Source organism: Amborella trichopoda, chromosome 13, assembly GCF_054954075.1.
Source record: "Amborella trichopoda isolate Santa Cruz 75 chromosome 13, AtrichopodaSantaCruz75HAP2 v2.0, whole genome shotgun sequence".
Taxonomy (NCBI): Eukaryota; Viridiplantae; Streptophyta; class Magnoliopsida; order Amborellales; family Amborellaceae; genus Amborella; species Amborella trichopoda.
The window spans coordinates 29,896,678-29,968,766 of record NC_142348.1 but is presented as its reverse complement, the minus strand read 5'-3'; the positions used below and the strand labels follow the sequence as shown (position 1 = coordinate 29,968,766).

The 72,089-nt window shown below is 36.5% G+C and overlaps 1 protein-coding gene across 2 annotated transcripts; it reads left to right on the top strand.

The window, feature by feature from the left end:
- The first annotated feature begins 32,305 nt into the window (after window positions 1-32,305).
- On the top strand, window positions 32,306-59,698 carry LOC18444930 (uncharacterized). 2 transcript variants are annotated; one of them, XM_020674005.2, is made up of 16 exons: window positions 32,306-32,465; window positions 32,577-32,708; window positions 39,228-39,392; window positions 39,542-39,703; window positions 39,922-40,058; window positions 41,177-41,367; window positions 44,357-44,534; window positions 44,635-44,901; window positions 50,551-50,678; window positions 50,834-50,933; window positions 51,244-51,277; window positions 53,373-53,746; window positions 53,850-53,996; window positions 56,413-56,526; window positions 56,677-56,739; window positions 59,466-59,698. In XM_020674005.2, exons 3-16 carry the CDS (start codon window positions 39,251-39,253, stop codon window positions 59,493-59,495), a joined length of 2,067 nt encoding a protein of 688 aa, XP_020529664.1. In that variant the 5' UTR covers window positions 32,306-32,465; window positions 32,577-32,708; window positions 39,228-39,250; the 3' UTR covers window positions 59,496-59,698. The 2 variants fall into 2 exon arrangements, with proteins under 2 accessions (XP_020529664.1, XP_011627318.1); XM_011629016.3 differs by lacking the exon at window positions 32,577-32,708.
- The last annotated feature ends 12,391 nt before the right edge of the window (window positions 59,699-72,089 follow it).

Genomic DNA, 72,089 nt, shown 5'->3' with positions numbered 1-72,089 from the left:
CTCAACAGTCTTGGGACCGTGGCCGCTTGGCAGTAATGACCCAGCAATACTCTTAGACACTCTCAGGTTCTGAAGTTTGGAGAGGGAAAAAGGGATTACGAGACAAGAGTTCTTCGAGAGTAGTGACCTCAGCTGCCTTGGAGGCCTCTCTGGTCAAGATCTGCTGGCCTCTCTTCTGCTTAATCCTGAGGCTGTTATGAAGTTCACCCAGAACTGGGCCTGAGGTTTAGACTGCCCCACTTTTCTTGAACATGCGAGGGTTGTGTCTATTAATTGGAGTAGGGAATGGGGCCTAAGGACAGAAGGCAACCTGGGCTTAGAGGTTGAAGGCTTCTATCAAACATCAAGTCGCTGCTCCGAGTCCCTTTATGAGGTCTGAATTTGTGGCGGACCTGAGGCTAGCTCAAGATGGTACTCTTAGGAAAAACCTTTAGTACCAAGTCTCGAGATGTTTGCTCGGTGAAGGGAGAGCAGCATAAGAAGGAGTTGGATCATGACTCTGCTTGAGTCGAGAGTGAGGAGGAACCTGCAAAGTTGGTGCATGTGCACCTTTAGGGTTAGCAGTCTAGGTGACTTGGGAGTCAGCCAGGCTCGGTCAATGGGTTTGACCTTGGAAGGTTGAGACCCACGAGCTTGTGTCTGTGAGGGATGGGGTAGGAACCTATCTCTCACAGAGTGAAGTTGTGTGTGGTGAGAAGGAGGACGAAGCGGTCGACCCTTTGGTGCTCCAGCTGACCCAAAACTGGCGCCGCCCTGAGCTGTGGATGCAAGTGCAGGATTCGGGCCAAGAAAGCCTAGCCTTGAACGTGAGTTCGAGGCAGTGTGAAAGTTGCCCCGAGGTGTGGCTCGAGCAGATGGACCACGAGTCTTTAGGTGTGTGAGTGGGGTGGTGACTTCAAGATCTCCGCCTTTGTGTGTCAAGCCTCCAAGTGTAGAGGTTCGGGGTAGTAAAGGAGTTCGGGGGATAACCTTGCGGCGACCCTCAGAAACAATGGCAACCTACTTACCTCTCGCGAGAGTGGATAGGGCAGCCTTCCGGTGTACCTCAGCAATATGACTGGTAAGAGATTTGCCAGTAGCAGAGTGGGTGTTGTGTGCAGTAGCAGATGTGCTACCATTGCAAGGGGCCTTGGTGGAGAGTCCACCAGGGCGAGAAAGCGGGGAGGCAGGGACCTTTAAGTTCCCTCTCGCACCGATCCAGGAGAGAACCTGGGAGCCAGACTGTGAGTCTTGACTCAGAAGGAGTGTAGGGAAGGAAGCTTGAGCAGCCCACTTCCCTTGGACAGTCACGAGTGCAGGGATAAGAAAGTCTCCAACTCGGATGAAAGGGTTGAATAACCCAAGTGCCATAGCAAGTAGTGCAGAAAGTTAAAGAAGATACTGATCAAACAAGAGCGAACCGACGAAGGAGTAATAAGTCCCCAGTAGAGTCACCAAGCTGGTTAGGTGCCTCGATCACGCCTCCCGGATCTAAGTGATCGGGTGACAATGTCTCAGGTTTAAAAACCCGGGACTTGAGATTGCTCTCTCGGGAACCTTGTTTAAGAACAAGGGCAGGTATCCAACTAACGAGAGAGGAATTTTGGATGTGTGGTGGAGACCAACTCATCTGGGTCCGTGACTTACTTGGGCTGACTTGCGTGGGCACCCTCTTAGATCAGGACGGAAAGCCCCCAGCTACTTTAGCTGGTTCGAAATTGCCTTCCTTGACCTACAATCTTCATGTTCTTCTGTACAATACTACTATGGTTAATTTGCAAGACAAGTGGGTCGAATGGCCCACTCTTGTCTTAGGGCAATGCACATTCGTGTGGCTAGAAATGTGAGGGGTTAGAGTGATAAAGTGGAAGGTTCGAACAAAGGTCGAAGAGAGAAGAAAACTTGATGAAGGGATGAGACTAGCTTGATAGCCGAACAATGACCGACTCGGAGTGGTAGCAAGACAGGCATGGTACTCAGGGCCAGTGCTAGGCTAGGTCAACCCTCGATCAGATGAGAAGAGGAGAGAATGGAGAGAAGGCATGAGACAGCTAAGGGATAGCATCCTGTCGGCGTTAGGCGTCGCCACCCACAACTGTGGAGTAGCAGTGTCACGGCCCGTGGACGACGCTAAACACTACTGCTCACGACTTGAGTGGGAACAAGGAAATATATACGGCGCTAGGCATCGTCGTTGGCAACACAAGAAAGCAGCGTGCCTCTGCACGGGCGGTGATAGCTTCTCGTGAAGCACATGGCGATAGCCATTTGCGAAACGTGCTACGATAGTTCTCATGAGGCACATGGCGATAAGCGTGGGATGCAGGAGGGATGGTGATGAGCACTGAATGCACTAAGGAGGCTTGCGGACAGCGATAAGCACCATACACGCAAAGGAAACTCGTGGATGGAGATATGCACTGTGCATGCAAAGGAAGCTCGCGAACGACGATAAGCATCGCACACGCAAAGGAAGCTCACTGACGGTGATAGGTATTGCTGAGACCTCTTGTGGGCGACAATAGGCATCACCGTCTACGATAGGCACGCAGCAGGGGGAGACCCCTATGGGCGGCAATGATTTTCACCGTATTTGCTCTTCACTGCGGCGTCAAGGATACATCTGCGGATGGCGATGAGCAGCACCATCTGCAAACCTCGCTAGGGGATAGAGATGGACAAGAAGAAGGACAAGGAGGCTCGCGCATGACGCTGCCATCGCTATGCGCGACCTGTGAGACCACAGGAGAGACATGCACGGCATTGCCATTGCTGTGCATGGCCTCTGAGGGGAGCTCAGACAAAGAAAAGGAAGAAGAAGAAGAGGAAGAGAGCGAAGAAGAAAAGCAAAAGAAGAGAGAGAAGATTTACCATGAGCATATGAGCACCGGTCCAATAGTTTCTCTCTCCTTACTCTCTCTCTCAATGTAACTCAACAATGAGAAGAAAGAGAAACTCTATTAAGTAAAAACTCTCTCTTTTGTGAAGAGTTCCAGCCTTTTTGCGTACAACAATGGTACGGTATATATAGAATTGTACCCAAACATGGGTAGATGATCAAAAGTAACTCTAATTGCTGAAAATTAAAATTAAAATGAATTAAAATAAATTAGAAAATTGGGTATAAAATGACAGATTTGCCCCTTCCTAATAAGTTGTGGAATTTCATAACAGTCCTTGTGTTGCCCTAAAACATGCATGATTTTTCATGGATGATCCGAGGTCGTTCCAATGCCCGGTTAATCGAGAGATTATTATTTTCTTGTGGGGATCGGCATGACGATCGATTTGATACCAACTTCGACCCATGGATCGTGTTTTTAGGGCACGATCATGTGACTTGAAATTTGAATGAATCTTGAAACTTTTGATCGACAGTGTACTCATTCCTTGATGTTTTCCTATGATTTCTTCACTGGATCACACTGAGCATGTCATAACGATCACGGGGCAACAAATACAACTCGATTCCATGCCCGGACGAAGATTTTGAAACTTTCAAATTTTGGCTGAAATCTGGAATTTCGACGATGAAATTTACAGTCACTTCATCGGGTTCATGTGCAGAATCCGGCCTTTCATCATGTACGGGGTTCGGGTCGGAGATAGCCCGAGACCTTACGCACCTGATGGAATTGGTTTTGCGTCAATCGGGCTTGCTAGCGAAGTGATTTGGCCGGTCAAGGAAGACACAACGCTGCTGATTTTCCTGCACTTTCTTTACATATCAGCAACTTCTCTCTAGCTTTTCTATGCGCTCAAACGTTGTCGCGAGGCGTGCCACATATCGAAATGCTCGTTTCAATGAGACGAACACGGTCCAATAAGTTTGAACGTGATCTGATCTCAGACGAAGGAGATATAAGTGTCGCAAGTCACTATTCGTGACTGTCCCTTTAATGGAGCCTAGTTGCAGGGTGGCCGCACAGGAAAAGCGTGCAGCTCCCCCTGTTTCACTCTTTTGCCTATAACGTCTTCCTCAGATGTCTGTTTAGGTTGAAATTTGACCCCTGGGGGTTTTCAATCGTGCCAGATCCAATGGCAGTGGTCCCACAGTAAATTCATACACTGAAAATACAGCTCTAATGATAGGGTCTATTTCCGGGTGCTAGATGTTGATTCTGTCGGAACTGTTCAGTCTGCACTGCCTTAGACAAGTTGGATTCAGACGAAACTTGGCAGGAGGATTTTGAGAGTTCTTATGAAGATATTAACTAGTTCTGGGGCTATTATAAGACTATTGGAATTCCCACTGTTTGCTAGGCTTTTATTGAGCGGAGGCCTCTTGATGATGAAAAACATCTTCCAATAGTGATCAAGCTTAAGGGTGGCAACAAGTTGAATATGGGTGGGGTTCAGTAGGACCTAGACTTGGAATACCACTTATGGACCCGTACCCTACGGGTCCAAAGAATCTAGACCCGTACCCATACCCATACCTAGGAAATGGATTGAGACCTAGGATCCAGACCCAGACTCATACTCGGGACAAAAATGAGCAGATCCCCTTTTTAATGCATAATTCTATAAAAATTCCCTAAATTTCGTTTTAATGCATAATTCTGTAAAAATCCCCCAAATTTCCTTAATGCAGCTTTGAGAGAAAGTTCCTTAAAAATTGCATTAAAATGCCAAAAACAAAAGCACGAAAATCAAATGAAGACTTTCCATATTTGCTGATATTCGACCAAGCATTAAGATGCAAAAAATAAAGCACGAAAATCAAATAAAGCCTTGCCATTTTTGCTAATATTCCACCAAGCATCAAGATGCTAAAAAAAAAAAGCAAGAAAATCAAATAAAAACTTACCATTTTTGCTAATCTTCCATCAGCATCAAGATGTAAAAATAGAAAGCAGGAAATTAAATAAGAACTTGTCATTTTTGCTGATCTTCAACCAAGCATAACGATGCAACAAAAGAATGCATGAAAATCAAATAAAACCTTGCTATTTTTTGCTAATCTTACACAGAGCATCAAGATGCTGCACAAAAATCAAATAAAAACTTGTGCCATTCTTTCCATTCCCATTGACGCATTCGAAAGCCATTAATTATTTCTAAAAACGGGTAGGGGCCTTTATTCCCCACTGATCTACCCAAATATATATATATATATATATATATATATATATATATATATATATGAGTAATGATCCTATGAGACCCTCCCACACCCATGTGTGTAGGACCCCAAAGGATCACCATTAAATTTTGCACATATCTCTAAACAAGTTATCACATGGGTGTGGGACTTGACTTTCTAGAGATTTGTGCTAAATTTTATGGTGATCCTTTGGGGTCCTACACACATGGGTATGGGAGGGTCTCACAAGATCATTTCTCATATATATATATCTATATATATATATATATATCGCTTGGAAAAGAAATAGGGTTTCACAGGTCATAGGGGAGGAGAGAGATATATAATGGAAAAAAAATAGGGTTTGACAGGCCATAGGGAAAGAGAGAGACATATATATATATATATATATACAGCTTGGAAAAGAAATAGAGTTTGACAAGCCATAGGGGAAGAGAGAGATAGAGTTGGGCTTTGCAGGCAGAGAGAGAGAGAGAAAATGCAGAGCTCTGTCGGTTAGGGTTTCTGTGGTCGAAGCTTCGAATAGAGAGAGGGAGGGAGCTCGAAGCGTCAATGCTTCAACTGAGCATGAACAGGTAGAGTTTACGCTTGGGAAGGGAATTGGGGATTTGGGGTTTGGCAATAAAAAAAAACTTAAAACACGATCGTTCAAGTTTACTTAATTAAAGCTAAATTATAGTTAGTTAGGGTATCATCTAGTTAGGTAATTATGTTTTAAAGTATATAATATGATTTTAAATAAATAATGAATTATTAATCTTTATATACTTAAAATCCTATATATATATATATATATATATATATATATATATATATGAAAAATGATTCTGTGAGTTAGTGGGCCCATAATAAAAAATGAGCCCAACGGCCTAGATTGAATCTGGGCCGATATGATGATCATGGATGTCTGGTAGTGTTTGAATTTTAACTTTTTTCTATAAATCCAAATCACTTTAAATTTTAGGCATGTGTTCTTCTCATCAAGTCGTACCTAATAAAAATAAAAAACAAATAATCTGCAAAACAAAATTGATCAAAATACCCCTGTAGTTTTTCAAAGGTATTTTGATCAATTTTTCCATGTAAAATAGTTTTTTGATATTTTTGGAAGATTTACCTATTTTTGATGAACACCTGTCTAAAATTTCAAATAATTTGAATTTATAGAAACATAAATAAAATTCACACACTATCGGGTTGTTGGGCTCATTTTTACTTGTGAGCCCACTGGCTCACAGGATCATTTTCCTATATATATATATATATATATATGGAAAAAGCTCTTGTCAACCTATGGGCTCATGGAACAGTGCAAGTCCAACGCTTAAATGAACCTACACCGATCTAATGGTCACAATTGTATTTTGTAATTGAATTTTAATGGTTTTTCTAAAAATCCAAACTGCTTTAAATTTGGAGCGTCTATTCTTCAAGAATAGTAGAATCTAATAAAAATATCAAAACAATAATTCACATAAATTAAATTGATCAAAATACCCCTGAAATATTTCAAGGGTATTCAGTTAAGGGGTATTTTAAGTCAATTTATTTTATGTGAATTATTTTTAAAATATTTTTTATTAGGTGCGCTTTGATGAGAAAAGTTTATGCTTCAAATTTCATGCTATTTAGATTTATATAAAAAATATTAAAATTATCTTACCGATATATAGTCATGACCGTCAAATCGGCCTAAATTCAATCTGGGTCATTGGGTATTCCATCAGCTAGTGGGCTCACCCTAGCATCTTCTTATATATATATGGGCAATGATTTCACCCATCCGTTGTATACTAATATGATGCAACAATCTTAAAAAATCATCTTATGGCCATTTGTTTAATCCAAATTTTGAAATCTACACTCTTTTCATTCTAATGAACAATCACAAAAAAAAAGAAAAAATTGATTGTAATGAACACTCTTTTCATAGGTCATTCATGTTGATGAGATGCTTAGATCTAGGTCTTAGAAAGATTTTTTCATTTCCAATTTTTTTGGATAGCTTTATTATCATTAGATGAACAATGTTAAAAAAGAAAAAAATGCTTTTGAGTTTATAAAAGTTAAGATCTTGAAATTCACAAAATAAATTATCTAAATTCGTTTTTAGAGGGGACTCATTTTGACCATATCTAAGGTTCAAATTGAACTTTTTTTCTGGGGGATTGATTATTGAGATGAAGAGTGTGTGTGCAACATTTGGGGTCATACAAATACCACAAACATGGTTTTCTAGAAGTGTCATTGCATTATACTATGATACAACCATTGCATTTGATCATTAATATATATATATATATATATATATATATATATATATATATATATATATATATATATATATATATATATATATATATATATATATATATGTATGTGTGTGTGTGTGTGTGTGTGTGTGTGTGGAAAAAGCTAACAATAGCTGGTCAGCTATAATGAATAGTAATATAGGTGGAATGAGAGCCGTCAGATTTACTATTACTATTCATTATAGCTGGACACCTATATATGTATGTATATATATACACACACATAGGAAGACACTACAAAACGGCAATAGGCAAAAATGAACTGTGATTTCGCCTACCCCCATCACCATCCAAACTTCATCTTACGGTCACAGTTGTCCAGTAGTGTTTTAATTTTCAATTTTTTTTATTAATTGAAATGATTTAAAATTTGGAGCGTGTGTACATCTTAGAGAGGTACACCTAATAAAAAATATGAAAACAATAATTCATAAAATATAAATTGACCAAAATACCCTCATAAATTATTAGGGGTATTTTGGTCTATTTATATTATACGAATTATTTTTTTCATATTTTTATTAGGTGCAACTCACTAAGATGTACATACGTTCCAAATTTCAAGTAATTTGAATTTGTAAAAAAAATATGAAAATTAAAATACTACCAGACAACTATGATTGTGCGATGAAGTTTGGATGGTAATAAGGGTAGGCAAAATCACTATTCTTTTTTACTTATAGGGCGTTGGGAAGAGTTTTTCATATATATATATATATATATATATATATATATATATATATATATATATATATATATATATATATATATATATATACATACTTAATAACTTATAACTAACGGGTCTGGGTCGAGTACGGGGCGGGTCCACCAATACACGTGCTCGTACCCAAAAATTCGGATATGCGTTGTTGGACCCAGACCCTACCCACGGGTCCAAATGTGGACCCATGCCCGGACCCAATTTCGGGTATACTTATCGGATCCCGGGTAGGGTATGGGGCCATTGCCAGCCCTAATCAAGCTTGATGATCATGTCTCACATATGGTGTTAGTCCCCCACTCATATTCGAATTATATTATTGCAACCATCAAGGTGTTCACTAGATCAATATCAAATATCATTATTTCATATGTTATTCTTCAAAAGCTTACTATAAATTTAAATTTACATAAGGTTTTGTACCTTATGATCATTAGTTTCATTGATCTTTGTGCTAAATTGAATAGTATAATCCTTACCTTGATTGTGTGTTGAGTAGCTTGAATCTTCTTCATCTATGCCTTATTTTTTATAGAGTTCTTCTACCCAAATTTCTGAGCACCTTAATTTGTTTGTTCATAAAGATCAGTGAGCTCATCCCTCATTAGAGGCATCAAGTCTTGGATGATTGAGTTCTTCTTCTCTCTTCACCTCTTTAGTTTCAGTCCTTTTTTTCAATCAGTTATTCGTTGGTTCGAGTTGTTATAAAGATGTTATAAGGAGTATGTCTATCAGTAAATGTTTTTGTGTTGCTATAAATGAAAAGAGTATGTCTATCTGTAAATGTTGCTTCTATCAGTAAATGTTGTTGTGTTGTGTCGCTGTAAATGGTATCAGAGCGTCAGTTTGAATAAAGATTGTGAAGATATTACCTACACAAGCTTAGCTGGTATGAATCTCTTTTTGATAAAAATTGAATTCTTATATTTTATTTCTGATTCATATCTTCATAAAACAATTTCAAAAAGTATAGATGAGGTCTAAATGGTTTAATAGATATATGCAGTAGTTGGTTTAGATTAGGTCATAAAATACATTCTGAAAATTATAAACAAATGATTAACAAGTTAATGAAAATTGAAGAAAAAATAGAAAGTTTAGGTTCAATAAAAAATATTGTCCTAAATCAAGAATAAAAAATGTTATTATCCACTGTGAATTCACTCATGGATAAAACACTAGATTATAAAAAATAATATGAAGCAAGAAAAAACCCTTTTATGGAACATAAATATTAATTTTAGAAGAAGATTAAAAAAAACTTTCAAACCATCAAAGAAATAATTGAATATTAGAAATCAAGGTTTATAAAAGAAAGAGATATAGAAGCAAGAAATAATCTTATTTCTAATATGCGGAGAATATTTATTGAACATGAAAAACTCAAGTTAAAAAATAATTATCATCTAACAATCAGTTTAGATGATAGTGATGCAGAATCAGAAAACATTGCTGCAAGTGAAATAAATGAATTAGAATCTGAAAATGAAGAGTTTGAAACCAAAGACTCTAAATCAAAAGATAAGAGAAAAATTGAAGAACTAGATCACCTAGAATCAGACCCTGAAATTAGGCATTGGATACTAAAAGAATTTGAAGAATACCTTCAAAATATCAAAAAAGAGGAATATCTTCAGAACGAAGAAGATAAAGCTTCTCTTTTATTTTCAAAACCCATCCCGGAGGTAAACTCTAGAAGAGATGAGTTACACAAACAAAATGTCAATGTAAATAACACATATCTTGATCTAAAAAATATACTTTTTGGATAATATGATCAAGTGATTGATGACTGGGCTCAATCCATGACTCTAGTCTTAACAAATTAAAAAACAGTTTGATCTAGAGAAAAAAATTTAGACTATTCAGCAGAAACATTACAAGGAGAGACTTTGCAATTTCTTAGAAAATGAGAGGGCTTTAACTAGTGGGCAAGAAGAAAAAGCTAATATGCTTAGTAGAGAAATGAAAATGGAAGACATCCTAAAAGATTTCACAAAAATCTTAAAAGAAGAATTTTGTGGATACATAGATGAGTACAAATTGTAAAATGATGCAGAATATACTTTGTTAAAGATATAGCTTTATAACATTAAAGAATTCAAAGCTTTTATTAAAGAATTTCAAAAATGGTACCAAATACTGAATGAAAATAAATCAAAATTATAGAAAAACAAATTTTCCATAAATTACCATCACCATGGGATGAAATTTGTAACACTGAATGTAATAAATATATCAGTGATACATCATCAAATGATATTTTAGTAAATAGAATAAGATTTGTTTTCCAAAATTTTGAAAGTCATTGCTTGGACTTAAAAGCAAAGAAACAAGTCAAGAAAGGACTTGGAGAAAAAGATTGTAGTCGAATTCTAAAAAGCAAATTTGAGTTTGGCTGCAAAAATAAAAAACAAAAAAAATTTTTCAAAAAAAAAACTTTCAAATGGAAAAAGTGGAATAAAAAGAAAAAGTTCAATCGTAAAAAACGATATGTAGTTAAGAAGACTATCAGCAAACCCAAAAAGAGTTGTCGTTGTTATATATGCAATAAAGAATGACATATTGTCCCAAATTGTCCTCAAAAAGGAAAAAATGTTAAGAAAATGATAAAAATCCTTGAAGAAAATTATTATGAAATTTGTTTCGGAGAAAAAACTTTCGATAACGAACCAATTATATTCGAAGTTGAGACTGAATCAGAATCATAACTAATCTTCATGATGAATGAAGAACATATAACAGAAGTTCGTGATAAAGAACATCAAGAAGTTCTTAAATTAGGAGATGTAATTCATGAAGAATTTACAATCGATTAGTCTAAATTAGAAAAATTAAAGACTCTTCAGAAAGAAGAAGTATATAAATGGTCAAAGTTCTAATTTTAGAATGCTAGACACTTTGAATATTTTAGTAGCAATACAATTGCTAAAGCGTCAGAAAATGGTTCTGTTGAAATAACAATTATTGACAAAACCAAAATTGCAAAACTCGTAAAGAAATATCAGAAACTCAGATATATTCATATTAAAGTAATCTTAATCGAAATAACATCATTATTTGAACAAGGGATAAACACCCTAATATTAGTTGTTGCTTTGGACAAAAGATTTAGCGATCCTATTAAGGCAACAATAGGAGGTGTACAGTCTAATCTTGTCACTAGAAGAGTTTGGTTTAAAATAAAACCTAAATATTTCATCTCAGTGCAAGATAAAAACATTCAAGATACTGTCAAAATTTTAATCCAAACAAAAAATATTATGATGAAAGAAGATAACTTTGATCTTGCAATAAAATGGAAAGCAATAAATGAATTAACTAGTATGACTAAGACTTCTACAAAGAATATAGATAATAGATTTGTAGAAATCTTTGAACCTCGTAACTTTGATATAGAAATCCAACCAAGATTAATCAACTGGCGAGATCTTGAAATCCCTGCTAACTGGTTAATTGAAAACATTGCAAAAAAAACTTCTAAAAAGGAAGTACAACCTATTACTTTTCAAGCCTCTGGAAACAATATATATTTTAATGATCAATGCTTCTAAAATAAAAGATTAAACTTTGAAAAACCTAGAAATTTTATTGAAGAGAGAAGATTGAGTTTTGATCAACTAGATCAAAAATCAAAAGTTATGGTAAACCAAAAACCATTGGGTTACAAAAATATTCCAATTCCTATATTTCTTGGATCTAGTTCTTCTCTACAAACAAAAGAAGAGTTCCTAGATACTGTAGTTTAAAACTCTGTGATCCAAACAAGATTATCAGAGTAAAATCAATGATCTATACTAAAAAAGATATAGATGAATTATCCATCAAAATAAAAGATCTTCTCGAAAAAGGACTAATGAAGCCAACTACAAGTCCCAAATCTAGCCCTGCATTTATGGTAAGAAACCATAATGAAGAAAAAAGAAGTAAGGTCATAATGGTTATGAATTACTAAAGATTAAATGAAAATCTAGAGTTTGACTGATACTTTATACCTAGAAAAGATATATTAATCCATCAAATAAAAAATGCTAAATACTTTAGCAAGTTTGATTGCAAATCAGGCTGTTGGCAAATAATGATGACATAAGAGTCAAAACCCTTGACTACTTTTAGTGCACCTTACAGTCATTATCAATGAAAGGTCATGCCATTTGGTTTATTCAATGCTCCTCAAATCTTTCAAAGATGGATGGATAACATTTCAGAAGTAAAAGAATTTTGTGTTATTTATATTGATAATGTTTTGGTATTTTCTAAAACCTTAGAGGACCATGGAAAATGTCTACAAATAATATGTAATAAATTCCTAAACAATGGAATTGTACTAAGTCCTAAAAAGATTGAAGTTGAAAAAACATCAATTGAATTTCTAGGAATAATCTTAGACCAAAATAAAATAAGATTACAAGAACATATTATTGTCAAAATTAAGAATTTTCCTGATAAAATTATAGATAAAAAGCATCTACAAAGTTTTTTAGGAATTCTTAATTATGGAAGAAGCTTTATCCCAAATCTCTCTAGAAAGGAAAAACCTTTATTTAAGAAACTCAATAAAGATAAAGAATTTGTTTGGAATGAAAATGACTCAGCTATAGCCAAACATATTAAAGCTGAACTTGAAAATATACCAAAGATTTTTTTCCTAGAGAATGAGATAAACTAATCCTTGAACCTGATGCTTCAAATTGGGGCGCAGTTTTAAAAGTAGTAGTAAATAAAGATGAACTCATATGCGAATATAACTCTGGCAAATTTAAGACCAATGAAGAAAATTATATCACTTATGAAAAGGAACTACTAGTTATTGTCGATGGAATAAAAAGATTCCATATATATTTAGCACTAAAAAAAAATTATTATAAGAATAGATAACAATGCAGTAAGAGATTTCTTAAAAATAGCAAAGGAGAAGCAAATCCTAGAAGGATTCGTTGGTCTAATGCTATTCATAATTATAGTTTTGAAGTTGAATATATTAAAAGTATTGATAATATTCTTGCTTATTTTTTAGCAGGAATCCCAAATATTTTTCAGATGGACAAAGGAAAACGACCATTCGTAAACAAGGGGAAGAAAGAAAATCCTAAACAAAGTAGAAAAAGATAGATAAATTTGAGAACCAATCCAAGTCAGAAGAATATATCAAAAGATACCCCTCTTTATTTTTCTCAATTTCCTCAAGACCCAAATCCTAAACCTCTATCTTACTCATAAATAGTAAGATTGAATGAGAACTTTTCACTATTACGTGAAAATTATATGCTTCTATGAGATACTAAACTAGTCTCAAACTTTTATCACAATCCTAATATTCCTATGGCAATCTTTGAAGAACTAAATGAAGTATGGAAGAACCATATCTTAAATAACAAAGGAAAAATTTGAAAGCACATGGGAAGGTTATCAGACCTGATAGCTGTCAGTTTGTGTCATGTTCAAAACTAAAAGAAAAATATTTGAATCCATTAAACAAATGTATTGGAGTAAGGAATTCACTTTGGAAAAAAAAAATAGGTTTTTCGAAATATTCCAATACATGGGTAAACAATCTAGTAATTCAATATTCGAAAAAATAAAACGAATTTGTTTCTACGAGAAGGCCAAATAGGTACTTCCTCCTGAAATATTTTCTAAAATATCTGATCAAACTGATAAAGAACAATTTTTTCTGATCCCAAAGTTACTAAACAAGTACTCCTATAATATTTACTATATATATCAAACTCTCCCCAAATTGATATTTTATATAAATCGTGAACATTGGAGTCAAGAGGCAATCGAATGGGGATTAACTAGAAAATTTGTATTTGAGCATTTAGACTGGATACAATTATGCAGCTTTCCAAATTTCATTAAAAGTATGCTTTTTTGGGACTCCAAAACATGGGGGTTCAATTCCTACTTAACATTTCCTATAACCAGCACCATTGCTTGGAGAATTAGGGAAAGATTTTTTCAGCCATACCAAATGTGGCATCTTGAAAAAGCTTCATATAATGATTTTCTATTAACTGAAGGACGAAACTAAAATTATAATGAGATTTCTAATATGGATATAAAAACGTATTTGATTAGAAATCTTTGATTGTTCACAACTTATCTACCATCAAGTTAGACCCGAAGTCCAGAGCAAATTATTGAAGCACAAGAATATTTGGAGAAATGTTGCGACTTCAATAAAATGAACCTTCCTTTAGATCTATTCCTAGAAATAGAAGAGATTGATGGAGGTCAAGGAAATCAAAATCCAAATAGTCTTGGAAGTTTTAGTTTCGATAGTACTGGAGAAGCCAATCTTGATAACATGATGGAAAGTTGAGAAGCATGGTGTGACCATATAGATACTTACTATACAAGTAAAGTATATACAAGTAAAGTGTCTGATAAGATTGATAGGACAGTATGACTGCAACTTTATCAAGCACAAGGGTCCTACAAAGATGCAGTCGATAGTACGGACAAAACAGGTATTCTACATACACTCTGCCGACAGCACAGACACAAACATGTGTTCTACTTTCATTGTGCAAGATGTCGTATGAACCCCTTTTACGTACATTTATTCAAAACTTTTACTGTTTAAGATACTTACTTTTACTGTTCAAGATGCTCGGACGTACACTATTCAAGATAAAGAAGAATCTTTATCTTATACTGTGCGAAGCTTTTTCAAAGTTATATAAGGGAAGCTCATCCCTCATTAGAGGCATCGAATATTGGATGATTGAATTCTTCGTCTCTCTTCACCTCTTTAGTTTCAGTCCTTTTTTTCAATCAGTTATTAGTTGGTTCGAGTTGTTATAAAGATGTTGTAAATAGTATGTCTATCAGTAAATGTTGTTGTGTTGCTGTAAATGAAAAGAGTATGTCTATCAGTAAATGTTGCTTCTATTAGTAAATGTTGTTGTGTTGTGTTATTGTGTTGCTGTAAATGGTCTAATCTTGTCACTGGAAGAGTTTGGTTTAAAATAAAACCTAACTATTTCATCTCAGTGAAAGATAAAAACATTCAAGATACTAACAAAATTTTAATCCAAACAAAAAATATTAGGATGAATGAAAATAGTTTTGAATCTTGCAATAGAATGGAAAGCAATCCATGAAATAACCAATACGACTAAGACTTCTACAAAGAATATAGATAAAAGATTTGTAGAAATCTTTGAACCTCCTAACTTTAATACAGAAATCCAACTAAGATTAATCAATTGGCGAGATCTTGAGATCCCTGCTAAGAGGTTAATTGAAAACTTTACAGAAAAAACTTTTAAAAAAGACGTACAGCCTATTACTTTCTCACCCTAGACCTAGATCTCTATATCAAAGCATTTTCAACCATATCCTTAGCCTAGTCTATATAAACCGCTTAAAAAAACCAAGAAAATTATAAAAAAATCCCTCAGAAAAAATAGAAAATTCTAGAAATTATCTCAAATTATTAAGATAAACTACCTCAAAAATTTTAGAGAGAAAAATTATCTCAAAGTTTTTAGAGAGAGGAACTATCTCACATGTTTAGAGAGAGAAACTACCTCAAAAATTTTTGAGAGAGACTATCTCAAAAACTATATTTTAGAGAGAAACTCTTGAATTTTTTAAAGAGAGAAATTGTTTTAAATTTAAATTTTAGATAGAGAAATTAGTTCAAAAGTTTTAATAAGAGAAATATCACAAAAATTCAAGTTTGTTGTATTCTATCTCTGTTTGTTTCCAACAGTGTATTAACGAACATGGGAAAAGATATGCAACTTGAGTCAGTTTTTCATGTAAATTGTTTGTATACATAAATATTTTGTATGTGAATATTTTCGTATCAAACTTCCACACATACCAAATGATTGTTCGGTTAAGTGGCCATTAAAGGCCTTATGAGAGCTTGTAACTAATATCCTGATATGGTGGAGAACAAGCTTAGTGGGAGTGTGGTCATTTGTGGACCATGATAAGAAAATATTATTTTCTGGTACTCAGACTTGGTATGACATGCTAGGCTAGTCGAATTAGAAAACCCAAGTTACATGGGCATGGAATTAAACCAATAACAGTTTCATGGGTCATCTATTGATGAGGTCAGAGTTGCCCGAGTGAGTGAACCGAGAGACTGTGTGGCCCTTGTGTGTGATGGTTATCCTCTAGAGATAAAGGGCAAAGCCTCATTACTGAACCATTACACGGCATGTATATATGATAGTTGTATCGGGAAAGTGAACCACCTTTCCAGGTGAAGCATATGCATCTACGAGATTACCCCTATGCACAAAAGAGTTATAGTTGCATCATGTCTACGTGACCTTAATTCTTCTCTAGGGGAGAACCTATAATCCTTAAACTAGGATTGTGTCCCATTGCCTATTGGCTAATTTTGGTGGCCCAATCATGAACCCTTGTTGTGGTTTGTGGGTCATGGGAACTGCGGGGTCAATTTGTGAAAATAAGTGCGGATTATAGTCCACAGTGGAAGATGTAGTACTTCAGCGTTTTTATAATTCCTAGACCTACACAGATCTGAATCTCATCAAAATTATTTGGTTTAGATTATTTTGATGTCATATGATTTTTAGGTTGATTATTTGAATTTTTATGGATACCTAAATATTTTATTTTTACAAAATGAATTTATAAAATAAGATAAATTCAATTTTCACTATTTTAACGTCCAAAGGTAAATAAAATGTAATTTATAAATTTTATAAATCACTAAATCTTGTGGGGCCCACCATTAAATAAAAGCACATGGGAATTGAGTGGGGCCCATATGTGGCCACCAAGGGTGGTATGCCCCACTCAAATAAAAACTTCCTCTTACCAAAATAATATTTTGCAAATGATAAAGTTTTTGGTGGGGCCCACTTGAGGCCACCAAAAGGTGGCATGCCTCACCCAATTTGTTTCAATTTGGTTGAACACTTACTAAATGTCAAACAAGCCAACTTGGCTTGTAAATCAAATTGCAATTTATGGAATGATTAGAAATCAAGGGCGCTTGATTTCAATTAATTAGATCATGTGTAAGAAACTTATAGAAAATTACAGTATAAAAGATAATATTCTTCATATTATAATATTTGATGGGATTGAGTTTAGGAAGCTAGAGGATAAGGTTACACATCATCATTTGAATTATAATGACTTATCTAAGGAATGGATGACTCATATCTCTCATCCATCATGTCTCCTATGATCAATAGCCTAGATCTTATCTCGCTAAGGATGAATAACCCTAAGGAAACCCTAGCCCTAGGAAAATCCATAATAGGGGCTTGTACTCCCATATTTCCTACACCTCTCCATTCTTTCTAACTAGAAGGGGTGACACGCCTCCCTTAGGCAAAAATTCTCTCTCTCTTCTAAAGTTTCTCTCTCATCTCTCTCTTAATAGTTAATGGTAGAAGGAAGGGGCATGCCTCACTTAGGAAATCAAGAGGGGCCACACCCCACTCATTTAGATAAGGCATTGAGGCCTTGGGTTTATTATTTTTCTATTCACTCACATTGTAAGGGTTGAGCCTTAAGCTTTCCCATACTTGGTAGATCCGAGATGGACCATTGATCCCGTATGCCATTGGAGGTAGAGACCCAATGTGGGGTGTACTAAGCCCGGTTGAGATAATCTCGGGGATCTTTTACTATGTTTTACAGTATTTCTTTCTTGTGCCTTTTTAATACCTGATTTCTTTATTGTGCCTTTCTTATACCCTTAAGTATTGTGTTGGTTCTAGTTTTTGAATAAAAATATTGTAATTAGTGGTAGCAAGTGAAAATCATTTTTATTTATTTATTCGCTTATTTTCAAGTGAGTTTTATTTACGTGGACAATTGTAAGTGATCAAGTCGGTGAGAAAAAAATAAAAATAAAAATAGAAATAAAAATTGTATACACTATGCTAGATCACCTTGTCAAACTTTCAACGACCCCTTAAGGAAATCCTATATCTAGGAGCCCCAAAAGCATTAGAAACCGTAAAACCCAAATTTGAGAAATTTTAATCTATTTTTCTAGCAAACCTAAGCATATCAATCTTTCAAAGAAGAGAATTTAATTAGGGAAAAGGTGGCAAAAGGCAACCTGATCCGAGGCCGGAATTGGATTTCGGGATACCTACAGTAAATTCTCTACTTTTCTTTATTTTTAATTCATTTATTGCTTATTCTTCAATTAGAACTAATACGTTTAAATATCTATTTAGGTGTGAAATTTACAGCTGGCTCTACCAGTAGATCCATAAAGGATTGGATAACTTGTTTTGCATGACTTCGAAGCGATCTCATCAGATATTTGCTCATATTTGCGCATAAAAATTTGGTTTCTTGAATAAAAAAATCAATCATGTGCCATTTCTATACACTTGTTGTTCATTTTTTAATTATTTTTGGTCCGATCTTTGGGTGCTTGATGGCCAAAAAAGTGATAGTGCTTGATCCTATGAGTGTCTGGGTCGAAGATGGCTTGAAAGGCCCTATATCAAGTGAGCTATGTACCTTTTATTCCCTGAAAAAATGATAATCAAGCATGCTCAAAATATTGGATACAAATCGGCTACATAACGGCCCTCAATCTATGCCTTGATCATAGCTTATCCTATACGATTAGAGAGCTTATCGATTAGAATGCACCCAACATCACATTCGGATTCTTCGCGAGTGTAAGATATTGCAGAAGAACTAGCTAGGGGTCATGAAAAGTGTTGCATGATACAAAAATCCTCAAACTTCTCTCTAGAAACTAGACCCCTTCAGGGAAGATCACCATTTTAAATACATACTTTATCAGAAAAGCCTGAGGTTATAGAATAATATATCTGAACCTCAGCTCCAAAACCCTCAGGGTTCGGGAAAAATCAATCAAATAAACTTACCAAATAATGGCTTGAGTGTTTATTTATAGCCAAACCATGGTAATATTTTTTAGTAAAATACCCTCTCATGTTATGCTCTAAATCAGATAAATTTATAAATTAGTAGAGATTCGTGGGGATGGTTAAATTGCAATCCAAAATGAATTAACCACAATGGATCAATTCCTCATCAGATTGTTGATTGTGTCAGTTAATCTTTCAATTCAAAACAATTACTTCTAAAGTAATTAGAAATAAATAAATTAAAAAATAAATGAAATAAAACTTTACCAAAGCTAGTCTGGTTCGCCCAGGATACCCAAAACTTAGAGTTGGGGCCTGTACCAGACAACAATTTGATTTGCTCCTTTGCCTTCTCTTTTTCATTAAACAAATTGCTGAATTTAGTTACTGAAATTGATTTCTAAATTACTAAGGTCGATTAGGCGATTATGGTCCCCAGGGCTCTAATAGGTCATGGGAAATTTTCTAAGGTTTTGGAATTAAGGCTTAGGAATTTAGGAAATTAGCCAATTTCAAATTAGGCGTATACAATTGTGTCGCGTTAGCATACCATGCTCTTCTGGGACCAGGTGGGCCACAAAGGATTAGATACCTACAACAACTTTTGATTTTCCTTTCCTAATATCAAATAGTCAGATGACACACCGGTTTATTTTTCGAGCATCCTGAAGACGCTATGTGAGCCTACTCAATCACCTAGGGTTTTTGATTGAGCTTTTATAGGATGCTTCTTTATGTTGATCATCAGACTCCAAACTGAATTTTTTGGGCATGCTACTTTATCTTACGTTTCTAAATTTCCATATTGAATTTTGAACTTGGCTACTTTTTCATAGTTCCCTCCTAGCCCCCTTATTTTTTTTAGGTTTAAGATTTTTTTTTTCTCCTTTCTTATTAGGAAGGTTTTCCATAGTTTCCTTCTTTGTTTTAAAAACATTTAAAAAATTCTCAAAACAAAGAGGAATTTTGAGAACATAACTAGATTACGGGTGTGCAACTTTAACAAAGAAAATCAGATGTTTTAACTCACAAGAAACATAATTTGATATTTCGAAGAATGGAAGACTTTGAAAAACGAATTGGTCAATAGTTTAAGCTCATACAATTATTGTAATAATCTTAAAGAAAAAAAACAGAAACTTTTAAATAAGTGATGGTTCGTATGAGCACGATGGTCTTTAGGGACCATCACTACTTTCAAAAGCTTTTACCTGGTTTAAGCTTTTGCTCTTGCCACGTCCTTTAGTGGACGTGGACTTTAAGCGTTTAAGATGTAATATAACTGAGGTGTAACTTAATAAAAGAATATAATAAGGTGTCGTAAGAATTTAAATAGGATAAGTAAGGACTCTCACCTAAGAAAATTTTGAGATCTCTCTCTCTAGTCGAAATGCAATGAGCTCTTTCTTTCTCTAGCCGAATTTTTATCGGAAGCTTCCTCTCAAATATTTTAGGTAAGTAACTTTACTATCTTGAAAAATAATCCGTCCTTTTTAAAAATGAAATGAAATAATTACTTCTGCTTATTATCATGAATTTTAAGCGCGATAAATTTTATGCGCAAGTGACCTCATTAATTTGAAAAATAATCTTTTTAATAAAAATTGTGATATTTTATCTATGTTAGAAAGTTTAAATGCTGTAAATTTTTAGAAATAAATTTATTTATTTTTCTTGTCTATTGTTAGAAAATTTTAGATACTATAAAATTATTAGAAATAAATGTGATATTTCTGCTGTTAGTAAAATTGTGAGATTTCTTTATACTGTTTTTTAATATTTAGACAATGTAAATTTCATGGGCAAGTGACTGCCTTATTATTTGAAAACTGATATTTTTGCAATTGATTATAGCATTGTCTGTGAAATATTTATTTGCGAATTGACATCCTATAAATTGTGATGATTCCATATTCTTGAATTTCTATAAGAGTTTTTTCTGTACATATTAGATTGGCAATTATGTTAGAATGTCTTTACGAACTGCTACCTTTCTAAATTTGAGCCCAAACTATTTGACTGAGTATTTTTGAAATGTTATTGAAAGTGACTATTATTAATGGCTCAGTGAAATTCATATTAATAATTTCAGTGATATGTTGAGTACATGATATTGCTGCTTTTGAATGTTTAAAGAGATTTAGAAATACTTTAAGTATGCAAGTGGACCTATCTGGGACGTCGGTAGAGATTAAGTGGACTCATCCGGTACGTCGGTGAGGTATAAGTGGACCTACAGGGATTAAGTGGACCTATCAGGACACTGATGGGGTATATAGGTGACCTACTTGAGACGCCAGTAGGGTAATTTGTAAAATCCTTTGAATTATGCACTGCTATTAAAATGTTATATGCATTTCAATTATTCGGATTATACTTAATTATGCATTTTTTAAAGTAGAATTGGTAATGCATTTTTGTTAATAGATTTCCTTTTTGAAAATATTGATATCTTTCAATCATGATTATTTTTAGGATTATGATGATCACTTACTGAGTAGCCAAACTCATCAAACTATGGTAAACATTTTTTTTCTAGATAACTGCGGTTTCATTTTGAGTGCTCGTCAGGATCAACTTTGGAAGATATTGTAGTTGTGCTTAAACTTTTTTTTGTTACTTTGTAAGAATTCACCACTGTAAATTTGTCCTATCAAGAGATGTATATATGTTTTGACTGTCACATCTCAGGAATATCAATATTGTAAATTCTTGGGGTGTGACAATTTTATGGTATCAGAGCAATAAGTTTAAGATTCTTAAGAAATTTAAAAAGAATGTACTTAAAATCACATTTATTGCGTGTACAGACTGGGATGAAATCAAGATCCAGAATAGTTGAAGCTAATATGGAAGGAATTCACAAAGCTTTGGAAAATATGGTGGCTCTAATGCAACATCAGATGGAAAACAACAATCCACCCAGATAGTCAGTTACGCGAAATAGTAGAAGTAATATCGAACAATTTAAGAAATTGAACCCACCTTCTTTTAAGGGTGTTGTAAACCCACTGGAAGCCAAGGGATGGATTATGTAATTGGAGAAAATATTCGAGGTAATGGAATGTCCTGATGATAGGAAGGTGGCCTTAGCAGTTTTTATGTTAAAAGGTGAAGCACAACATTAGTGGCGAATGGCAAAAAGAGTATTGGTCAAAGAAAATAAACCTTAACTTATGAAATATTTATAGAGGCATTTAATGAAAAGTATTTCCCCGATTTTATTCGAAACAAAAAAGAAATGGAATTTCTAGAATTAAAGAAATCGGACAATAGCACAGGACGAGGCCAAGTTTACTGAATTGACCAGGTTTGCACCACATATGATTAACAATGAGGCAATAAAGGTAAAGAAATTTGAAAGGGGCCTCAGACCAGCTATTAGAAGCAGAATATCAGTATTAAAATTGAGAACTTATGCTGAAATAGTGGATCGAGCCCAAATTGTCGAAAAAAATTTCGAAGATTACCAAAAGACAAAAAATCAGAAAAGTCAAGTTAGACCCACACCATCTAATCGACAACAGTTTGAAAAGGCAAACAAGAATTCAAGACTCTTGCTACTTCAAAGCCCAATAGAACCATGTAAAAAATGTGAAAAAAACCATGGATCGAGCCCTTGTTATTGGAATACTTGAGCATGTTTTAAATGCAAAAAATTGGGGCACCAGATTAGAGAATGTTCTAGCGTACAAATGCAACAGCTTTCAAAGCAGGGAGAGATAGCTCAAAAGCCTCAGATGAAGGGAAGAGTATTTGCCATCACCTAGCAAGACGCTCAGGCCTCAAAATCAGTGATCCAAGGTACTCTTATTATCTTCCAAAAAGTAGCTCATGTTTTGATTGATCCTGGATCTACTCATTCATTTGTGTCACCACACTTTGCATGCCACTTAAAGGTAGAATCAGAACAATTAGAATACATTCTAGAGGTAGCCACAACGATGGGAAATTCAAGTGACACCAATATAGTGTACAAATCCTGTGTAATGAAGATAGAAGAAAAGGAACTGTTGGTTGATATAATACTCCTAGAAATTAAAGATTTTGATGTAATCTTAGGCATGAATTAGCTTTCTACATACCATGCAAGTATTGATTGTTGCAAGAAAATAGTTACCTTTAGTATTCCGAATCAACCAGTATTTTACTTCAATGGTACCAAAGAAGACTCCCCATCATATTTAATCTCTTGTATTCGAGCTAATCGCCTCCTTCAAGAAGGGTGTCAAGGATTTCTTGCCTATATCAAAGAAGATAAGAAGGAAGAGATAAATTTGGATACCACTCCGGTTATCCAAGAATTTCCTGACTTTTTTCCCAAAGAATTGCCAAGATTACTGCCTGACACGGAAATTGAATTCTCTATTGAATTATTGCCAAGGGTAGCCCAAATTTCTAAGGTACCTTACAGAATGGCACCTGTAGAACTTAATGAACTTAAACAACAATTGGAAGAATTATTAGATAAAGGTTTTATCGGGCCCAATGTGTCACCTTGGGGTGCTCCGGTATTGTTTATTAAAAAGAAAGATCGGACCATGAGATTGTGTATCGATTATAGATAGTTGAATCAAGTGACAGTGAAAAATAAGTATCCATTACCTAGAATTGATGATTTATTTAATCAATTACAAGGATCACAAGTGTTTTAAAAAATTGATCTTAGATCTGGATACCATCAACTTAAGATTAAAAATGAAGATGTTCCTAAGACAGCTTTCAGAACAAGGTATGGCCATTATGAATTTTTAGTCATGCCTTTTGGATTAACCAATCCACCGGTTGCATTTATGGATTTGATGAATCGGGTCTTTAAGTCTTTTTTATATAAATTTATTGTAGTATTCATCAATGATATTTTAATTTATTCCAAGAATCAGAAGAAACATGAACAGCATGTAAGAATGGTATTGTAAATATTAAGAGAAAAGAAATTGTATGCCAAACTTAGTAAATGTGAATTTTGGCTTGAACAAGTGACATTTTTAGGACATGTCATATCAAAGGAAGGTCTATCAGTTGATCGTTTAGAGGTTGAAGCCGTTGTTAATTGGAAACAACCAAATAATGTGATTGAAGTTCGAAGCTTTTTGGGATTGACAGGATATTAGAAAATTTGTAGAAGGATTTTTTCGAGTCGCAACCCCATTGACTCGATTGACACAGAAAAATGTCAAATTTGAGTGGACAAGTGAATGTGAGGGGAGTTTTCAAGAACTAAAAGTTCGATTAACGTCAACACCTATTTTAACTATTCCTGAGGGGAGTGGGGGATTTGTGATTTATAGTGATGCTTCACATAAAGGCTTGGGTTATGTGTTAATGCAATATGAGAAGGTAGTAGCATATGCATCCAGACAGTTAAAAGAATATAAGAAAAAATATTCAATTCATGACTTGGAACTGGCTGCAATAATATTCGCTTTGAAAATGTGGAGGCATTATCTATATGGTGAGCAATTTGAAATATACACAGATCATAAGAGCTTGAAATACCTCTTCTCTCAGAAGGATTTAAATATGCGACAAATAAGATGGATGGATTTCTTAAAAGATTATGATTGTACAATCCATTATCATTCAGGGAAAGCTAACGTTGTGGCCGACGCTCTAAGTAGAAAATCTACGGGAGTCTTAGCTCATCTAATGATCCAAGAAATGAGGTTGTTAGAGGAAATAGTGGATTGGCATCCGGCTCTGTCCATTAATGGTATGGTAAGTATGATTGTCAACATTAAGGCAGAACCCCAATTAATCCAACAAATTCGATCGGCACAAAAGAAAGACCCTCAGCTTATAACAATTATAGAAGAGGTGAAGCTGGGAAAGAGAGACGAATTCTCTATATGTAATGAAGATTTGCTAAGATTCAAAGGTCGGATTTGTGTCCTGAATGATAAGAGTGTGAAGAAAGCTATATTGGAAAAAGCACATCACTCTCGTTATACGATACATCCCGAAAGTATTAAAATGTATCAGGATGTGAAGAAAACCTTTTGGTAGAATAATATGAAAAAAGAAGTAGCACTATTTGTGTTTAAGTGCCTAACATGCCAGCAATTAAAAGCTGAGCATCAAAGGCCCGCTGGATTGTTGCAGCCTTTATTGCCAGACTGGAAGTGGGAGCACATCTCTATGGATTTTGTCTCTAGCTTGCCTGGAACAAATTCAGGACGTGATCGCATTTGGGTCATTGTGGACCGGCTGACCAAAGCTGCCAATTTTCTACCAATTCGCACGACGCACACTTTGAATCGACTGGCACAGTTGTACATTAAGGAAATAGTGCGATTGCATGGAGTTCCAGTCAGTATTGTATCGGATAGGGATACTCGGTTTACTTCTAAATTTTGGACTAGGCTACAGTCAGCCATGGGGACGAGACTCACCTTTAGCAATACCTTTCACCCCCAAACTGATGAACAACGGAGAGGACCATCCAAACTTTGGCAATATGTTGAGGGCCTGTGTCATTGACTTTACATGAAACTGGGATGACCATTTACCTCTGATTGAGTTTGCTTATAATAATAGCTTCCAAGTCAGTATTCAGATGGCACCATATGAAGCCCTGTATGGAAGAAAATGCAAGTCACCCATCTATTGAGACGAGGTTGGTGAAAGAAAGCTTTTGAGGCCAAAAATTGTCCAGGTAACCACAGATGAGATAACATTAATTCGAGAAAGGCTCAAGACAGCTCAGAGTTGGCAAAAGAGTTATGTTGATAACCAAAGGAGAGATCTTGAATTTGAGGAAGGTTATCGAGTTTTCCTAAAAATCTCACAAATAAAAGGCATTATGAGATTTAGCAAGAAAGCAAAGCTGAGCCCACGTTATATCGAACTATTTGAAATCCTGGAAAGAATAGAAGGTGTCGCTTATAGACTTGCCTTACTACCCGAATTGGCAAATGTCCATAATGTGTTTCATGTATCATCAATACGAAAATATCAGCCCGACCCATCCCCTATCTTGAAATATGAACCTCTACCGATCAGAAAGGACCTATCCTTCATTGAGGAGCCAATTTTGATACTGGATAGAAGGGTACAAGTGTTGGGCAACAAAGAGATTCCTTTGGTCTGTATATTATGACAGTACCATTCAAGAGAGGAGTCGACTTGGGAACGAGAAGACGATGTCAGAGAAAAATATCCCTATCTTTTTCAGTAATCAGGTACATAAATTTAGAGGACTAAATTTCTTTAAGAGGGGAAGAATATAATAATCCTTAAAAAAAAAAAAAAAAAAAACATTTAAATAAGTGATGGTTCGTATGAGCATGATGGTCCTTAAGGATCATCACTACTTTCAAAAGCTTTTACCTGGTTTAAGCTTTTGCTCTTGCCACATCCTTTAGTGGACGTGGGCTTTAAGCGTTTAAGATGTAATATAACTGTTACACCTCATGTGTAAGGTGTAACTTAATAAAAGAATATAATAAAGTGTCGTAAGAATTTAAATAGGAGAAGTGAGGACTCCCACCCTAGAAAATTTTGAGATCTCTCTCTCTCTAGTCGAAACGCAGTGAGCTCTTTCTCTCTCTAGCCGAATTTTTATCGGAAGCTTCCTCTCAAATATTTTAGGTAAGTGACTTCATTATCTTGAAAAATAATCCGTTCTTTTTAAAAATGAAATGAAATAATTACTTCTGCTTATTATCATGAAGTTTAGGCACGATAAATTTTATGCGCAAGCGACCTCATTAATTTGAAAAAATAATCTTTTTAATAAAAATTGTGATATTTTATCTATGTTAAAAATTTTAAATGTTGTAAATTTTTAGAAATAAATTTATTTATTTTTCTTGTCTATTGTTAGAAAATTTTAGATACTGTAAAATTATTAGAAGTAAATGTGATATTTCTGCTGTTAGTAAAATTGTGAGATTTATTTCTACTGTTTTTGAATATTTAGACATTGTAAATTTCATGTGCAAATGACTGCCTTATTATTTGAAAACTGATATTCTTGCAATTGATTATAGCATTATCTGTGAAATATTTATTTGCGAAATGACATCCCATAAATTGTGATGATTCCGTATTCTTGAATTTCTATAAAAAAATTTTCTATACATATTTGATTGGCAATTATGCTAGAATGTCTTTACGAACTGCTACCTTTCTAAATTTGAGCCCAAAATATTTGACTAGGTATTTTTGAAATGTTATTGAAAGTGACTGTTATTAATGGTTTAGTGAAATTCATATTAATATTTTCAGTGATATGTTGAGTACATGATATTGCTGCTTTCGAATGTTTAAAGAGATTTATAAATATTTTAAGTATGCAAGTAGACCTAATTGGGACGCCGGTAGGGATTAAGTGGACTCATCTGGTATGCCGATGAGGTATAAGTGGACTTGCAAGGATTAAGTGGACCTATCTAGGACACCGATAGGGATTAAGTGGACCCATCAGGACGCTGATGGGGTATATAAGTGACCTACTTGGGACGCCAGTAGGGTAATTTGTAAAATCCTTTGAATTATGCACTGCCGTTAAAATGTTATATGCATTTCAATTATTCGGATTATACTTAATTATGCATTTTTTAAAGTAAAACTGTTAATGCATTTCTGTTAATAGATCTCCTCTTTGAAAATATTGATATCTTTCAATCATGATTTTTTTTAGGATTATGATGATCACTTACTGAGTAGCCAAACTCATCAAATTATGGTAAACATTTTTTTTTTGGGATAACTGCCGTTTTATTTTGAGTGCTCGTCAGGATCAACTTTGGAAGATATTGTAGTTGTGCTTAAACTTTCTTTTGTTACTTTGTAAGAATTCACCACTGTAAATTTGTCCTTTCAAGAGATGTATATATGTTTTGACTGTCACATCTCAGAAATATCAATATTGTAAATTCTTGGGGTGTGACAATTATGGAGCCTTGCAAGCAATTTTTCATCATGTAACAATAAAGGAAACTTGCAGTTTAACATCATGTCTAAAATGAAACTTTGTTGTTTAACTTCATGTATTGGATAAAACTTCGGAGTTTAACATCATGCCTAGGATGGAGCTTCGTAATTTAACATTGTTGCAGTTTAATGTCAGGATGGTACTTCTCTAACATTAATATAAGACGAGACTAGACACTTTTTGAAAAACACCTGACCTTTTAAGTCATACAGATCAGACATTTTGACTTTAAAATAGAAAAGCACCAGACCTTTTATGTCATTATGGATTAGATGTTTTTGAATTTGAAATTGCAAGGGGACAATGGTTTAGGCTCATGTAGAGCATGGGCTAAATTTGAAAAAACCGCTTCTTTTTTCCGCTTGGGCTAAATGGGCAAGAAACCATGGATTTTTTAGTTTTCGCCCTTGGTTACTGGTCGAGCCACTGGAATGGAATGAGCTAATAATCTCTGGAGATCTTTCCTCTCCGAAACATAGATTCAAAATACGATTTAATACGATTTCATGCCATATGAACTTTGAATTCCATTTTGCATCAGTTTAGGCTCGTGTAATCATGGAGTATGATTTTTGAAATCTTAGCTTTTTGAGGAATTTTGAAGGCCTTTACTTGAAATCCATATTACCTTTTTGAGATTCATTTTAAATTTTCAAAAATAATGGGCAAACTTAACAAGAGCAATTTTGAGATTTTTGGTAAGGTTAACATGCTTGTATTATAGACCAAATATGTTCTATCTAGGAATATTGAATAGGAGTAGGATTGGCAACTTATCTGGCTAGGGTATACCTCTAATTGTAAGTCCACCTAAACAACCATTTTCTTTTGAAGGTGGGCAAGTTTTCAACCACGCTATACAACAAAAATTTCTCTATTTCTTCCACTCATGATAAACAACACAATTTCATTGAGGTCCACCCACCAAGAACGGGTCATCCATTAAAATCCAACATATATTATGCAAAATACATTTCAGAGAACTGGCTAAGGTGATGGGATATAGAGTGGATTCTTTCCTTATCACTTATCTGGGACTTCCAATTTCATAAGCTTGACCTTTGGAAACACAAGTACTTGTCTCTGGAGGGAATGGTTACTTTGCTTAGGTCCTGCCTTGCTAACTTGCTAATGTATCAAGTGTCCCTTATTCACTTGCTAGCTTCGATTGCAAAGAGAATTGAAATGATGATGAGAGACTTCCTTTGGTGATCAAGTGGGGAGAGAAGGAAGTTCCATCTTTTAAGGTGGGATAGAGTCTGCACGCTCCAACATGAAGGTGTATTGGGTGTATGGAAAGTTTCGAAGTTTAATAAGGCTTTGCTTTGCAAATGGTGGTAGCGCAGCTTACACCTGAAAAATCATCTTTGGTATCAAGTTTTATGGTCTAAATATGGGATGGATAGGCATATTTTGTGGATTGGGGTGGTAGAGAGAAAGATGTGTCTTATATGTGGCGAGCTATTTTCAATTGTAGATCCATGATCTTGGGTTACTTCAGATGGAATGTTGGGAATGTCAATCAAATCCCGTTTTGGCATCATAAATGGCTTGGGGAGTATCCATTGAAGTCTATTTTCCCTGATCTTTATAGGGTTGTTGCCACTCCTTATCATAAAGTTAGTGAAGTAGTTGAGAAAAGAGGTCAACAATTCGTATGGGATTTACCCCTCTGTGTAAGATATTCAAGCATTGAAAAACGGAAACCCCCAAACATGGCCACAAAATCTGTCAAGTACAAATTTCTAAAGAAATTTCTATGCTCTGTGTAAGACATTCAACCATTGAAAAACCGAAACCCCAAATGTGGCCAAGAAATCTGTATATGATTAATTTGTACAAATTATAAGCAAGTATCATTCATCCATAAGCAAGCATCAGTAAAATGGCATCACTCATCTATAAGAAAGCATCAGTAAACTGACATCATTCATCCATAAGTAACTATGGTAAAATGACATCCATAAGAAGCATCAATAAAATGTAAAATGGCATCCATAAAAAGCATCAGTAAAATTGCTAATGGCATCCATAAGAAGCATTAGTAAAAAGTAAAATGGCCATGGTAAAATGGTGAAGTATTAGTAAAATGAAAAATGGCCATGGTAAAATGGTGAAGTATCAGTAAAATGAAAAATGGCCATCCATACCTGAAAACACATGATTTAGATTCACAGAGAGATGCCTGCTACTAATGAGAGAGAGAGGGCATGCTTCAGGTTTTTTAGAGAGGCAAAGGGGGCACAGAGAGAGAGAGAGAGGGATGGCTGAGAGAGATAGGCGTGATGAGAGAGAAACGCGTGATTTACTGATGCATGCTTATGATTGATGCTTGCTTATGCAGAGAGAGGGGGCATAGAGACAGAGGGATGACATGAGAGAGAGAGGGGTGCAGGGAAAGTTGCAGAGAGAGGGGGTATAGAGAGAGAGAGAGTTGAGAGAGAGAGGCGCAGGGAAATGTTTTTTTGAAGTGGACTGTCGATTTGGGATGAGCGATCCCAACCGTTGGCGTATACAACCCACGTACGTAACCTCGTGCATACAATCTTTTCCATATATATATATATATATATATATATATATATTGGAAAAGTCTTCTCAACGCTTGTAGACGAAAATGAACAGTGATTTCGTCTATGCTCATCACCGTTCAAAGTTCATCGCATGATCACGATTGTCTAGTAGTATTTTATTTTTTGTTATTTTTCTATGAATCAGAATGATATGAAATTTGGATCATGCATACATATTAGTGAGACACACCTAATAAAAATATGAAAAAAATATTTCGTTAAATATAAATTAACCAAAATACCCCTATAACCTTTCAGGGGAATTTTGATCATTTATATTTTGCGAATTATTTTTTTATATATTGTTATTAGATTATCCTATTTTTTATGAACATACGCTCCAAATTTCAGATCATTCCGATTTGTAGAAAAAAATGAAAAATAAAACACTACCGGACAACTGTGACTATACGATGAACTTCAGACGGTGATGAGCATAGTCGAAATCATTGTTCATTTTCGCCTATAGGTGTCACGTAGTGTTTTCCATATATATATATATATATATTGTAGGCGGCTAGTGGGCCTACAGCTACATTTGAGCCCAACAGCCCAGATTCAATTTGGACCAATCATTGGATCACGATTGTATTTCGTATTTGAATATATTTTCTTCTATAAATCCAAATCACTTGAAAATGTGGGGGTGTATTATTTAAAAATAGGAGAATCCAATAAAAAGATCAAAAAAATATTTCGTGAGAAATAAATTGATTAAAATACCCACAAAACTTATCAGGGGTATTTTGATCAATTTATATATTGCAAATTATATTGTTAATAGTTTTATTAGGTGCGCCTTGATGAGAAGAATAAATATCTAAAATTTCACGTGATTTGGATTTGTAGAAAAAATTAAAATTAAAATACAAAATAAGGTCGTTTCCGTCAGATCAGCCTATATTCAATCTGAGTAGTTGGGCATATATGTGGTTGTAGGCCCACTTATCCACGCTAGCATATATATATATATATATATATAATTTTTGCTACTTTTTGTCTTTTGTTGGACCTCGGCCCAACGTGGGCCGCCTTACTCGGGCTTGGGCTGCGTACTTGTCCTAGACTTGGGCCCAATACTCGACCTGAGTCGACCTTTCCAATACCATATAAGGGGTGGTAATCGACTCGGCGGACTCGATCTAGGACCCGACGGGCAAACCCGACCTAAGTCTTGGTATGGGTACAAAAAATGGACCTGGCAAGTCGGGTCCAGGTCCAATTTTTGGACCTGAACAGTATTTGGGTCCGGGTCCAATTTTTGGACCTAAACAGTATTTGGGTTCGAGTCTGGGTCTCACATATATTTTTGAGTCCTAATTTATGAAAAATAGTGAATTTTTTTCAAATGCATAGATATTTTTATTTTTGGCAGGTCGATTGGGTCCACATCCCACATTATATTTTCAAGTCCGGGTGCATCCGGACCCGGCCCGACCCCGAAGCCCATCTCATTTGCAAGTTACCCTTGGAAATAAGGACAATTTCTATGCTTCCAGCTCGCATATTGTAGAAATGCGGGTTTAGCAATAAATATATCTTTTAACTATAATTTGATCCTAGTTTTTAGAGAATATATAATCTTTAATATGGAGATAAAAGCAAAAATTGAAAATTAAAAATAATAATTATATTAAAAAAACATTTGGACCGTTAGATACACTTGTTTTTAAATGGACCATCTATTAGCATCCATCTTTGACATGGATGTCTGAACTGCATATTGTAGAATGCGGTCTAGCCCACATGAAACAATTTTCCCCGAAATAAATTAGATAGAAATAAGAGAGCGAAGGGGAAACAAAGCAAGGCCTTCTTTCCTTCCCTTTCGTGGACCCGGAAAGGAAGCAAGCAAGCCAGCCCCATTCCTTGCCGCACCCCTCTGTCCGCACTGCCAGCCCTAGCTCTCTCTCTCTCTTCTTCCCCGTCCACCTCAGTTACTCGTCGCAGGAGGCTTCAATAACCAGGTACATGCAAACTCTGTCTCTAGGTTTTCACACTCCTATGCTATTGCGGCCCGCTTGTCTTCCCTTTCTCTCTTTCTCTCTCTCTTACCAATTATTTGATCCTCTTACCAGTTACCAGAATACACTTACCAGTTACCAGAATATCTGAAAGCTATTTGATCCTCTTACCAGTTACCAGAATACACTTGTATTTTGCAAAAAAAAGGAAAAACAATACGAAAGGATCTAGATCACCCTAAACTGGTGGGACTCTCTTTCCCTATCTTCTCCTGCTGTTTGTTCTCCTCTTTCCTTTTCTGCTCCTCATACATAAGTCTTTTCTTCCCTGGTAGATAAGTCTGTGTCTTCGCTTGATGTTTGCTTTAAAAACGCACACTCTCTCTCCATACCTAGACCTTCTCCCGTTAAAAACCTGAAATTTTCAGTTGTTGATTCAATTATGAGTATTTATTTTCTGCTGTGACTATGTATCATGTTTGTTTCTGTTATGATAATGTGCATAGTCATGGCATTATTAGTATAAATGACCATTAAATTGCTTAAGATGAGTATATGCAAGTTAAATTGTAGATGTCATCTAGGGCACATTATAAAATTTTTTTTCCTCAGCTAGTACGATCTCTGTACCATCTTCACCATGTGCTAGAAAGTCTTATCTTTTCGTTGACTTCCATGAGCACATGGAAAAGAAAACTTAATGCATTCGCAAGCTGCCAATGTACAAATCTATTTCATGGCGACGGAATTTCTCAATGGGTGATTCTCATCTCACCATGGCTATTGGCTATCTAATATTGTGTTAACTGCCATCCAGTACTAGGAGAATCGAGAAAACGTGAGAGAAAATGTTTCTGATTCCAGAAAAAGTGAAAGAAACCTTTCTTGTTTATATGTCGTTTGTTGTGGCTTTCCACTAGCCTATCTATGGACCTTTTCTCTTTGATATGACATTGTAATATGCTGGTACTCTGCTTTGATAATCAATTTCTAAGTGATAATTTCAACTCTCTTGGACTTTAAGGAGCTACTGTCAAGATTGATTTTCAAGTAGGCAAGCTTATCCCATTATTCCCTTGGACAAAATTTCTGTGGCTCTGAAACTCGTAATCTTTCTTTAATGCATCATCTTCACTATAAATTCCTCAAATTCTGTCTCGACTAGGTTGAAATCACTGTATCTCTGATAGTTTTCATTGCCTTCTCAGTAATTTACACTACATTCTAGTTTCTGTTATTCCTTTATCTCCTAAGAAATCACATGACGGGAATGTCATCCATATAGATGACCTCTTTTTGGAAGCCGACAATCGGGCCAACAATCAACACTGAGTCACACTTACCATAGCGTCACCCAGCCATTCTCAAATAGTTTGGAAAGTATAGTTGTAGTCCTACTTTTACAGGTGTAGTTTTAATGAGACAGCCATGTCCTATTCAGCCTCACTAGAAATTTTTGTGTGAGGATTGAATACGACCCCCTTTTGAGTTGGACTATGATAAGGACCTTATTATGTGGACAGTTATCCGGCCGGAATCTTTAGCATGGAGTTTCTCCCTACTCTTGCAAGAAGGTGGCTTCGGAGCCTAGTCTCTTCCTCCTTATTAAGGATCCTAAAGAATGATTGATCAAGAATTATCTCACATTGTCCAACTTCCATTATATCTTGTCTATTCTTCTTTTATAATGGAAGTTTTATCCAATCATCCTATGAATCATCCTAGATCCTTAATTTTCTATCCCTCTTGTTCCTTCTCTATGCTGGATCCCATAATGCCCTCTCCCCTGTTCCTTGTATTGTATGTATCCACCAACCACCGTCTTGTTAATGGGTGCTTTGATGACCATGCGTAGGAGTTGACTTTCCAAACTTCTAGTTCCATAACAAACATTGGTTAGGATTTTGCTTTATTTCCATCCCCCACCATGAATCTTAAGCTCGGTTCGGATGGATCACCTATCACTTCAAGCTCTTGAAAATCTTACTTTTATTCGATGGATAGAAGCCAGGACAATGTTTTACTTCAAGTTACCTGTAGCAAGCGAAGATAAATAATCAATAAAGGAGAGACGATAGAACAAAGAGAGATAAGAGGTAGAAGGGGAGAAAGTTATGGAAACAATAAACATGAAACAAGAGAAAAATAAAGGGGTGCTGATGGAGGTTAATGAAAATATGAAGGGTCAGGACAAGAATATTCGTACAAAAGAGAGTCTCTCCCTACTTTCTTTCAGAGCAAGGGAATCTATCATGCTGTTGGCTTCTATGAGCATGTGGGCACCTCATACTTGTGACATTTCTTGATATCAACTCCATGATATTGGTTGATCCCTTGGGATGTCCTTCTCTCTTTGCTCTCACCTTGTGTTATTTTACATATTGCCTTCTACAATCAAGGACCCGTTAGAGAACAAGGGAATATTGCAGACCTAGTGAGGCGGTCGCTTTTGTCTCCCTAGCATCAGAATAGTTTTATATTCTTTCAAGGCCAATGTAACTACACATTCTATCTCCTTAGAGCCAATGTCAAAATCGAGCACAGGACATTCATCTGGTGGCTTGGATCATAAGACCTTTAGCTTGTCTTGCAGGTTGGTCATGTGGTTGGTGATCTTCCATCCTTGGTGGAAGTCCTTGACAGCGAAACCAATATCTCAATGCATCTTAGTGCCTACATTATCACATAATCATTGATACACTTCACAACTGACATACATGTTGTTAAATATCCTTTTGTGTCTCTCCTTCTAGATGCCTTAAAAGATTTCTGGGGGCCAGTTCTTCTTATTTAGGGTCACACTAGACAGCCAACTGTATGTCTCTCTACCAAATTTGGCAATACCCAATGGATCCTAATAAACTAAGGAAAGTTCTTCCAATTCTGTGTGCCAATGGATATTGTATGAGTATATGTCCTAAAGCTTTCTTTGCCTCCCTACACATGAGAATAACGTTTGGGATTTGCCACTCACACCTTGGAGGTGATCCATATTAACGAGTCTTGAAAACCATGGCAAAACAATATAGTAAATAAACCAAAGTGTGGCATGTGTGCCCTAGAGGAGGCGTGTACCAGAACTCTCACTCTCGTAGTTAAACTTTAATCAAATGTTTGATTGATATACTCACATTGTCCCACTTCCATATCTTTTCTTGGATCATTCCCAAGGAAGCACTACTCTCTGAGGCATTCTTCCAACATAAATCCAAATTCCTACGTCTCTGCCTTTCTTAGTTTCCTTCTAAACAAAGCAGAATAAACCACCCAAATCACGTCCATCTCCATGGAGTCTTCAATTAGCACTTTGATTGCAAAAGCTAAGTTGCACTAGCATTTAAAAATTCATTGGTACCCCACCTTTGACTGGAAGCAGACACTACTCTTACTTTGATCTATAGTGTACCCCACTTACGAAGTCCATTGTAATAGAGCAAATCTCATTTCCTTAACTCAAGATACTGAAGAATCTTGAGATCCTTATCCCTCCATCAAATTTTCACACCCCCTTCTTCCTTCCCCTCCATTAATTTGGTTGCTATCTTTCCCTCATAACTCCAATATCATGTACTCAACCTACACTTATTTACCATTTTCAGGCGCAATGTTTTAAAAAACATACTGCCCAACACCTAGGCATCCAAGGGGCCCAGGCTGCCTCACTTGCACCTAGTGGGGATGTTTGGGCACAGTTATTGGGTGCTTGCTCAGTTGGGCTAGGTGGGTGCCCAGTGCCTGGCCCTAGGCATGTGCCTAAGGCCCAAGCCCATTTTTTGCAGTAAGAAAATTGGCCATGAGGACATATTGGGTCTTTTTGACCCATGAAAGAGAGGGAAAAGGGTGTTTTGGGGGTATTCTAAATCCCTCCAAATGAAAAAACTCAATCTTAATCCCTTAAAAGTGAATGAAGATGATGATTAAATTGTTGATTTGAAGAATCAAAGATCTCCTCTTTCATTTCTTTTGTATCACATCATTTTGTATTGGTCTTATTGGAGAATTGGAGCATGTATATATGATGATTTTATTAACTGTGAAGTATGGAGTATGCCACTATGGAATATGGACACTAATACACTATAATTTGCTTATGTTTTTCACTATTTCAATTATTCAAAGAATCAAAATTTCAATGATTTGAAGAATTGAATGTGTTTCAGCATTTCTGGGTGGCTGTCTAGATGCCCGCCTGGGTGCTGTGCGCCTAGGGGCCACCTAGGATTTTTGTAACCTCGCTCAAGTGTCTCATCCCCAGACTACCTTGGTGCTAAGACTTGCAAACCGCTGCTTATCTGTCTAGGTGGTATATTCCCTCTTAGCAAGAACTCCCTCTAAACCCCTGATTTTCACCCTCTCTTTTTGGAGTATGAAAGAAGGACAAATGATACTTGATTAAGTTATTACGAAGACTGACCCTAATGCTTGTAGTTCTCCCGCCAATCTTAAAAAAGAAAAGAAAAAACGGTTGGTTCTCCCGTCAAAATAGGGCAGTTAGCATCTTCCATGATGCTAGCCCATGGAAAAATGACGAGGAACACAATGAAAACATTAAGATCGCATCCTGTTGAACATATATAAAGAAACCGAGTTTTACAGTACACAATGCATAAATTGAAAAATCTTTTTTGCTAGGTACCAAAGCAATAATACATTCTGAATCCTACTTTTTGTGGTAACCAAATACCATCTTGAGATTAAGAATCTTTTCATAATACCCTTTGGGTCGAAACCGAGCTTTACAGTACACAATGCATAAATTTAAAAATCTTTTTCGCTAGGTACCAAAGCAATAATACATTCTGAATCTACTTTTTGTGGGAACCAAATACCATCTTGAGATTAAGAATCTTTTCATAATACCCTTTGGGTCCACTTTTAATACTTCCTAAGATATTCTTACCTATTTAGAAATATTTTTTTCCCTATAAGTTCTCAATCTCTAACTTAAGACATATTGCCATAAATCTCTAAATGACCTATTTTATTATATTTCTGCCTGTATCATTACATGTTAGATGATTAGAAAATCCTTTGTGAATATTAGGTCCTTGAAGCAAAATTGGAAAAAAAAAAAAGCCTCTGTGAAATCATGACTGGACAAGACCTGTTGATTTGACTGTTTGCACAGAGAACCAGTGCCTTCACCTGTTGGATGGGGTCTTGAACCGGTGGGCCATTAAACTAGAGAATATCTGGTTCAATGCCTGGACTGGTTGGTTCAGGCATTGAACCAGATATTCTCTAGTTCAATGGCCCATTGGTTGAAGACCCCATCCACACCGGACTGGCCGATCTTGAACATGCTACAGTAAAAATAAATGGTGCCATTTCTAGTTATGTTTCTGTCAGCAACCATTTGGGTGGTTTGTTTTCTGTCTTTATGAATGTAGTTAGTTGCATTTTGGTAATAACGATATTTAGGTGGGTCCTGGGGTTTAAAAAATTAGTATTTTGAGAGAGAGAGAGAGAGAGAGAGAGAGAGAGAGAGAGAGAGAGAGAGATTGTTAAATTATGCTCTATATCTCTCTATACCCAAAAACCCAAGCTTGGGTCCTACTTTCCAGCGACTTTCTAATTCTGGCCACTTATTCCGAATTATTTTAAGCTCCAAGTAAGTTTGTTTGGTTTATTTTTGATTTATTTGTTTTAGATTTTAAAAAAGGTGGACAACAATTTTGGCTTTTATAATGGTGTTTCTTTTAGATCACCGTGATGGTTTGTTTTTAGGGATGTATGGTGGTTTCTTGCATTCAATATAATGGTTTTTGTTGGCTTTAATGGGCAAGGTAATTGTTTATTTGGTGGACTTTGTAAATCTTTTTATATTAGTATTGTTTATTTGGTTTTTAAATTTTTTTTTGGTTGTTTAATACTTGAATGGAACTCTGGTAAATGTTGAAATATGAGAATTGGTCCATGGTTATGATTTTGTGCATTTTTGTTTTTTTATTTTGATAGGGAAAATTGATTTTTACTTTTTTTTGGTTCTTTACTTAAATGAATATATGGGAAATGTTGAACTATGGAGATTGTTCCATAGTTAGGATTTATGTGTTTCTAAGTATTTTCAGATTTTCTTTATTTTGAGATCGATATGCTTATTTGGCTTTTATGCACTTATGAATTTATAATTTTCATATTGTTCCTAATAATTTTATTTTCTTTTGAATTTTCTTTTTTTCAGATTTTTTACCATTATCTAATTTTTCAGTTTATTTGTTTTTTCCTGTCTTTTTATTATTCTTTTAAATTTGACCAATCTGACCTGTGAACTGGTCCCGTTTGACCAGTCCGACAGAACCAATGCCTCCATTTTTTCATTGTTGGTCCGGTTCTCTCTTGATAATATTGGAAAAACTTAGATGAGCCTTATACTGAAAGGTTGAGGCCAAAGTGTAAATCCTCTCTAGGTTCCAAATTGAACCACCCTTAACATTGATCTTTATGTACCTACCTTATGTTATGAACTCCACCTATGCAGAAATATAGTGGGCAGCATGGCAGTTATAAGTGCCTTACAAAGATAACCTTCGGTGAACTAGGTGACTGCAATTCTATTTGTAACTTTCATAAATCATTGAGGATGCTTTTGATATTCCATAGCTTTTTTGGATTATGAAGCTTCCTTAGGTTTTCTTTGGATAAGTTCCTTCTATTTTGTTGAGACATTACATCTGTATATGCTTGAAATCTAGAATTAAAAAAGTATGAAATTTGTTTTAAAAGGAGGTGTAAAACTGTTTTAATGTGGTCTGCACTCTGCAGTTGGTTGAGGACTACAATTTAGAATGAGTCATCAACAATTAGTAACACCAAGGCCATCCCCTGCTAATGGATTTGGACGTCGAAGAACTGATAGAGAGATGGGAAATCGATCGGATAATAGGTTCCATTCTGGAAGGTCACGCTCCAGTAGCTTTGGCAATGCAGGTATGATGATGGCTTAATGAAATATGTTGATTTGACATTTATTTCTGTTAATTGAATATATCAGAAATATATTGTGAGCAGTTTCAGAAAAACATTTCTTTCTATGTACTGGTAGAACATTTGTTTCTATTTATTACATGGCATTACAGGTTTTGCAAATGGGAACAAATTGGAAGGGTATGACAGTACTTCTCGCAACCGGCTAATTTTTTTGACAACATGCCTCGTTGGACATCATGTTGATGTACAAGTGAAAAATGGGTCTGTTTTCACTGGGATATTTCATGCAACAAACAGTGACAAAGATTTTGGTATGTCACACAAGTTCTATGTAGTTTTTGTTGGTTTGGTTTTCATCTGACACTTCTGTTTTATAGCTGTAAGACCTTTTTGTCCAGTCGTTTTCCCTCGTACTCTTATTGCTTTTTGGAAACCCAGTCTCATTAAAAATAAAAGACTAGTTTCTCTCATTTATTCTTGATGTTTGACCAGTTGACTTTCTTAATATTGATGGTCACTGGTGTTGCAGGACTAATTCTTAAAATGGCTAGACTTACTAAAGATGGATCTGTTAAAGGGCAGAAGATGGTTTTTGATTCTGCAGGGAAAGTCCCCTCACGGACTTTGATCATCCCTGCAAAAGAACTTGTGCAAGTCATAGCAAAGGTTCTATTTTATTTGACTTTCTGAAATCTGAATCTGTAGATTGACCAAAATATACGAGAATTTCTTTGTGCTTATAAGCATGTTTTGTCCAGATAAGGATTATATTCTTCTATAATACAATCATGCAGCTCCTAATCTACCTTGAAATAGTCAAGACTGAAATATAACCTTGAATTAGTCAAAACTGAAATATGCTGGTAATATGCTCATCAGAGTTCTCAAGAAGGAACAACAGAGATTTCACCCAAGGTGATGGAAAGGGTGGCTTCCTGCTCCCAATGAGCTAATGTGGAATGAGGAAGTGTTGGAGTTGCCCCTTTTAGTAGCTTGGTGGGGCTGAATTCAAGTCTCTTAACAAGTTAATAGTATGGCATGCTGATAGTCTCTATAATTACTTGTGCATGTGTATTCATATATATATGTATCTATGCCTCTGAATTTGTTTGCATGTGTGTGTGTGTCTGTGAGTGAGTGTGTGTTTGTGTGTGAGTGAGTGTGTGTGTGTTTGTGTGTGTGTGTGTGAGTGAGTGTGTGTGTGTTTGTGTGTGTATGAGTGAGTGTGTGTGTGTTTGTGTGTGTGTGTGAGTGAGTGTGTGTGTGTTTGTGTGTGTGTGTGAGTGAGTGTGTGTGTGTGAGTGAGTGTGTGTGTGTTTGTGTGTGTGTGTGTGAGTGAGTGTGTGTGTTTGTGTGTGTGTGTGTGAGTGAGTGTGTGTGTGTTTGTGTGTGTGTGTGTGAGTGAGAGAGAGAGAGAGAGAGAGAGAGAGAGAGAGAGAGAGAGAGAGAGAGAGAGAGAGAGAGAGAAGGTTATGCAATTTGTCAGAAAGACAAAGGTTACATAATTTGTTGTGCACTCGATTACCCCTTTCATTGAACAATAGGTTGCAGTCACACACATATAATGTAGAATTACTTTCCACTTTCCTTTTTTTGCTTAATATGATGCAAAGTTTTTTAACTTGTTATCTTTTACACATTCCATTTCTCCTTGTATTGAGCAGTAGGTTACATTCACATGCATATAATGTAGAATCATTTACCACTTTCCATTTTTTGCTTAATATGATTGTAATTTTTTTATCTTTTTACACATTTCTGATTTTTTTTTTGCATTGTCTCAGGATGTGCTAGTTACGAGTAATTACTTGTCAAACTTCAGTACACATGAGAAGAGGCATGACTTCATGATAGATACTTCGATATCTCAATCACATCTTATTGATGTGGAAAGAGAGCTGGAACCTTGGACCCCTGATAATGATGATCCTCTGTGTCCTGATTTAGAGAATACATTTGATAACACATGGAACAGGTGATACTATAGGTTTATTTACATATGATAGTGTTAACTTGCTAGTTCATAATGTCTCTTCCAGAAACTAATCAAGAATGAATATTAAATCATCCAGTCACATATTTCACTGGTTCACTTGGGTTGGTGTCTGGGCTGCTAAAGGACTGGGCCAGACCAGCCCATGTCTGGCCCGAATTTTCTGGGCCCAGGTTGGGCCTGGGCTTGAACATATGGAAAAGTTATGGATATGGAAAAGTTATGGCAGGGTCCAGCCTGAATTATGTCTTTGAGACGTGGGAATGGTATGGATATATATTCCATACATTTTACTGAAAGTATATACAATTTATATAGTATAGAAAGGGAAGTATATACAATTTGTATATGGCCAATGCACTTTGTCCATACACATTGTATACAATCATATACTCGATTATGGAGTATAGGATGGTCAATTTTCAGGCTGGGCCAGGCTGCACGGGCACAGGCTTGGCCCGTGAACTGATAGCGCCAGGCTTGCAGGCATTAGAGTGTGGGTAAAACCCATCATGGAGGCCCGCAGGCCTGTTCGGCCTTTTGGTAGCCTTAGTTGGGGTTGGGGTAAATTACATTTTCACATACCATTTTGTTATAGGCAGTTTAAATACATACTGCTACCTATGAAAGGATTTTCTCATTATGTTTTGAACAGCCAAGTTTTAAAAAAATGTCATAAAATAAATTTTAAACTGTAAAATTACGATTGGGAAATTGATGAAAATACATCTAGCTTTGTAACTATTTAACACTTTCTCATGTTTGGTTTGATAAATTTCCCATTATAATTCAATTCTCACATCAGCTCCTTATGTAACTGTCAGACACGTGGCAATAATTTTAGAAACTTCATATCTTGCATTATAATTTAACCATCTATTAGGCTTTAATTTTCCTACCATTCATGTTCCATTTTTAGTTGTGATCAATGTTTCGGAAAACCGTAGGTGGCCGGGGGGGGTCTAGGCCACCCAACGCCGACGCGGGCGCCCAGAACCTAGGCAGCCCAATAGAAAGAACGATGTTTCGATAGTCTAACAATATAAGTATAGCTGTATAACACATAAGAGTTAGGGACTTAGGGCACATCAAATGTACAATACACAAGTCCACATAGCACACACTCCTCCATACTTCATAAGTCCATATCCAATTATCCATAGTTTGATAGTCCACACTCCACACATAGTTAAAACTTAAAATTTACCAACCAAAGTTACCAAACCAGTGAATCACAAATCCACAATACACAACCAAGAGGAGGAAAACAAAAATAAAAGAAATATAGTATATAGATTATAGACTTGAATACTTGACTAGTTTTTTTGGGTTTCTTTGGAGCAGTAGTCTTTTGGAGAATATATTCCTTTGGAGAAGTAGCATATATGCCTTTGGAGAGGGTTCTTCCAATAAATATCAATTAAAATGACACATATATGCCTTTGGAGAAGTAGCATTGTATCCTAACTTAATGCAGAAGAGTATCCATCAAGTCACCTTGCTATAGGAAAATAATATAAAGTCAATGCCATGAAGTTTGATGATGATTGAATAAATCATCATCATCCTTATCCCAACTATTTGGGGTCGGCTACAGGAATCCTGTTCCGCCATTCTGCTTTATGATGATTTAATAGATATCCTAATTAATTTAGAAGTTCTTTTTGTAAATGTATGCTTGCCTGTCATTCATCTTTGGAACTTGGTAATGCTTCATCTTTGGTTTCATCTATATAATTAAAGGTTTTAGGCGAGCCCATGGCTGGAGGGATTGTGTCGCTTCTTTAGGAGAGTGCCTGAATCTTATAGGCCAGAAAAACAAACATATATACATACTAGTATAAGAACATGAGTATATCAGAACATTGATTGGAATGGATTCAACCACATCTATGAACATACTTCTTTGATGCCCTATAATGGGCCTATTGGGTGCAAAATCTTGAGAATGCCAGCTGAGTAGGCTCAACTCATACTGGTATAAGAACATGAGTATATCTGAATGTTGATTGGAATGGATTCAACCACATCTATGAACAGGCTTCTTTGATGTCCTATAATGGGCCTATTGGGTGCAAAATCTTGAGAATGCTAGCTGAGTAGGCTCAATTCTCTGTCTTAATCTAAACCTATAGAGGCATGTGAAATTCTTTTTCGTCCTTACAGAATTCAACCTTCTCCACAAATTTTTAAATATTTTCGTTTTAGGCTATGGACAGTGTTAGTCAAATATTTTATAAAGAAAAAAAGGCTATGAGCAGCCTTTTTTGAAAGGGAATAATAATATATTGTTGAACAGGCTTTCACTGTTCACCGTATTCCCTATGGAAGTGAAACCTTGAGTCTTCCAGCTTATTTCCTGAACTTGTAAGAATAATATATTGGCTTATTTCTGTCATCACTAAAATTTCTTTCATTCTTCTCATCAATTTAAAAGAATTCTCTGTATATTCTCACTATAGACCATACGGCCAGACAAACTGAATTTTCTCATATCCTTCCGTATCGGGTTTCAAAAATCATCCTACGCAAACTGAAGCGTTTTGTTTGATTTGATTATTGTCTTTGACATGTTATTCCTGACTTTATGGTCCTCGGCAAAACTTAGAATAGAACTGTCATTTTATAATAATAGAACTTATGACTAACAACTTTATTTGCTATTTGATTGTTGGTTCTTCTCTCCATATTTTATAGTTCTTATTAATATTATGCTTTTATCTGTTTTAATGAGTTGGTGTGGGATTCAAAACTGTGCCTAGCCAATCAAAAAAAAAAAAACCGAGACTGTATGCTATGCTTGAATCCAGGGCACATGAGGCTGTAGACCTTTTTCTTAAACATATCCTTACCAGTGGTGAATTTGATGATGTATATTCGCGAGTTTCATCATGCTAAGTATTGAAGTACTTGAATAACCCTGTTCAACTTTTTTACCTGTACTCTTCATACTTCATTGATGGCTTTACAGAAACTGGGATCAATTTCAAACAAATGAAGAATTATTTGGTGTAAAGAGCACATTTGATGAGGAACTCTATACCACGAAACTTGAGAAGGGTCCTCAAATGAGAGAGTTGGAACGAGAAGCTACAAGAATAGCGAGAGAAATTCAGGGAGAGGACACTCAAGATCCTCATTTAGCTGAGGTAAAATGTGGTGACATCATCCCATTGTTGGTTATCAGGATCATTTGTTTCTAACGTTTCTGACACTTCCCTTTTCTCTTTATACTGCTTCATTCAACAGGAAAGGGGAATTCATCATCTCTTGGGAGATTTAGAGCTGGATGAGGAAAGCCGATTTTCCTCTGTGTTTAGGGGAATGGCAGATGGTGCCTATGAACAGGATGAAGACCTAATAACAGATGCCCACATTACCAAAATGTTTGGAGGTTCTTTTGATTCTGCTACAAATTCTCCTGGTTGCGTGGAAAACAGCTCTTACTTGACTGTAACTAAAAGGGTATCAACTGATGTAACCCAACTGTCATCAAGCTTTTCCCTTGGGGTACCGGTACGTACAAATATTATTTGCTTTTCATGGAAAGTTTAATGGACTATGCTTGTAGGGACATCTATTAACATGGGTTTTATTGTACAGTTCCTTTCGTTAACATTATATGCTTGCATGTCGATGTTGGGATATTCAGGGAAAATGTTTATTTTTGAAGAGGAACTGACATACCCGATTGGTCCATTATCGGATTAAGTCTTTAATTACCATGTCAATGTAATGAAGTTCTAAACTTAGTGTGGCTTTTATGGTCATTAAACCAACTCTTTGGAGGTTCTTGTGGTTGCATTCCTCATAAGATGGCTCTGTAATTGTTCTCTTGGTTGCTGGGGGTTGGGGCTGTGCAAGTATCCCTACCCAATTGCCCTATAGGATTTGCGGGTGGGAGGTGGGGGGATGATCGATGGAGCAGATGAAGTACGTATGGGAATGAAAGCTGGAGGAGGCTTCATGTGCGGAACTGATCAGAGGTTTGAATTCTGTGATCGTGAGAGTGAAGGGAAGAGCTGAGAAATGTTAAAGGTAGGGGTGGCAATGGGTCGGGTCCGGGTGGACCCAGACCCAGACCCAGACCCGAATGTATTCGAGTCCAGGATTTGGACCCGGACCCCACCTGTCGGGTCCAAAAGTTGGACCCATACCCGTACCCGTTTGATCCCAGGTTTGGTCAGGTCCATTGCCACCCTCACTATGAGCTTCCTTTTTTGTAGCCTACAATGGTGAACAATAGAGAACTAATTTTTGAGGGGTGGGCAATGAGAGAGAGAGAGAGAGAGAGAGAGAGAGAGATTCAATGAGAGAGCTATGTCTCCAAGAAACTGAGAGAGGGAGAATTGCAGGGAGGGTGGATGGCGATGGGGTTTGGCCGTTTGGGGAACTAGAGGAAGAGGAAAAGTGTTTAAACAATTTTAGGGTTGGGGCTTTGGCCTTTGGGTAAACTAAAAATTCGGGTCTGGGTACCCGCCCGGTCGGGTATAGCAGTACCCGTACCTGTACCCGGACCCAAGACTATCCGGGTATCCTTTATTGGACTCGGACCCTACCCGCAGGTCCAAAACTTGGATGCATACCTGGACCCGTGTCGGGAATACCAGGTGGGTATGGGTCAGGTCCGGGTCTGAGTCCGGGTCCATTGCCATTGCCACCCCTAGGTAAAGGCAATTAGCCTTGGGGGGTATCTGCAACTGCAGGGCTTTGCTTTGTGGTCTAATGGGGAGTTGACATTATGTTTTGAAGGGGCTTGCAAAGCAAAATTTGAGACCCTTCTTTCTTTGTTTGGTGAGTTTTAATCCAACAATAATCATTGTTGCATTTAGGCAGTGGATTTATGCTCATCAGAAGGTTAGCTGTTTCCGTGATGATGAAAGAAAGGTTTCTGATGATGTATGGAAATTTGGGGACATGAACAATTTGTTGTTGGCAAGGGCTTGGGGATTTAGTCTAGTGGCTTGAACATCCTTGGGATGAAGAGAAGGATTTGACACGGCTACTATATTGGATTCTCAATGGATCTTGAAATATGATATGCCGTTATTATTTTACTGGAGTTGTGTCTTTCCCTCCACTAGGTGTAGCTGTGGGAGATTTCTAAGACAGATCATGATTCTATTAGTATAAGGGGCAGATATGGGGGAGCTAGAAATCCATGGATGCATGGGAGAGGAACTCTTTTCTGTGTGGATTAATGTAGATAGAGAGAAGGGGTCCGATATTACCCAGTCAGTGGTAGCTGGGGAAGGTTGACTTGCTAGTCGTTAGGGATAATGTGGAGACAGGTAAAGAAGCTGAAATTTCCCAATCAGCAGTAGAGCTGGGTGAGGAAATGTTTGGATAGCTAGGGACCAACCTCTTGGCAGATGGTACAAGTTGGTACCAGTATGGGGACTGAAAAGGGGAAAATAGTTTCCCAATTTAAAATTGTTATTTCGCTCTAAGGAATTCTTATAGTGTTTCTCAAGCAATGTTGATATTGTGCTGGTGGGATCAAGGGAGTAAGTGGTACTGGGATTTGTTACTCTTGTTTTCCTTATTAAGTGGGACCAGGGCTTGCTGTATGTTGTCTGAGAAAATGACCATGGTGGACGCAGGTGTCATGTCTCATTTCAGCTGTGGAAACAATTCTTTCATTTTTCATGACTGGTAGTGGTTATTGCTATTGAAATATATCAGGCAGCATTGGAGAATTGAAGTTGGAAGGAAATGCTTCTTTTGCGAAGGAAACATTTTGAAATGATACATGGCTAGTGTTTGTTCCTTGGTGCTCGAGAGGTTCATGTTAATCTTTTGGTAGAGAGATTTATGCTAAGTTTTTGGTTATCATTAGATGGTGCAATTGGCGTCAATCTGGACGTCTAAGTGAACTTACTGTGAGAACCTCAACTAGTTGTAAAGAAAGCTCAGGGTGTTGATGTAGGAGAGGATTATTATCGTGGACAGGACTTGTGGGTGCATTTTAGAATATGGTACCAAGATCTAGTCATTTGAGGAGTGAGCCTCTTGGGCATTATAGTGCATGACTTCCTTGATGTTAGGATTGGGGAACTAGGGTTCCAAAGGGTTTTGATAGGGTTGATGACATTTGGGTAGTGTTTGTAGGTTGGCCGTGGGTGGATTAGAGACATTTTAGTGTTTAGAAAGGATTGAACATTAGACTAGGGAGACATGGAGTTTTGGGTGTTCAAGGATTTGGTTTGGATGAGAAGAGGCTAGTTATGGAAGGATATTAAGATGGGTTGTGAAGAAGATTTGTCTGGCATGTGGCTGGTTGGAGTAGAATGTGGCTGGTTGGTTAAGGGACGTTGGGTGCAATAGAGAATGCATGAGGTGGTGGGATGGTTAATTGGGAGAGATTAGGGTTTATGTGTTGGATAGGAGAAAGTAGGTTGGAAGCCCAGAAGATAGAAGGTAGAGAGGAAGGCCTGTTATGGTTTATTGTTAGAAGGTATGGAGGAGTATGTGTGGGTCCCAATAGGTTTATGTTTATATTTTTGGTTATTTATTTGGATTTTTGAGTTTTAAGAACTGGTTTCCTTTTGTATGGGGTTTCTAGAATATGGTTCTTTTTTTTTTTTTTAAAAGGAGATCATGACAATATGTTTGTATTTCTATATAAAGTGTTTCTAAAAAGAACCCTCGAGGTGCGCAATAAGGCAGCCCACTGTGCTAGAGAGAGAGAGAGAGAGAGAGAGGGAGTAAAGCGGAGAGTATAAATAGGGAAAGAAAGATAGGGGAGTTGCGATATGGGGAGATAGATTGAGAGAAATAGAGAATGATGGAGGAAAAGATAAGAGGTTAGAGAGGAGGAGAGAGATATAGAGAGATGGAGAGAAAGAAGTAGAGAGATAGATATAGGGCGAAATAGGGGAGAGAGCTGCGGAGTGAGAGATAATGAGGAATAGGGGGAGATAGAGAGGAGTCAGAGATAAACGGAGATGGAAAGAGGGTGGTGAGAGAGAGGGGAGGGTGAGAGGTAGAAATAAGGTTAGAAAGAAAGAGGGAAGAGAGATGTAGAGATATAACGAGAATGGGGGAGAGAGGGGAATGGTGAGAAAAAGGGGGATGGTAGGCCTCCCACACTCTGCGTGCTCAATCCAAGAGGGGACCTGTATGGTCAGGAAAATATCCCGAAAAAGATAAAAGATAGTAGTGATATACATAAAGAAAGCCGAGAAAGCCAAAAATGCCAAGAATAAGAGATCTTTTCCTAGAAGATGGTTCTTATTTGGATGGCTTAGTATGTTTGAAAATTGATTGGATTCATTTATTGTTTAGGAGTGGTGGCGAAATCACTAGATGATTTGAGACCTAAGATAGAGTTTAGGAACACTATTAATGTGGGTGTAGGTCTGTGGTCAGCACAAGTCATTTTGAAGTATAAAATTGTGTTTCAAGCTTTGATGGTGTTGATTTTTTGTCCTCATGGTGTTGATGCCTGGATTCCCGATGGTGTTGATGCCTCAAGTCCTGATGGTGTTGATGCCATGAAAACGTAGGTTTGTTTAGCATTACCATTAAAATGAGTGAAATATGTGGGCCCCCTGTTTGAAGCATTACTAATCCCTGCTCCTACCAGCTGCTGGCCAGTTGTTTCCGTCCAGGCAATCTTTTCGTTGAGATGATTGGAAACAAAGCCTATGCACTTTTCATAGATACAGGACCCACTTTTCCACCATCATCCAGAGAATCACTTGTGCCATTATATCCTTGGTTCACTGAACAAACTGTTTAGAAACTTTTTGGCCTTGGATTTCTTTTTACAATGGCAGCACATTAGCAGGTCAACCCTTATTGTCATCTCTGGGTTATCCCTTGGAGGCCTCCCATCCTTGGAGTCCTCCCATTCTTGGAGTCATCCTATTAAATTTCGATGGTATGCTAACCCTGGCTCTGCGGTGGGTTGATGGGCATTGGTGGTTCATTTTGAAATGTAATGGGAGCATCATCCTCTCTTTCTCGAGGCCTATTAACTCTGCAGATGCCAATCTTGCTCTCTTGCATGGTCTTCCCTCTTCAATTGAGAGTCAGAGCACTCACACCTCTTTTTTTCGTTTTTTTCCCCCCGAATTGTTAACATCTGTATTAAGAGGAAGAGTAACTTAAGTACAAGAGTTTAGGCAACCCACAGACTGGGTGCTCTATACAAAAACCACCTTGGGATGCACTTGTCAAAAGAAGGGGGGGGCTCAGAAAATGCTCTACATCCAGAATGTTGACAGAATTCTAGATACAGCAAAAAAAAATAAAGGAACCAGAAGCTCAAAAAGGTACCAAAATGGTGCCCTGTGTGCCATCTCGAGTTGCTCAGGATGGATATGCAATGAAACCTGGGGGGTGGAGACATAAGTTAGGGATTCTATGTTCATTGCAAGTTACTAGTCATATTCCTATAACTCACATATTTCATGTGCAAAGCATGATCCATGTTGATTTGAGATTTCATGTCTTTAGTTAAGACTCCCTAGGTAGTAGGGTTATATCATATGCTGTGTATAATGTTCAAACCCAGAATTATAACTTGCAATTAGGTCTTTTGAATGCCAATGGTGGTATCCTCCTTGTTGGTTGTGGGGGTTGTGCGTGTGACATTCTCCTTGCTTCATTTAAGAATCCATAAGATAAAATTTTTTTTGTTTTGAAATGTTAACTGATGATGGATTATTGGGTCCATTAGAATTAGAATGTCTGTCCTCAACTAGTTTTCAACTGGTCGTTGGTTTATAACATCACCTGTGGGGTTACCCGTGTTTCTGGTTGTCGCCATCATCATGTTTCATCTTCATCATCCAAACCTTATCCCAACTTCCCAGCATCCTGTTCGCTTCTGTAAAATAGAGAAATTTGTTCAGATTAAACTCAGATTTGCTCATGAATATCGTCCTCATTACTCCTTCGTTTGTCAACTTTTTAATTACTTGGATAGCTCCCTTGATGACATATTTGTGGTGGTTCACCCCACAAAATCTGGAACTCCTACACTCAGCAAAAAAAAAAAGAAAAAAAAGAAAAAAAGAAAAAGACAAAAATCCCAAGCATCTTGGATTGATGCTTATTTTAACTTCTGTTATAGGTTCTACCTCTCTCTCGCTCTCTCTCGGATGACATGCTTTAAATCTAATGTAAGAGATTGACACTTTTTTGGGTCTTGTACAGGGTAGTGGTTTCCCATCTCGAATTTCTGCTAGCAGGAGGGTTAGTTCTTCTGGCGTAAATGAGAAAGATAGAATGCAAGCATCCTGTAGTGCTGCAGAGGGTGCCACAGGTTTTGAAGATGTCAGAAGGTTTGGAACTAATATTCCCATGTACTGCAATAGATGGCTCTATGTTACTTTTGATGGCTGAATATCGAGACTCTTGAATCTTGTTTGATGTTTGGTTATTAGTGTCCGTGACAATGAAGTTGTCCTAAGGCTAGCATACTTGTTGACATATGCAGTACAAATCAAGAGATTGACATCCGCAATAATTTAAATGACGGCCAGATTAATGAGCAGCCAAGGGTGAAAAGTCTCAATGAGTTCCCAGAAAGTAAAAGAGTAAGTTTTTATGGTTGTTGAAGTTGCTTCTGTGATATCCTATAATTTTCTATTTCCTTTGAACTTAAGCTCACAATCCCACGTAACAGTTTCTTCTTCTTTCTGTTAAAGTTTTCTGTTTAATGTGTGCACATTTTCTTGCCAGTTTTTTCTTCATTCACAATCACACTTAATTTTAGAGTTCTATTGGGATCTGTTGCTTTGGTTCCTGTTGACTCCTCTCAGTTTCTTTATGTTTTCTTATGTTTTGCTACTGAATGTTCTTTGTTTACCCTTTGCATTTTTATACTTACACTTTCTATTTTTGCAGGTATGTGAAGAGGGCCAAATTCCAAAATGTGAAGGTGGTTTTCTAATTAATCTTTTTTGCCATCTGTTCTTTGTACATCTGTTTACTTGTGAAGATGTTCAGTTATTCTATATGATTAAATGACACATAGACATGCTCTTTTGATCTACTTTCTTAGACTTTCAAAAGTCTGTTTTTCTTTCCCTCGGACGTTCAAGGTGCATATGAATCGGTTTCTGCATGCTTCCCTCAAAGACTTTACTTTGCAACTTCAGTTCTTTCGCGTACAGATTTCTTCCTGCATATATGACCAATAATAAGAATCTGCCTCCTCATTGAAGTTCACTTCAAATTCATCTAGGAAGTATGATTTTGTGATTGGCTTCCTTCTGATACTCTTTTGAGCATTAACATATTGGTTATTTTATGATACGTTACACTTAACTAGAGGTTTTCAACTTTCAATCATTATGGAACAAATTATTAGAGCACAGATTTAACTTCTATGTTTGTAATGAAGTATTCCAAAAGACATAAGAACATGTCAAGTCTTTCTTTATCTTAAGAAAATAACAAAGAAAACATATACGAGTCTTAAAATTTTCCATTACATCATCATCATCATCATCATTACTATCATAGTCTTTTCCCAATTAATTGGGGTCGGCTACATGAATCTTGGTCCGCTGTTCTGCTCTATTAAAAGGCCATACCCTCACTGATGCCATAAGTCCTATATTCTATAGGAAGAGTATGAAAGAATTTAGAGGCCAAAGAAAAGCATGAAATTTATAGTTCCTTACTTTTGATTAGAACTTTGGGCCAGTTCATGAACCCTCTGAATTCATGTACAGTGAACTCTTTGAAGAGTTCAATTGACTCCCTTCCTTGGATTTTTTGGATTATCTACTTCATGAAGTCAGATAGCTATTACTGTGATCATCATTTTCCAGTTAAACTAATAACTAATGAAGATTACTACTGTTTGTCTTACATATTTTAAAGATTGTACATGTATCCTATGTAGGATCGGTGAAAAGTTGTGTCTTTAAATTTATTATACTCCTGGGGTTCCCTCTTGAGCAGGAAAACCCCCGGTAAATTCTTTATTCTGAACTCTTGGGAGATATTCATTTCATTCAAAAATTAAACATGGGCAATAAGAGGAATATATCCTTTCCAAATTATTATATTCCCAGATTTGGTAGTTTGAGGATAGACTTGGGAATTCTTATACTTCAATTTTGAGGATAGGGAAATTCACTAAACAAACAAAATGTAAAAGATAAAAATAGGGATGGAGATGTCAATCGGACATCTCAGAACCTGTTACCTCTCTCCCTCAATAATGACTATGGGTACTCCTATGACGGTCCTTAACTAGGGAACTGCGAGGAAGTAATGTTAACCCACTCCTATCCTGCTCCTGCTCCCGCTCACAACAACTATGAATTAGCGCTTTCTACAATACATGAGCAACAGTTCATCCCATTTCCATCGCAAATTTAATCTTTTTTAACTTTTTCTTGTCACTAGAAATATTAAGTACTCATTTAGTTTCCGTGAATCATCTTAATGTGGTTCCTCATGGTTGTTCAATTTTGACAACCTTTTGGGAGAAAGGTCCTGGTGCACGCCTTATTTTCCTTTTCTGTTTATTGGTATTGCATGACTACTGATCAGATGTTTTCTTTGCTGCAGAGTATTTAAAAATATCGTTGACATTCAGAATTTGAATATTATGTGAGGCACCATAGAGTGTATTATACATATATACATACACACACACATACACACACAACCTTTTGGGAGAAAGGTCCTGGTGCCCGCCTTATTCTCTTTCTGTGTTTGTTGGTATTGCATAACTACTGATCAGGTGTTTTCTTTGCCATGGAGTGTTTAAAATATCGTTGCCATTCAGAGTTTGAATATTATGTGAGGCACCATGGATTTTATCATGTTTATTTCATTATGCTGTAGTTTATATATATATATTTATATTTATGCTATATTTATATTTAATATGCTGTAGTTTTCATTATGCTCTGCTTATATATATATATATATATATATATATATATATATTCATCAGATTTGGACTGGATCAATCACCTTAATTATCTGTAGTAAACTATCATTGGTGGATGCAGATACATGCTTATCAACAAATCAAATGAGACCTAGTTTGGATAAGGGTGCACTGTCTTCTAGTGCTGCTGTCTATTCTCCTTCACAGGCTTCCCCTGTCATGCCAACACAATTAAGTGGTCCCTTCGATTCTTCTATTTCTGTGAAGAGTTCAGAGGCTACTTCCTCTAAAGAAGAATGTTTGGGGACTTCAGCATCTGTAAAAGCATCTTCAGCTACTCAATCTCGAAATCTTCGGGCAAGACCTGGCAGTTCAACATCTTCCACTTCAGAGGGCACGGCTGCTGCTTCGGTATCAAGTGGTCCGGCATTGTCACCATGCTCATCCATGGGATCATTATCCTCAGAGAAATCCACCCTCAATCCTAATGCCAAGGTCAGTTGTATTTAAATGCATGGTCTCATGCATGTTATTTGTCTTTGTATGGGCATAAAGATTCACTCGATAAGGTTTGTCTGTTATGCCAAATTGTTTCCAGGAGTTTAGACTTAACCCAAATGCCAAGAGTTTTACACCGTCTTTTACTCCCTTAAGGCCAGCTGGTCCTGTGGCTGAAGCCTCTTTTTATATGCCCACTACAATGTCTGCTGTTCCTCATATGCACAGCCTCCCGATGGGCCTTGGGGTAAGATCTTATGCTTTTTTTCCTTTCGTGCATGATTTCCTGTTTTGTTATCATGGTTCTACTGTGTTTATTTTGGCACTGCTCTATTTCCCTCATATAATCACAAATGGAAGAAACCCAGAAAATCTATCAAATTTTCAAGGAATGTGGAATTTAGTATATGTGCTGACTTTGTAATTCTGATGGTAACTTCTTGTGGCTTGTGATTATGGTTTCTTTGTTAAATAAATCTGAGGAAAATTGGTTCCACGAATTCCCTGCGTTTTCCTCAGTTGGTTGACCTAGCTTTCAATAAGTCTTGAACCTAACACATGTCAATTGAAGTCTTCTTTGACATTATCTACTTCTCATGGGAAGCATAGGGACACTAAAACTCTTGTCATTTCATGTAGAAGAAGTGGAATTGAACAAGCTATTTCAGGTTGCTTGTGTGTATAGTAGAGTTCTGTTCTGGATATTTGATACCTTGAGCTACTATGCACATATATGGCTGTAACGCAGCTTCAACCTCCACTTTTTGTGGTTTTGCATATGATCTGAAGTATCAGACAGTCTATTGCCTTTTTGAAGTATTTGTGCATCCTAGATGCTGAGTATGATTTAAGTTTTCGACATCCCAGTGAAGGTAGTGTAGGCAACGAGCAAAGCAGCCAGTGGTAGCCAAGTCTTGTCAAAACCAGCAAACTAAGCTCGAAAGCAAGGAGCAACGTCTAGCACCGCACTAACGTGCATCCGTTTTCTTGTTTGACCAATAAACTAAAATGTCATGCCAGTTGATCATGGAAGGATACTTGTTGGCGCGCTTTAGTGGTATAAGTGTTTGGAGTGATGGTTCTGTACATGTTTAGTAGATTCGTATTTGGATATCTTATGCGGACTGGGTATTCTGGAAAAGATATACTCTCTCTCTCACACACATACACACACATTATCTTGGTTTTTGATTGTTGCATCTGAATTATTTTTCTATAGCAGTAACGTCCATAAAGTTGTTGACATCAACTTTATGATGCCTTGAACAAAAGTTTATTCCTATTAGTGGTTTTGATGAGGGGGGAGATGGGATGACATTGATTGATTCCTCAGCAAACCTCGAGGGCTTGAGCACAAGAGATGTTTAGGTTTCATTGTTCGGGTATTTATGGTGGCTGGTTATGATAGCATTCTCTCGATAAACAATCTCCAAAGATGTAGGTGGTAAATCCCGAATATTTGTTCCATTTGCTAGGAGGTTGAAAAATATGAGGACCAATTTTCTTCTACCTAGCTCCCGTGTCTGGGATTTAGGATCTATTCGTGCATTAGTTTGAGGTTTCCTAGCTCCTATTTGTTGCCTGAAAGAGGCTGTCTTCTCTTAAACCTGTAGCTACTGCATATCATTTTGGGTACAAGGAGAGAAACAAACAGGCTTCTTAACATTACCAATGTTAACTGTTTACAATTGAGGGAAAAAATGGGACATTTTGTGACTTCATAGGCCCCTGGCCTGACAGTGATTTTGTTTTAGAGCAGAGGTCCTTATTTATGAATGAAAGGTGTTTGCTGAGTGTAGCTTTTGTTCAATCCTTGCTTTCAAAAATGCAGGCTATGTCCAGGTCACTAAGGGCTTCTTAAAGTTCAATTTCCTATGGTGGCTTTTTAGGAATCAAGGATTGTTAGAGTGGGTGGCTTAGTTAGAGCTTCTGAAGTAGATTGCTTGAGACCTTCTTCTTGGTCCTTGTAACTAATTTTTGTTTCTATTGAGGCTGAAGCAAATGTTCTCATGACTGGTCCAGTCTCTAAGTTATCTTTCTATTAACCTTGTCCTTCCCCCCCTCCCCCTCCTCTCATGATGCAACAAGCTACTTGATTGATGTCACTAGATAGGCTCAAACATCCAAGTGTTCACCCTTGGACATTAGCTTCTATTGTGGAAGGGCTTTTCACGAGAGGGATGGGGGTGGTGTTCATCTCCTCTTCCTATATTCTCAGAGAAGTTAATAATGAAGGCCCCACTGGAAGAAGCTAATAGCTAGAAAAACTGTTTCTGGTCTCTATATGAAAGCACATAGTTGATACTAACTTATTTGAATTCCTTTTTACTGCGGTATACAGCCATCAATATGGATCAAATTGTGGCTATTAAACATCAGTTCTTTTGCAAGAGGGATTTGTTACTTCATTGCAGAAGGAATGTGCAGAATTGTTTAGAATATGAACTTTTATCCACATTTACTTCTGATATATCCGATTGGATTCCCGTACTCTACTTTGAGAAGTAGTTATAGAAATGTGTGTTCGATTATAAACTCAGCAATCAAATGATCTTGAGGAAGCCATATTTATTTCACCTTTCATGATAATTAATTTCTTTAAAAATTGCTGCCTAGATCTTGACATGATTGCAAATTTTGATTTCAACTCATTTATTTTACAGAACATACATATGCAGATTGGACCCCCTTTTGGTGGACCCCAACCACTTATTTATAATCCGCAGGCTGCACCAATGCCTTCGCCCCAGGCATTTATGCAACCAAATGGTTCTTTGGTATGTTACAAGTTTTCATTGCATCTACTTAAGCTTACCATGTCAGTTGACACTCGATAGTTTTGTCTCATGAGATGTAGAATGGTCCTTTACAGTATGCCATTTGTCGAAATATTTACTTATTGCTTGTGATTCTCTTTCTTTTGGTAGTATGGGCAGCAGGTGATTCTTGGTCAGCCTCGGCAAGTTGTGTACATGCCAACTTATTCTCCTGTAAGAACTCATACAATCTGCACCTTTTCTTTTATGGTTAAAATTCATTGTTTTCTTTGAAATAAAAACAAAGTAAGATCATCTTATGTGGTGTGCCAATCTAAGAGGAGCCACCGAGGTGACTACAGCTAAATTTTGAACATTATCAATTTCTGCAGGCAGTGTTGACAATCTGATAATGTAGATTTTCAAAATTAGACTTTCATAAATTTGAAAATGGCAGGATTGGCGGGATATTTAATGTTGTTGCTTCTGTCATGTGCACATTCCACAGTAAATTGTTAGCATCAAGAATATCCTTGCTTTAACCCTGGCCTCACATGACAAGTGATTAAATTGCCCTTTTGTGTAACAAAGAGGAAAGAAACCAATAAAAATGCCTTTGATATATATGCATGATATGAAACATCCTCTTCAGTGAGGATTTTCCACTTGAAGTCTTGGTCACATTTGTTGCATGATTTACACAAGCCTCCAAATCGCATATATACTTAAGCAAGAGAATCTATGTAAAGAAGAATCAAGCATTAATTGATATTTATGGAACACTTTTGAGTCTATAATCATATTAGTAGTGCTGGCATTTTATAGGAAGCTGTAATGGCCTGAATTTTTAGTTCTCCATCCACTATATTTCGATGGCAATATTTTTATTTATTTTTTGATTGGTTGCCCAGAAACTTTTTTTCCTACCAGGAATCGAGGAATCAGTTGTGTAATCGAACATTTTCTCCTGTAGTGAACTATCAATTGTTCCTTTCTAGATAGATTTCCGTTTTCATATTTATAAACTGGTTGCAGCTACATAATTAAATGCGAGATAATCAGATACATCCTACAACCAGTTAAGACTTTATCAAGGGCATGTTTGAATGAAAATTAAATTTATCAGGACTAGGCTATCTTATCCAATATTAATGTACTTAGCATAATATTATTTTGTTAGTTGCTTGAGACATACATTGTATTATTATATTATTTAATTATTTGACTTTTGTTGCATTTTTTTTAGCTATTTTTAGTTATTTCTAGTTAAAAACATATGCTTTTCAGCTAATTACTGTGAATAAACTAAATCCTACTTTTCAAAAAGATAAACTTGTATGTAAAACTGCCGGTAAGTTTATCTTTTATGTGGGATGCTACCAAACAACTGATAATCCACTATCAGGATTAAGTTTATTGATAGACTTGAATTATCAATGATACCCTTACAATATCTGTGCTTGTTATAGCACTTTTTTGGGACTCTGTAAGGGGTTTTTGTATTCGACCACCCGAGCTGTGGGTGCTCTTTTTTTTTGTACTTACTTTTAGCAATACAACAGTGTACAGGTTAAAATAGAAAGTGTACATCCAAACACACACTAAATGTATGAGGTCGTATTAGTGTTTTAAAAAATGGATCTGTGGGTTCTTCAGAAAAAACAAAGGATCTGTCCCATCCAGTGATCCCATTCCAGATCGGCGATCTGGATCAGCAGGATCGAAGATCTGGCCAATAAAAGAATTAAGGGAAAAAAATACAAAATTAATATAAGATATAATGTAAACACTTCATATCTAAAAAAGTATCATATTCTTTATTCTTTATTTCCATTGATGGATAGAAAATTAAGGGAATCTAGATAATTTCAGAATTTATCTTTGTCCTATCCATGAAAGTTAAATTGTTTTCAGAACTCTACTGTATGATGTTGAGTTATTTTTAAATCCCTTATTTTAAACCTATAAAAAATTAACAATTATAATTTGTTATTAAAATAAAGTGCAAGTAAAAGTTCCAAAACTCAAAAATTAGAAAAGCTATTCTAATCCTATTACATGGAAGGAAACCTTAGTAAGGAGAGAATCCTCTGAGGAGAGAGTGATGCAAGGAGGCTTTAGAGTGATGCAAGGAGGCTTTCCTACTTTGCAAGGAGAGAGACAGCTCTGAAGAACGATGATTAAATAAAATAAAATTAAGGGTGGGAAAGGGTTGAGTATGGGTTGGGTCCGGTTGGACCCAGACCCGACCCAGACCCAGACTAGAATGTATTCAGGTTCGGGTTTTGGATCCGGATCCGACCCATCGGGTCCAAAAGTTGGACCGATACCCAAAACCTGTCGGGTCTATCCCGTTGGGTCTTGGGTCTTGGGTCTGGTTGGGTCGATTGCCACCATCACTATGAGCTTCTTTTTTTTTTTTTTTTTGCCCTTTTTTATTATTATATACTCATATTATTGGCAACAAGGTCACAATCACCTGCCATTAGATTTCAAGCCGTTTGATTTATCGTTTAATAGCTAAAGATGATTATGAATTCTTATTGTATATGATCCTCAATACACCCAAACGAATAAGGCTTGAAGTATTTTATCTCCAACAGTTTAAGGGTACGAGGTTAGGTCCAACCGGACCCAGACCTAAGTCTTGGGTCCAACCGGACCCAGACCTAAGTCTTGGGTCCGACCCCCAAGCCCAAATGTTGGACCCATACCCGGACCCGTCTCGGGTATACCTGCCGGGTCCCGGGTCGGGCCCGTGTCCATTGCCACCCCTAAATAAAATGAATGGTTCTTATTGCATGATAATGACGTTTAAACAAGCATTACAAGATATTCTTTGAGTCTTGGTTTTATCTTTTTCATGCATTTCATCTTTCCATTATAGATTATTTCTTTCCTTTTAGTAACTTCAATCCAACATCAATGGATGAATCTTGTGTCTGGCTGGTGATTGACAGGAGTTGCAGTTCAAGGGCAGGGAGTTCTAAGTTTCTGGCGGTTGGTGCCGGCATGTATTGCCGTTGTATATATCATAATTTACAGTACTGTGCTGGAGGAAATGACCTCTAGATTGGTAATCTGAACTCAATAATAAACTTGTGTTTCAACGGCCACATTTTTTGGGATTTCATCAGTTCATTCCTATTGTAAATTAATGTCTTGTCTTAATCACAATCTCATATTTGTGTTTTGGGTTGTGCTTGTTCAATAATCGGTCTATTTGTTGTAACTGCTAACTCATGATGCATGATCGTAGTACTCTTTTGCTTCTGCTGCAACTTCAACAGATGGACAAGTTTCAAAGATTTGAGGTCGTTACCGATTTCTTTATCTGTGTAGTCCTATTGCCTCGTTCCTCCACATCCTTTCCGCGTGTTCTTTTGTAAATATATCATATTCTTCGAAACCATTAGAATCTCTTATTCGGAGGTATCAGTATCAAGACTGGACCGGACCAGAAGTTAGACCTGTCAAACTGCTGACCGGCCCTTTGCTGGGCAGACTGACTGCTTTTATTAGTTTCGAGTCAAATACAAATGTACATGGAACTTTTTTGAAGCCTTATTTCTGTTAATCTTTTAACGTGTCTTTCTATCTTGGTTCTTTCTATCTTGGTTCATCTTCTCAGAAAGATCCTTCTTTCCTCAAGTCCATTTCTTATAATTTTGTTATGTATTTTTATTTTCTAAGGTAACTAAGAACAAATTATCATTTTTAATTTGGGAGGAAGCTAAGAAATCAAAACCCACAACTCAACTATAGGAATACAAGTCTTCTGATTTTTCTTCTCTCCCAGGCTTCCAATTGCAAGAAATCGTTTCTAAATTTCTCTTCAAGATTTTTGCGTTTATAAAATTATGAATGCCATTTTATATTTTTAAAATTTTCATTTGTGAACTAATTTAAAATAACACTCAATAAAAAAAAGGGTGTAGTTTGTATAAGACCGAGGCCCTAAACTATCAAAGTAAAGTACACGTTCAAGTAGAATTGAAAATTGTGGTTTCAATAGTGGAAATATTTGTCAGAGCCTTAAAATATATTTTCATCTACATTTGTAAAATTTAAAGCTTAAAAATTAGTGTAGATGGAGCAGATCCATGAGAATCTTGAAAATTGATGGTAAAAAAATGTTACAAAATGCATTATTTTCAAAATTTGAAATCAATTTTTTTTTTATGGCCATGCATCTTGAGGTTGAGATGATCAATTTGTTGATCTTTGGACATCAAAACAACTTATTCTAGTGAAATTTTTTAGGTGTCTTAATTTGATTGATTAGAGTCTCACACTTATATAACTTTTTTCATAAAAAGAAAAAAAGTACTTTCAAACCATAACTTTTTAAAAGAAAAAAGTTTATATAGAGTTGATCCTCTAAACAATCAAATTAGAGCCTATCTCAAAAAGTTTACTAGAAGATGTTTATTTTGATACCCAAATATTCTCAAATTGACAATCTCGACATCAAGATACATGGACATGAGAAAAAAATGGATTTCAAGTTTTAAAAATCGGGTATTTTGTAATGTATTTTTGGACTGTTGATTTTCAAGATTTTTAAGTTTTCATAGATTTGTCGATCCATACTACTTTTTAAGCTTTAAATTTTATAAATAAAGATGAAAATATGTTTTAAGGCTATCACAAATATTTCCACTATTGAAACCACATTTCTAGACACTATTTGATGGTAGCCTCTAGATTTCCACTATTGAAACCACATTTCTCAACACTATTTGAAGTTAGGCCCTAATTTGATTATTTAGAGCCTTTGCTCCATACAAACCGCACCCTTTTTAAAATGGTGAGACTAGTACAATTGGGGTTGGTCAAAGTCACATTGATGTGAACCTGCTTTCCGTTGCATATCATTTGGATGAGAGACTTAAAGCAACCAAATCACCTTCTCCGCTGAAGGTCATGATGACTCTTGTATGCCTTTCTGTAATCTTGCAGTTCCATATGCACTAGGCTTGTTTTGTTGACACTTAGGCGCACCATTTACTGGTGTTAAATTTTTGGCCAAAACAAAATATCAACCTTTTATTGTGAGGTTAAACGGATTTATAGGCTTTTTTGTGGTGCTTTTTCGTGTAAAGGTAAATGTAATGGGCAAATACCAATTTGTCGTGGTGGTAGTACCCGATACCTGGTTATCACGTTGTGGTTTCCAATCCTGTTGACATTACCATGACACTACCCAATGACACCTTTAAAAAAAAATAACTTTCTAATTAAAATAAAAAAAACAGGTAGGGTATGTCTCTCTCACTGAATTACCCAAAAAAAAAAAAAAAAAAACCAATATGTGAAGAGTTCCAGCCCTACTGGTTTAAGAAATAACCGGTTCAAGAAATAGAATTAAGCGGGTTTAGTGTACCCATAGCACAACTGTATGAATAACCAAAAAATTTCATGCTCTCTTGAGAGCAAACTATCTATTTACTCCATCGGGTAAAACCCAATCTAGGAGTATTTTCAGGACCTAAAACTTGGGGGATATAACGTTTTCAATCCATATACTAAATACAATTGAACCCACATGAAGCACAATTGAACTCACATTTTCTGTGGGCTTGAAAAAGATAATGCCTCAAGATTGAATAGAAACTATCTAATTTTTAAACGGTAAACATAATCGTCTCGTGAGTTTTAGGCAGTTCCCAAAATTTTGAATCACAAAAAACCTTCCCAAGTAAGTTTTATGCCCAAGGAAGTAACTATACAATATACTCCTGTAGAGCATTATAAACGCGCCAGCCTAGCACAAATAGTGTTGGTAATTTTATTGAACGCTAGATACATGCATGCATGGGATCTTAACTGATTCATGTGGGAGAATGATTCCCAGATTATAATACATCCTTTCTAGAATTTGAGTTTTGGCATACCTCTTTTAATTTAACAAAACTTTGCGCAGGAAATGGTTGTCTTTTATTGTTGGGAGTTTGGCGAAATGAGTCGTTGTTGAAGCAATGGAAATATGATTCTTTTCGTGTTCAAGAGATTGTACAGCAATGTCTCTCTGAACTGATTAACTTGTCGAATCCAGTTTGTATCAGTTTGTGGAGAAGCTGGTTTTAAGAAATTTGAAGCTTTTAAGCTTTCTTAAACTTAAATAAGGACATACGGGTCATCTTATATTGAACTTGAAGTTAGAGATCTACATGCATTCTGATTAACTAAGAGTGCTCTCTCTCTCTGTGCGTCCTCACACATGCGTGGGTGTGTATTGGATATGTTTGAAGATGCATCCGGTCCATCTTCTGATCCTAGGAAGGCTACTTAAGCCACGACTGTTGTTGGTACTTCATAAAGGATGAGGGAAATAGAGGAAGACGAGGAGGAGGAAGCAAATTCACAACAAATTGAGGAAGATGATCAATATGTTGAAGAGGAAGATGATTCTGATGATGGTGGACGCGATTCAGATGGAGGTGCAAGTGACGATAAAGATTTTAATGATGAATAAAGATAGTGATTAAATCATTGATTTGAAGAATTGAAGATCTCCTCTTCTTTTCTTTTGTATTTCATTGCATCACTTTGTAATGGTCTTAATGGAGACTTGAGTCTCTATGATTATATGCCACTATGTAGTATGGAGAGTTGAAGATTAATACACTTTGGACTTGTTTATGTTTTTAACTAAATTTTCAATGATTTGAAGTTTTCAACATTCATAAATATATTTTTGCAAAACGAAGTTAGTTAGAATATATACAAATGCAAAAATACAAAATTGACATAAATATCTACATTTACATGCATTTGTACAGCACATAAATGCACATTTTTTAAAATTTCTCACCTCAACGCGCCTGAGGTTCTCGGCTCCGCCTAGGCGCTGGCCGCCCTATTCCAGGCCTGGGCCTAGGGGTCGCCTAGCATTTTTTTTAAACCTCGTAGACTGTGATCTCTATCACAAGAAGTTTTTTTCTTGTCATTATCCCATGGTCCCAAACCCGATTCCAGATTTGAATTGATCCCAACCTCCATAACCATGGTTCTTGCATTGGATGAGCCTCTTGGGAACCACCAAAGCCGATGAACCAATAGCAATGCTTTATCAACTCTTTACAGCTACTGGTCTTGTTGGGTGGTAACATTTGACAACTAACATTTGCCAAAGGGCTGAGTTAATAATTCTTAAGGCATCGAATGCTCAGCTCTCCAAGGAAATTCGCCTACAGATTGTATTCCACTTTATGAGATGGACTATGAGAGTACCTCCCTCCCCATTCCAAACGAATTCTCTCATTAGTGTTTTGAACTTGTTTGCACTGAGGTAGCCAAACTTGAAGCATACGACAAAAAGCCAAGTCTATCAATCTGCAGGGATTGAGCCTATTAAAGACAAGTGTATCGTCAACAAATTGAAGATGTGATATGATCCGGCCTCTCCTTGAGGTAGAGAAGCCCGTGAGCAGGTCATCTTGCTTGTATAGGTTGAAAATAGAGCTCCTGAATATCTCACCAATGATAGCTAACAAAAATGGGGAGAGATGATCCATTGGCACAGCCCCCTTCTTGTTGGGAAGAAGTCACAAGGACTACTGCTTATTAGAACCATAAATGGGCAAAGGAAATAAATCCAGATATCCATGATTCTTCATTTATGTCTGAAATCCATTCTGAGAATTTGTTGGTTGAGGACCTTCCAATCAATGTGATTCTATGCCTTTTCTAGATCAAGCTTGAGGATAAGGCCAGGACAGTTGGATTTGTGAGTGATAAGCTCTACATAAAGAATCTGCCGATCTCGGATGAAATCCCCTTGCAGTGCCGAGAGAGTTTGGTTAAGCACCAGCCTTAGGCGGGAGGTGAACACTTTCGATATCTTGAGTGATTGGAGTATTGCAGAGGCTTTAAAACTGTAGACTCTAGGCTTGTGGCTGCATGGAAGGAACCCTGTATTCTATTATGTAATCCCATAGGAGAAATGTTTCTACAGTGGCAGAGGCTTAGTTTATTGGTACCGGATCTCATTGAGCCAATCTTTGTTCCCCTTGCTTGTGGACAAGGACTGCATTAATGTATCAGATGGACGTCAAAATGTAAAGGACACGGTTTCTATGCTGCCATCCCGCATATTGTAAAAATACAAGCTTAGCAATAAATATATTTTTTAAATATAATTTGATCTTAATTTTTAGAGAATATATAATCTTTAACATAGAGATCATGAATATATAAAAAAACAAAATTTTAAAAACGAAAAATAATAATTATACTAGAAAATATTTGTACTGTCAATTACACTTGTTTTTAGATGGACCACCTATTTGCATCCATCTTTTAAGATGGATGCTTTATATATTGTAGAAATGCAGTATAGAAACAATTTTCCAAATGTAAATAATGTCAAATATAAATGCCGGTCCTGGACAATAGTTAGAAGGAAAATGAGTAAGAGTTGCAGAGAATGGTTGATGTCGTTTGGGCATAATAAACTAATGAAGGACTCACTCCTCAGTCATGGAAAGGGTTGGAAGTGCATGATTTTCTTTAGTGTAGCTCGTTTTGATTCTTAATTTAAATATTAAGTTAGCACTAAGAAATTTGCGTGCACACATGTACGTACACACACGTGCGTTCGCACACACGTATGCATACACACACATGCGTTCGTGCACACACACACACACACACATACACACACACACACATATATATATATATATATATATATATATATATATATATATATATATATATATATATATATATATATATATATATATATATATATATATATATATATATATATATAGGGAAAGGTTTATATGCTTCCCCTACAGTATAGAAGTTCTATCCTCCCTCTACCATCCAGCTATCCAAATTTAATCAAGAGAGCTACTCACCGTTTGATCTTAGATCCGATGTCTCAAAGTATTTTTTTTTTTAGTTTTTTTTATACAAATTGTATGAATATGAAACTTGGTACGTGCCATCTTCTCATTGGGGCGCACCTATAAAAAATATTAAAAATAATTTTTCGATAAAATATAATGATCAAAATACCCCTTGAAAATTTTAGGGGTATTTTGATCATTTTATTTTGTTGAAAATATTTTTTTTATATTTTTTCTAGTGCAAGTTTAATAGAGGAATGGGCAGCCAAAATTTGGTGTCAAAATAGTTTATAGAAAAAAAATTAAAAATAAAATAGTATAGAGACATGACATTGTAATTGGGGCAATCTTAGCCTTCCATTCAGAATGGACGGTTGGATAAGAGGCAGGATAAAACTTCTATGTTGTAGGGAAAGCATAAAAAGCTTGCCCATATATATATATGAAAAAGTCTTCCCAATACCTATAGGCAAAAATGAATAGTGATTTTGCCTACCTTCATCACCGTCTAAATTTCAGCGCGCGATCATAATTGTCTAGTAGTGTTTTATTTTCATTTTTTTTTATAAATGAGAATGAACTAAAATTTGGAGGGTATGTACATCTTACTGAAACGTATGTAATAAAAATATAAAAAAATTTATCAGTGAAACAAAATTGATCAAAATACCCTTGAAACTTTTCAGAGATATTTTGGTCAATGGTTTTCATGTAAAATATTTTTTTTATATTTTTCGAAGATTTCCATATTTTTGATGAATGCGCGCTCCAAATTTCAGGTCATTCTGATTTATAAAAAAAAATGAAAAATAAATCACTACCGGCCAATCGTGACTGCGTGATGAACTTTGGACGGTAATGGAGGTAGGCGAAATAATTGTTCATTTTCACCTATAGGCGTTGCGTAGTGTTTTTCTATATATATATAGAAAAATCTGGGGTTAGCCCACTAGCTCATATAAACATATGAAACCAACGGCCCAGATTGAATCTGGGCCGATCTGACGATCACAGATGTCCAGTAGTGTTTAAATTTTATTTTATTTCTACAAATCCAAATCACTTGAAATTTTAGACTTGTGTTCATCAAAAATAGGTGAATCTTCGAAAAATATCCAAAAAAATATTTTATATGAAATAATTTGACCAAAATACCCCCAAAAAGTTTTGGGGGGTATTTTTATCATTTTTCTTTTCACAAATAATTGTTTTATATTTTTATTAAGTGCGCCTTGATGAGAAGAATACACACCAAAAATTTCAAGTGATTTGGATTTTTAGAAAAATAAATAAAATTCAAATACTACTGGACATTCGTGATCGTCAGATCGGCCCAGATTCATTCTGAGCCGTTGGGCTCATATATTCATATGAGCTAGTGGGCTACCTTCAGCCTTTTCTTATATATATATATATATATATATATATATATATAAATACTGGGATTAGCCCACTAGCTCATATGAACATATGAGTTCATATGAGCGAGTTCTTATGAGCATAATGGCCCAGATCGAATCTTGGCCGATCTGACGGTCACGACCTCATTTCGTATTTTAATTTTAATTTTTTTCTACAGATTTAAATAGCTTAAAATTTTAGGCGCGTGTTCTTCAAAAATAGGATAATTTAATAAAAATGTCAAAAAAAATAATTTACAAGAAATAAATTGACCAAAATACCCCTGAAATGTTTGGGGGGTATGTTGGTCAATTTATTTTTTGTAAATTATTTTTAAATATTTTTATTAAGTTCACATTGATGAGAAGAATAGACACCTAAAATTTCAAGTTATTTATATTTTTATAAAAAAATTAAAATTCAAACACGCAATGAAATTGTGACCATCAGATTCTGGGTCGTTGGACTCATATGTTCATATGAGCTAGTGGGCTAATCTCTACATTTTCTCTATATATATATGGTGAGGTGTACGCAAGGCGTCCTTATACTATGGAAGTACAGGTGCACCTTTAAAATTTGCTTGAAGATGTGGTTCGGGTGTTGGCTTGTGATGGCTTGAAAATCTATATTCATCCCTAGTTGTGAAATTTAAAAGTTAAACAATACTAGAGATCAGGCAGATCTATAGATAGATGAAAATCTTGAAAATAGATGGTCTTGATAACTCTGCTATACGTCATTTTTAACATACTTGTATCCCCTGGATGAATGAAGAGTTAGCCGGTGGTAACCTGGTCCTGCCGGTGTTCAAGACGCTACCAGACCACCCAAACATTGTAGCAATAAGCATAATATTGGGCGACCTCTTAAAAAGCATCAGAATGGTTTGAAATTGCATGAGAGGGTAGTTTTGGATACCCTAAGGACACCCGTAAAGTTTTGTCGCATTCTGACAAGGTTTGAGTTGCTCAGGACGAAACTTGGTTTTCAAATCTAGCTCTTACTATATTGAAAATAGAGCCTATAACTACAACCCTATTTTTTGGGTCTCAAAAGAGTATCAGAGTACCGTCATTGGATTAAGAATGTTGAAAAACCCCAAAGTACAAAATTTCGATTCAATCGGACCCTCTAGGACCATTATAGGCCTAACTTATTAAAAAATAGTAGGTTTTACACTATTGTGGTGCAGCCTTAATGAACCAGTGTCTATTATGGAAATTGTGTTTTCTCATTTTGGGATGAATTTCAAATGCTCATAACTTGCTCATTTTGAATCCAATTAAGCTTAAATTCGGACATGAGCTAGATCTCGACAATACACTCGTTTTGACATATGATATGCATCATGGCGTGGTCCGAAACGAGATAATTATTAGAGAGAAGATAGGCTCGAAACATAAAAATTTAGATTTTAAAAAAAGGAACATCTCATTCTTAAAAAGCCATAGTTCAAGATCTCGATGTCGGATCGTCGCAAGTATGGGTCCATTGTAACTGTGCTTCGAAGAACTTTATTTTGATATAATTTTTGTGTACAATCAAAGGCCGGATGAAGCCAAATTTTGAGGTTGAAAAATGCATATTTTTCCAATCACCAGAATTCCATTTTCGATGACTTCTCAAAAATGGAACGTGCTCAAACAGAGGCCAAAATGGACAAAATTTATCACAAAATGATCGTAATAGTATCATCTTTAGTTTGTGATCAAAATGAAGTATCGAAAAATCATGAATCGGGTCGGATCGATGGTTGAAGAATCACAAAGTTTATGGACTTAGGCGGACTTTGGGTTCTTCCTTAAAACTCTGTTACAATACGACCAATGAGTATCAAAACGTGCATAACAATCCAAGCATCAATTCTACGACGTTTGATCTCTAGAATTGCCTTCGTAAATGTCCGAAAAAACTCCCGAGGCCTAGCAATGGTAAGAGGCCCCTCATGGAGGAATGATTTTGTCATTTATTAAAAAGTGCTTAGGGTATTTTGGTCATTAATTCTAAAAAAGGGATTAATATTATCCATTAAACTTGTATATTTTTGACAATTCTAATGGTTTTTGGAAAATCCACCCTTATTTTGGGGTTAATTTATATAAGGAACTTAAGTCATTGGTAATGAACCCTCTTGGAGACTCTTGAGAGTTTTGAAAATTAATGAGAAGAGCTTGAGAATTCTAAGAGCTCAGACTTGTTCTTTTTATTTGATTCGAAACCCAAGACTAAAGGAGAGGGGAGAGAGAAACATTATCTAGAGAGAAAATACCCTTAAGAACCCTTCACTCCCTAGAATCGCAAAATTCCAACTTCCTTAGGGTTCCCAACTCCCAATCCTACTCCATACACTCTAGCTCCTGTACACCTTAGACCTCCTAACTTTCAATCTCACTCCCATACACCCTACATCTTACCTTAGCCTTCCTACACCATACCCTACTCCATACACCGAACTATCTTATACACCTTAGTTTTCCTACTCCCTGCCTTACCCCATACACCATAGTACCTCATATATCCTAACTTAAAATTCTTACACCCTACCCTAATCGATACACTATAGTTTCCATGCACCTTACTTCAACCCAACCCACCCACCGAAACCTTAACCCTCAAAGACCAAGATTCTCTCTCAAGTTCATGCAAAGGGACCAATGTAGGTGTAACTAAGCTCAAAGTTCATTCTAGATTCACTCTCTCTCCTCTCCTTTCTCTCTCCCTCGTCTTTCTTTCCTCTCCCTTTCTTTCTTTCTCTCTCTTTCTCTCTCTTCTCTTTCTTTCTCTCTTCTCTCTCTTTCTCTCTCTTCTCTTTCTTTCTCTCTTCTCTCTTTTTCTCTCTCTTCTCTTTTTTTCTCTCTCTTTCTCTCTCTTCTCTTTCTTTCTCTCTTCTCTCTCTCTCTCTCTGCTCGGACCTAGGGTGGGTTAGAGCTCCCTCCGCTTATTTCTCTCTCTCTCTCTCTCTCGATTAAACCCCGACCTACACTTAGGGCAAGCCTGGCTTCCCTCTCTCTCTCTCTCTCTCTCTCTCTCTCTCTCTCTCTCTCTCTCTCTCTTTTTCTTTACTCTCCTCTCTTGTTTGGATCACAGACCCACACCATAGGCAGGTCCGCCCCTCTCTCTCTCCTTCTCTCTTGCCAGCTCTCTCTCCCTCTCACCCAAAGTCTCGGACTCGCACCTAAGGCGGGTTTGTCATCTCATGTCCCCCCATCTCTTCCCTCTTCGCTCTCTCATCTCCTTTAGAGCTTGGACCTACACCTAAGGTGGGTCAGTCTCTCTCCCCCTAAACTCTCATCCTCTCTCACCCCCCTCTTTCCCATTATACCCGAACCAGCACCATAAGCGGATCCAATCCCCTTTTCACACTCTCTCACTCTTTCTCACCTTCTCTCTCCCTAAGAAGCCCGGACCTGCACCATAGGCAAGTCCAACTCTCTCTCATATCCTATCACCCTCCCTTACCCCAATCATGAACAATTGCATGGCTATCACTTTCTCTGATGATGACCTTCAGTTGGGTGAGAGGTTTCATAACCGACCTCTCTTCGTAACTGGTTAACTACATGCTTGTCCAATCAATCGGATCATGTTGGATGGGGGATCAGCAGTGAACCTTATGCCTAAAAGAATACTTACTCAAATCGGGATAGGCATTGAACAACTCGAACCAACAAGCCTGACGGTTGAGGGATTTGAATGCTTCCGCTCTATTTCATGTGATTGAGACAAATACTACCTACAACATCCTTCTAGGTCATCCTTGGCTATATGACCATAGGGTGGTTCCATCCACACTCCATCAGTGCTTCAAATATAGTCGAGATGGAAGGAAAAACACAATCTATGTTGATAAAGACCGTTTCCTATTGCTGAGTCACATTATGCTGATGCGAAGTACTATTGATCCTATGCGATCTCAAGAGCTAATGTTTCTTATGACAGCCATTATGAGTCATAACATGAGAGAAACAACCGAAACCTCTCATGAAGATTTGGAAGATATGGCAGGATCGCTTAATCATATGTTTTGGGAAGAGAAGAGGTGTGGAAAAATGATTCCATTGACCCCCATTGATGGAAATTTACCTAACTCCCCAGTAGAAGTGATGCCTCAAAGTCATAAAGATAAAGCTTCATCCTCTACCTCACTTTCACAAGAACCCATTTCAGTGGTGGCTCAAATTGAGCAAGTCAAGAAGGAGGAAACCATTGACTTTACCACTTTAACACCTACAATCACTTATGTTCATAGTGACATAAAGGTGTTACGTATCCCCATTCTATTTCTAGAAGCTGGGGTTGCTCGTCAAGCCGAGACAGACCAGATAGCTAACCAAAAGATCTTGCACATTCCAGTCTCTTTAAGGGAGGAAAATGATTCTTACCTTACTCCCCAAGTCAGATACGCACCAAATCAGCCCAAGGCATTGCAAATACCAGAGGTTTTACGCATCGAGGAGAATGATGCTCACCTCATACCCTAACCCATTTTCGGTATGACCATTTCAAGGTCTTGTAAATCCTCGAGGTCTTGCACATCCCAGTCCCCGAAAGGGAGGAAGATAATGCTTATCTCACTTCTTCAGCTCCTTACCAGCAAGATCGCCCTAAAGTCTTGTAAATCCCTGAGGTCTTGCATGTCTCAGTCCCCAAAAGGGAGGAGGATAGTGCTTACCTCACCAACCAAGCCAGCTACACACATGACTCTCAAAAGGTCCCCACGCTTATCATGGAGACTTGGGTTACTCATCAAAACATGACATGTAGTCCTCCTCCCCCTTCCAATGACTTCATCGGCACTCCCGAACAGCAATCGAAGTTTAAGGACAAGCTACTATTGCTGAATTGAAAGAGCAAGTTCAGGATTTTCTCAATCAGGTTGAAGCCATAAGTAAGGGAAAAGCTAAGGTGAGGAAGTAGAGCCTCCAAATCCTTTTTTTGTCCCTTTACCCGGTTTCACCCCAGAAACCCAAGGCACTGAAACTCAGAAAAACTCTCAGAGTCCATCTTCTATAGAGGCACCAAAATGGGATCTTTATAGTCCCAAAGCTCATCAAATTATCAAAAAGATAGACTACGGACCGGTAGGAAATTGTGGGTTAATGACGATAAAGGGATGCTGGCACCTTTTGTAGTTATTGAGACCACATCATCTTAGCATACTCAAAAGCAGGGCCTTAGCTACCGGGGCACATTGGTTTACCTCCATGGCCATTCCTCACTGACCAAATCTCTCACGTGATGGTATCTCCCCTTAACTTCATCCCTAAAGAAATTATTCCCCTGGAGTCTCAAGAAGAAGTGGAAGTTGTTCGAACTTCT

Excerpts from the sequence above, each read along its gene's own strand:
- LOC18444930 (XM_011629016.3), top strand. The coding sequence starts at position 39,251 with ATGAGTCATCAACAATTAGTAACACCAAGGCCATCCCCTGCTAATGGA. Across the intron at positions 50,934-51,243 it reads AGTTCCCAGAAAGTAAAAGA|GTATGTGAAGAGGGCCAAAT; the intron begins GTAAGTTTTTAT and ends CTATTTTTGCAG. Across the intron at positions 53,747-53,849 it reads CCCTCAATCCTAATGCCAAG|GAGTTTAGACTTAACCCAAA; the intron begins GTCAGTTGTATT and ends AATTGTTTCCAG.